Raw genomic sequence first — 72,089 nt, 5'->3', positions numbered from 1 at the left:
ACAAAGTTGGAGGCATCACACCTCTCAATTTCAAGCTATATTATGAAGCTATGGTAATCAAAACAGTATGGTACTAGTATAAAAACAGTCACAGACCAGTAGAACAGAATCTAGAGCCCAGAAACAAATGCATGCATATATGGTCAACTAATAACTGAAAATAAAGCCAAGAATGTACAATCAGGAAAGGATAATCTCTTCAATAAGTGCTGGGAAAATTGGATACCCACATACAAAGAAACGAAATTGGACTCTTACTTACACCATATGCCATATGCAAAAATTAACTCCAAAGGGATTAAAGACTTAAATGTATTGCCTGAAACTGTAAAGCTCTGAGAAGAAAACCTATGGGAAAGTCTCCTTAACATTAATCTTGGCAATGATTTTGGGCAAATCTCAGGCAACAGAGCAAAAACAAAACAATGAGACTATATTAAACTAAAAGGCTTGTACACACAGCAAAGGCAACCTACAGGATAGACTAAAATATTTCCAGATCATAAATGTGATAAGGATTAACATCCAAAATATATAAAGAACTCATACAACCCAATGAAAACCAAAAACAAAACAACAAACAGCAACAACATAAAACTGAAGCAAAAACCCCATTAAAATGGGCAAAGGCCCTAAGTTAGTATTTCTCCAATGATGTAGAAATGACCAAAAGATACATGAAAAGATGCTCAACAGCACTACTTATTAGGGAAATGCTAACAAAACCACGAGATATATCATACCTGTTAAGATGACTATTACCAGAAAGGCAAAAGACAACAGGTGATGATGTGGAGAAAAGGGAACCCTGGTGCACTGTTGGTGGGAATGTAAGTTGGTACAGCCAATATGGAAAACAGTATGGAGGCTCCTCAAAAAATTAAAAAATAGAACTACTTTATGATCCAGCAATCCCCCTTCTGGGTATGCATCTAAAGGAAATGAAATCAGTATCTTGAAGATATATCTGCATCCTCATGTTCACTGCAACATTATTCGCAGTAATTCCAAGATATGGAAACAGTCTACATGCCCATCAATGGACAAGTGGATTAAGAAAAGGCGGTTTATATACTATGGGTTATTATTCAGCCATTAAAAAGTAGGAACATACAACACTATGAATGAACCGGATACAGAAAGGTAAATACTACGTGATCTCACTCATCTGTGGAATCTGAAGCGATGAACTCATAAAACCAGAGAGTAGAATAAGGGTTGCCTGGGGAAATGGGGAGATTTTGGCCAAAGGGTACAAACTTTCAGTTATGAATTAGTTTGGGGGAATTTAATGTACAGATGGTGACTTAGTCTATCACATAGATTCTTTCTCCATTTTACAAAGGAGAAAAATGAGCTTTACGTAGTTAGCTAAATTGGCCAAAACTGACAGAAACCAGCAGTTGGAGCCAAGTCTCCTTCCTAAACGGAAGGAGAATGAATGGTTGAATGATAATGGTCTTTATTGAAAAGGAATACCTGGGGGGAGATGGGGAGGTGGTGTCAAAGCGGTCTCCTCTTCGTGACTACAGCTTTCTTGTGGTTTTTTTTTTTTTTTTGGTTATCATTATTATTATTTTTTAATCTTATCAGCTAATGGCTACCATAGACCACGGAGTCCCTGGAGACCTTCTGATATTTCCTTCTGGTCTCAGGATTCTGCTAGCTCTGACAGTCTCTTGGCCCTCAGCTACTAATAACTGGGAAAATAAAGACTGAGAACTTAGGACTTCACTTCAGGGACAGGAAGACTGGGTTCAGAGAGTGGTAAGGATTTTATCAATGAAACAGAGCTGGTTGTTTTCAAAGGCGACTCTCCAGCTTTGCTTTGTGTTTTCAATATGGGCCAACTGGACTTGGTGAACCTGAGTGTCTGTCATTGTAACTAAGAAAGTGAGATGCTGCCGATGATGGAGACAGGAGGGAAAAAACACAACACTCACCCCGAAGGGAATTAGGCTCCCTGGCTTCTTCCTGTCAAGCCCATCTCCCAAAGCAGAATGAAAAGCACTGGGTCTGCCCTGCCCCCAGCCCTAATAGGCTCTGTGGTTCGAGCCGGTGAACATCATCCCTCCCATTGGGTAGGGCTGGCATGTCCCATCATCCCCTTCACCGCACAGCTTGGAAAGTATTTAGCATCCCAGGTCCCAGGTAATGGGCTGTAAGACTTGTTCCCCACAGGTGCTTTCAATCTGAGAAGGAAATGCTCCCCAACCTCTTAGATTCAGAAGAATAAGCCGCTTCAGAAAATTATGGTTTTGGAGAGGGCTGATACTGGAGACAGTCCTAGCATGTTGCTTCCCCTTTGAAAACATCTAGGGGCGAATGGGTGGCTCAGTGGGTTAAAACCTCTGCCTTTGGCCCAGGTCATGATCTTGGGGTCTTGGGATCAAGCCCCACATTGGGCTCTCTGCTCAATGGGGAGCCTGCTTCCCCCTGCCTCTCTGCTTACTTGTGATCTCTTTCTCTCTGTCAAATAAATGGATAAAATCTTAAAAAAAAAGAAAGAAAACATCTAGAGCGATTTATTGGATGATCTTGTACCTGTCCATGTCCTCTACTTGAAAGGAATTGGCACAAACGGGAGGTCTCAGTTTCACCCCGACCCAGTGTGGGGTTCTATGAAAGAGAGACCCAGAAACAGAGCATGTAGGAAAATGACATAAATATACGTGCTTCAAGTAGTTTTCCCATTGAGTCTTTCAGGTGTTCTGATATGCTGTCAAGTCATTTGCACAGATGGTTTTATCTGTTTCTTTCCAATTCTTACACCTTTCTCTAAGTGCTTCCTAATCTCCAATTTAAAATTTAAATTTAAAATAGTTAGCTAAATTCTTGAATTCAATCTAATGCCACCAAGACGGTGTTAATTGCAGTGGCATAAAACCTGTCCCAATGTGCTCCCGACTCCGTGGAAGAGCCTTCACGTGTGTGATGGAACGTTGTCGCAGGTGGTTTTCCTGGTGTTGGGAGAAGAATTGGTCACTAGATGTGGTTGCGTCTGTGCTTTTATCTTAAGGCCTTATGGGCTCTTTCTTCCCCTTATATCTCATTGTTTTACATGACCTCTCAGATGGCAGGAGAGGTACATCAATGGCTTTTGGCTGGAGGAGAAGACTCCATTCATGTCAGGATAGGATGAGGTTTTTAAAAATATTTTATTTATTTGACAGACAGAGATCATCTGTAGGCAGAGAGAGAGAGGAGGAAGCAGGCTTCCCGCTGAGCAAAGAGCCTGATGCTAGATCCCAGGACCCTGAGATCATGACCTGAGCCAAAGGCAGAGGCTTAAACCACTGAATCACCCAGGTGCCAGGATAGCACAGGTTTTAATTAGAAACACACCTGTGCCTCCCCTTTCCCAGCTAGTGATGATTTGCACCTGAAGAAGGCGTTGGGAGATTATGTGTGGCAGCTGGGTCCTAAGTGGCTTCTCGATCTTGCTAGGGGGAATCAGAAGGAAGCCATAAACTAGGAGCTTGGAGAGAGACCTGATAGGCTGAGGAGCGGACTGAGGGCCAATCACAGGCTGGGGAGTGGGTGCAGCTGGCTATATCTTGGAGGTTCTCTGAACTGGGCCATCTGGGAAGTTGCCTGAGATTACAAGTCTGATCGGTAAGTGATGTCTCCTCTCTCCATGGCTCCAAAACTCCTTGTCTAGTGTTCCTCCTTCTGTGGGATCCCATGGGTGTTTTTAAAAGATCTGCTTTATTGAGGTATGATTGATAAATGAACAAAAAAAACCCTGCACATACTTAACAAGTACAATTTTAGGAGTTTGGACAGAGGCATACACTCTCAAAACAATCACCACAATCCAGGTAGTAGAGTGTGCATCACGTCCAAAAGTTTGTGCCCTTTAGTGTGTGTGCCCATGATGTGAGAACACTGAAGATGTACCCTCTTAGTAAAATTCTAAGTGCACAATGCGTAATTGTTGATTGTGTACTTTGCGGACTACAGCACACCTCTAGAACTGAGTCTTGCATAAATGATACTTGACTGTGGGATATATTTTTTACAATATAGAATTTTACTCAATCTTAAAATCCTGCCATTTGGGACAACGTGGATGAACCTGGAGGACGTTACGCTAGGAGAAGGTAGCCAGCACCAGAGGGACAAGCTCTGCGTGATTACACGACTAAGAAGTATCTAGAAGAGTCAGACTTAGAGAGGCAGAGACTAGGATGGTGGTTTACTGGGAGCTGGGCAGGGTGTCCTGCGGGCACTTTCTTAATCAGCAGCAGTCTGCAGCACCTCTGACCTTGGACTTGATGCGTCTCTCTAGACCCAGGAGATGCCTTAGTTCTTGGACAACTTCCTGCTGGGTTCCTCTGTTCTAGTACCTTCTTTCTCCAGGGTTTTTTGCTCCTGTGGTTTTCACTGACCATGGCTCCGTATCTCCTCCCCTCCTTGGTTCAGTCTGACGCAGTCTTCAAGTCTCCTACAATTCCCTTTCCTCCTCTCTTGCTTGTTCCATTGGCTGTGTGATTTCGTGGCACCTTGTAGGGTCCTGTCTCAGACTCAGCACACTGTAATATTAATTACAGTCGTTCCCCATTATTCACGGATTCTGCATCTGTGAATTCACCTGCTTGCTAAAATGTGTTTATAACCTCCCCCTGCGGCTAAATCAGTACTTGCTATGTTTTCTTCTGGTCCTTCTTGGACATGCACAGAGCATGAAAGATTTGAGAAATGCTCCCAGATGGGGGCTTGGACAAGCCAATGCTCTGCATTCTTGCTTCAGCTCTCCTCTACACAGATGTCCTTCTAGCTGGTCCATTTGGTGCCATGTCTTTTGAATTTTTGTGCTTTTCCGTTTGAGATAACAGGACTCTTTAATAGGCCCCGTGTGTACTGGTGAAATGCTATTTGGTGTTCTTCAGCTCGAGAAGCCTGGTACTGTGCCCTACAGAGAAACACCTGTGTCAGGTTCTTTTCCTTCAGGCATAATAGGACTGTGGGCCATGAGGTCAGTCTAGATGAATCAACGGTATGTGTTGAATAAGATGTCCAAAACAGACGTACATAAAACAGTATTGATATTGATATGTATTGATGGGTTGACAAAAAACTGTGACCAGAGGCTTACAGGACGCTAACCCTGTATTTGCTGCCTCAGCCCTGGTTTAGTAATTGCTGATTCAGTGTTCCTGGTGACGTTACAGAACATAACAACTGCAAACGAGAACGGACTGTGCCTACAACAGCAGATGGTACGCATTTACTAGGAGAGTGGGTGGAGAAGTCAACAAGACGCGCACAGACTTTGCCAACATGCATTTTCATGGCCGGTTTGTAAGCTCGTACAATCTGCCCGGCCAAGGCTGGGTCGCCGGTTCTAGCACAGCGCGTGCCCTGGCTCCTTCTAGTTGTTAGATGGTCTGATGCTCTTCCAAGCTCAGACTTTCCACTGATATTTCTCCTCCCTCTTAATACCTCAGAGGGCTTTCCCCCAGGAGCTCCCAATAATTTTCAGTGCTGTCCTGTGAATTTGGGCTGCTGGAGTTTGTTTTTTTTTTAATTTAAATATGGTTAGCCAACTTATAGTACATTATTTGTTTCATGTGTATTGTTATAGTACATTATTTGTTTCATGTGTATTGTTCACATGATTGTGTATAACACCCAGTGTTCATCCCATCTCATGGGATGAACTTCTTTTTTTTTTTTTAAGATTTTATTTATTTGACAGAAATCACAAATAGAGAGGCAGGCAGGGGGGCAGGAAGCAGGCTCCCCGCTGAGCAGAGAGCCTGATTCGGGGCTTGATCCCATAAGTTTAAGCAACTGAGCCACCCAGGCGCCCCTCTCATGCCCTTTTTAATGCCCATCACCCTGATATCCCATCCCCCCACTCACCTCCCCTCCAGCAACCCTCAGTTTGTCTCTCGGAGTCCAGAGTCTCTCCTCCTCTGTCTCCCTCTCTGATTTCTTCCCATTCCGTTTTCCCTCCCTTCCCCTATCCCTCCCTTTCCCTATGACCCTCTGAGCTCTTTCTTCTACTACGCAAATGAACGAAACTCTATAATTGCCTTTCTCTGCTTAACTAATTTCACTCCGTATAATCCCATCCAGTCCCATCCAAGTTGATGTAAATGGTGGGTATCCATCCTTTCTGATGGCTGAGTAATATTCCATTGTGTATATGGACCACATCTTCTTTATCCATTCTTCTGCTGAAGGACATCTCCTCTCCTTCCACAGTTTGACTATTGTGGACATTGCTGCTATGAACATTCGAGTGCAGGTGCCCCTTCAGATCACTACATTTGTATCTTTAGGATAAATACTCCGTAGTGCAATTGCTGGGTCGTAGGGTAGCTCTATTTTCAACTTTTTGAGGAACCTCCATGCTGTTTTCCAGAGTGGCTGCACCAGTCTGCATTCCCACCAACAGTGTAGGAGGGGTCCCCTTTCTCCACATCCTCGTCAACATCTGTCGTTTCCTGACTTGTTAATTTTAGCCATTCTGACTGGTGTGAGGTGGGATCTCGCTGTGGTTGTGATCTGTATTCCCCTGATGCCGAGTGATGTGGAGCACTTTTTCATGTGTCTGTTGGCCATTTGTAGGTCTTTAGAGAAGTGTCTGTTCATGTCTTCCACACATTTTTTGGCTTGATTATTGGTTTTTTTGGGTATTGAGTTTGATAAGGTTTTTTTTTTAGTTTGATAGTTCTTTATAGATCTTGGATATCAGCCCTTTGTCTGTAGTGTCACTTGCAAATATCTTTTCCCATTCTGTGGGCTGCCTTTTAGTTTTGTTGACTGTTTACTTTGCTGTGCAAAAGCTTTTTACTTGATGAAGTCCCCAAAGTTCATTTTTGCTTTTGTTTGGGATGGGTTTTCATAGCTACCTGATCCGGAGGATGTCATTGTCCGAGAGGCAAGTCTGCAGACCAGTTGCCTCAGGCCTGTTCTTTATTGCCTTCAGTGCTCCCTAGGACTTGAGATGACCAGTGTCTGGGCTGGACCAAGCTCCGAGGGGAATAGCAGTAGGTCTTTTGGGGGGAGGGGCATAAATATTGTGTATAGGCTTTGAGATATTTTTTTTTAATTTTATTTATTTGACAGAGATCTCAAGTAGGCAGAGAGGCAGAGAGAAGGGGGAAGCAGGCTCCCTGCTGAGCAGAGAGCCCAATGTGGGGCTTGATCCCAGGACCCTGAGATCATGACCTGAGCTGAAGGCAGAGGCTTAACCCGCTGAGCCACCCAGGTGCCCCATTTGTAAGACTGAACGAAATAGAACTAGAGATATTTTTCAGTAGATAATCCTTTTGCTTTGACGCCTCATGATTTTTCATTGCTTGGATTTGTGACCACCCTCGTATATTGGCATTTTTGACTTGTAAATAATACATGTTTAATGTGCACAATTCAATGCATTTGGGGATAGGTATATACCTTGAAATGAGCACCACTGTCAAGGCCATAAATGTCCTTCCCTGCCCAAAGCTTCCTCCCACCTTATTTTTGTGGTAAGAACACTTAAGACCCACTCTCTTAGCATATTGTAAGCACAAATGCAGTATTGTCAGCCATAGGTCCTATGGTGTACATTAGCTCTCCAGAATTTTATTTTAATTTTTTTTGCATTTTTTATTTTATTTTTTTAAATTTCTTTTCAGTATTCATTGTTTTTTACACCACACCTAGTGCTCCATGCAATCCATGCCCTCTACAATACCCACCACCTGGTTCCCCCAACCTCCCACCCCCCGCCCCTTCAGAACCCTCAGATTGTTTTTCAGAGTCCATAGTCTCTTGTGGTTCACCTCCCCTTCCAATTTCCCTCAACTCCCTTCTCTCCATCTCCCCTTGTCCTCCATGCTATTTGTTATGCTCCACAAATAAATTTTTTTAAATTTTATTTTATTTTTTCAGTGCTCCAAGATTCATTGTTTATGCACCACACCCAGTGCTCCACACAATCCGTGCCCTCCTCAATACCCATCACCAGGCTCACCCATTCCCCCACCTCCCTCCCCTCCAAAGCCCTCAGTTTGTTTCTCAGGGTCCACAGTCTTTCATGGTTCATCTCCCCCTCCGATTTCCCCCAATTCACTTCTCCTCTTCTCCTAATGTCCTCCCTGTTATTACTTATGCTCCACAGGTAAGTGAAACCATATGATAATTTACTCTATTTCACTCAGTATAATCTCTTCCAGTCCCATCCATGTTGATACAAAAGTTGGGTATTCATCCTTTCTGATGGCTGTGTAATATTCCATTGTGTATATGAACCACATCTGTATCCATCTGTCTGTTGAAGGATGTCTTGGCTTTTTCCACAGTTTGGAGATTGTGGACACTCCTGCTATGATTTTTGACTTTTTTTTTAAACTTAAGATTACAAAAAAAATAAACTAAGATTACACATGTAAGTGATACCATGTGGTGTCTGTCTCTGTCTGGCTTATTTCACTTAGCAAAATGTCTTCCAGGCAAATTCTTGTGGCAGGAGATTGGCAGATGGGGAAGATAGAGCTAAAAGTTGTACCTTCTACCAACCTTTCCCTAAGATGAATAGGATCTGAGGATCTAATGTACACGGTGCTTGTACTTGATGACCCTGTACTGTATGATTGAAATTTGCTGAGTAGAACTTGAATGTTTCCACACATGTGTATAGTAAGTGAGGGGATGGATGTGTTAATTCACTCTGGGGGGGGGGTCCCTTCATAATGTATACATTGATCAAACCACCACAATATACACTTGAGATATCTTAAAGTTTTGTCAATTATACCTCAATGAGACAGAAATTTTAAAATGAGGAAAATCCTTTCTCCCTTTACCTGAGTGAGAATTAGTTTTTTTTGACAATTATTATTTTATTTATGTATTTGAGAGAGAGACCGTGAGAGAGAGCATGGGAGGGGAGAAGGTCAGAGGGAGAAGCAGACTCCCCGTGGAGCTGGGAGCCTGATGCGGGACTTGATCCCAGGTCTCTGGGATCATGACCTGAGTCGGAGGCAGTTGCTTAATCCACTGAGCCATCCAGGGACCCTAAAAAAACTTTTTAAAAATGTAAATTCAATTAACCAACATAGTGCATCATTATTTTTTGATGTTGGGTTCAATGTTTAATTAGTTGTGTATCACACCCAGTGCCTGTCACATTAGTTTGTCTTTATCCATTCCTCTGTTGAAGGACATCTCCGCTCCTTACAACTTTTGGTTCAGTCTTGTCTTGATAGCTGCTTAATGCCTTTTGCGTACATAGCAATGCATGCTCTCCCTGTTTGACCCTGAATATCTCCAGTGCTCAGAATGCCTCCCAGTGCCTCTCCCAGGCTCCCCCAGCACTAACCTCTATTCTAGGTTCTGTCATGTTCGGTTAATTTCTGAACTTCATATAAGGATACTATGCAGTGGTGCCTGTTGTGACCTGGTCTCTTCTGCTCAACCTAACAATTATGAAGTTGACCCATACTGTTGCATAGGTTGGTTGTTTCTATATTTCTGTCTAGAAGGCCAGTGTTTCCCCATTTCCCCATTGCTGGACATTTGGTTGCCTCCACGTGTTTGACTATCATCAGCTAGAGCTGCCATAAACATTCTTGTTCATGTCTTTTTGGATGTGTGCCTGGGAGGGGAATTGCTGGATCTGTGCATGTGTAGCTCTAGGATTTGTGGCCAGGCAGCTGTACACAGTGGTTGTATGTCTTCACACTCCTCCAGGGAAGGTGTGGTTTTTCTAGTTCCATATTGGTGACAACACTAGATGACCGCCCTTACCATTGTAGCTCTTCCCACTGGGGTATAGAACTCTTCCCCTGTGGATCTAATGGAAATTTTCTGGCGAGTCCTGTTCATGGGCCATCTGGAGAACCTCATGTGTGATATGCCTCTCGAAGTGTTCCAAGCATTGGTACAACTAGGATGTTTTTGTAACAGTCTTTGGGGGCAGTGTTCTGTATACCTCAGTTAGGTCAAGCTGCTAATGATGTGGTTCAAATGTTCTATGTTTTATACTTTTTTTCCTACCTGTTCCCTTAAATCTTAAATCTCCAGTTAATCCCCATTTTATTTCTATTTTTGCTTTATGTAGTTTGAAGCTGTATTACCAGGTTCATAAAATTTTAGAACTCCTCTATCTTCCTGCTGGACTAGTCCTACTATAAAATGTCCTTTGTGTTTAGTGATAATTTTGTCTCTAAATGTACTTAGATAATGTTATAGCTATGCTTGTTCTGGTTAGGGTGTGAACACTGCATTTTTTCACATTAACTTACTCTAAATGTCCTATGCCCTGATACTTATCATGTGCCTTTCAGTTTTAATCCCGTTTGACCATGTTCTTGAGTTAGTATTTATCCCATTTATGTTTCTATGATTGCCAACACCTTGGGGTTTTGGTATGTCCTCTTGCTCTTTGTTTTCCGTGTTTTTACTCTTCCTTTGTCGTTTTTCAAAGAAATTGAGTATTTTCTCTTTTACATTCTCTTGTTACAGTGGCTACTGTAGAGAGTTCAGTATTTATCTCTGACTAGTGGTTTGCCTGAGATGATGTCATGACTGATCAATTCAAGAATCAAGGAGCAGCTGAGCTTTCTTGACTTCTCATCCTTTGTCACCTGTGTCACCATTTCTGTGTTTTACCACATATGTTATAATGTGTTAATATATATTATATACAAATCATTTTAATACAATATGTTGTCAAGTGTTAATATTTTTGCACATTCATCCCCACATTGACCATTTCAGTGTCCCTCTTTGTGTTCTGCCGTACTTTCTTTTTTTTTTAATTTCTTTTCCGCATAACAGAATTCATTGTTTTTGCACCAGTGCTCCATGCAATACGTGCCCTCCTTAATACCCACCACGAGGCTCCCCCAACCTCCCACCCCGCCCCCGCCACTTCAAACCCCTCAGATTGTTTTTCAGAGTCCATAGTCTCTCATGGTTCACCTCCCCTTCCAATTTCCCCCAACTCCCTTCTCCTCCCTAACTCCCCTTGTCCTCCATGCTATTTGTTATGCTCCACAAATAAGTGAAACCATATGATAACTGACTCTCTCTGCTTGACTTATTTCACTCAGCATAATCTCTTCCAGTCCCGTCCACGTTGCTACAAAAGTTGGGTAAAAGTTTGGCGACTGTGGCCATTGCTGCTATAAACATTGGGGTACAGATGGCCCTTCTTTTCACTGCATCTGTATCTTTGGGGTAAATACCTGGTAGTGCAATTGCAGGGTCATAGGGAAGCTCTATTTTTAATTTCTTGAGGAATCTCCACGCTGTTCTCCAAAGTGGCTGCACCAACTTGCATTCCCACCAACAGTGTAAGAGGGTTCCCCTTTCTCCACATCCTCTCCAACACACGTTGTTTCCTGTCTTGCAAATTTTGGCCATTCTAACTGGTGTAAGGTGGTATCTCAATGTGGTTTTGATTTGAATCTCCCTGATGGCTAGTGATGATGAACATTTTTTCATGTGTCTGATAGCCATTTGTATGTCTTCATTGGAGAAGTGTCTGTTAATATCTTCTGCCCATTTTTTGATATGATTATCTGTTTTTTGGGTGTTGAGTTTGAGGAGTTCTTTATAGATCCTGGATATCAACCTTTTGCAAATATCTTCTCCCATTCCATGAGTTGCCTCTTTGTTTTGTTGACTGTTTCCTTTGCTGTGCAGAAGCTTTTGATCTTGATGAAGTCCCAAAAGTTCATTTTCGCTTTTGTTTCCTTTGCCTTTGGAGACATATCTTGAAGTTGCTGTGGCTGATGTCAAAGAGGTTACTGCCTATGTTCTCCTCTAGGATTCTGATGGATTCCTGTCTCATGTTGAGGTCTTTTATCCATTTCAAGTTTATCTTTGTGTATGGCATAAGAGAATGGTCAAGTTTCATTCTTCTACATACAGCTGTCCAGTTTTCCCAGCACCATTTATTGAAGAGACTGTCTTTTTTCCACTGTATATTTTTTTCCTGTTTTGTCGAAGATTATTTGACCATAGAGTTGAGGGTCCATATCTGGGCTCTCTCCTCTGTTCCACTGGTCTATGTGTCTGTTTTTATGCCAGTACCATTCTGTATTGGTGATCACAGCTTTGTAGTAAAGCTTGAAATCCGGTAACGTGATGCCCCCACTTTTATTTTTGTTTTTCAACATTTCCTTAGCAATTCGGGGTCTCTTCTGATTCCATACAAATTTTCATCTGAAAAAGTTTTTAGGTGGTGTGTATATATATGGCTGCTGGTAATGAATTCTCTGCTTTAAAACTTTTTTGAAATTTCCAGCTCTACTGAGGTAAGACAGACACTTAAGTTGTAAGTGATGTTTTTTAAAAAGGTATACAACATGGTGACTTTTAATTTTTTTCTTTCCTTTTTTTACAAAATTTTTTGTTATTCACCATACAATGCATCATTAATTTTTGATGTAGTGTTCAAGATTCATTGTTTATGTACAATACTCAGTGCTCCATGCAACCCGTGCCCTCCTCTCCTCTAAAACCCTCAGTTTCACTTATATGTGAAACATAAGGAATAGCACTGAGAACATCAGGAGAAGGAAGGGAAAAATGAAGTGGGGGGGGTGATCAAAGGAGGAGATGAACCATGAGAGACTATGGACACTGGGAAACAATCTGAGGGTTTCAGAGGGAAAGGGGTGGGGGGGATAAGTTGGCCTCATGATGGGTATTAAGGAAGGCATGTAATGCAATGAGCACTCACTGTTACATGCAAACAATGAGTCATGGAACACTCCCAAAACTAATGTACTGTATTGTGACTAACATAACATAATAAAATTTTAAAAAGTGCCCCCAAAATAAATAAAAACCCTTAGTTTGTTTCTCAGAATCCACAGTCTCTCCTCTTTCCTCTCCCCCCTCTAATTTCCCCTAATTCGCTTTTCCTTTCCTTCTCCTAATATCCTCCATGTTATTCCTTATGCTCCACAAGTATGTAAAACCATATGATTGACTTTCTCTGCTTGGCTTATTTCACTCAGCATAATCTCCTCCAGGCTCCTCCATATTGATGCAAAAGTTGGGTATTCATCCTTTCTGATGGCTGAGTAATATTCCATTGTATATATGGACTACATCTTCTTTATCCATTCATCTGTTGAAGGGCATCTCCGCTCCTTCCACAGTTTGGCTATTGTGGACATTACTGCTATGAACATTGGGGTACATATGGTCCTTCTTTTCACTACATCTGTATCTTTGGGGTAAATACCCAGGAGTGCAATTGCAGGGTCATAGGGCAGCTCTATTTTTAATTTATTAAGGAATCTCCACACTGTTTTCTGAAGTGGTTGCATTCCCACCAACAGTGTAAAAGTGTAAAAGGGTTCCCCTTTCTCCACATCCTCTCCAACATTGGTTGTTTCCTGTCTTGACTTTGGCCATTCTAACTGGAATAATGTGGTATCTCAATGTGGTTTTGATTTGAACTTCCCTGATGGCTAATGATGATGAATATTTTTTCATGTGTCTGTTAGCCATTTGTATGTCTTCATTGGAGAAGTGTCTGTTCATGTCTTCTTCCCATTTTTTGACTTGATTATCTGTTTTTGGGTGTTGAGTTTGAGAAGTTCTTTACAGATCGTGGATATCAGTCCTTTGTAGTGTCCTCTGTGAATATCTTCTCCCATTCCATGGGTTGTCTCTGTTTTAATGTACATATTGACTGTGAAATGATAACCACAATCAAGTTAACTAACACCTCCACCTCACAGAATTACCTTTCTCCAAGTGGTGAGAACACTTAAAATCTACTTTCTTGGGACACCTGGGTGGCTGAGTTGGTTAAGCAGCTGCCTTCAGCTCAGGTCATGATCCCAGCGTCCTGGGATCAAGTCTCACATCAGGCTCCTTTGCTTGGCAGGGAGCCTGCTTCTCCCTCTGCCTGCCACTCTGTCTGCCTGTGCTCGCTCTCGCTCCTCTCTCTCTCTCTCTCTCTCTCTGACAAATAAATAAATAAATAAATAAAATCTTTTTAAAAAATCTACTTTCTTAGTGAATTTCCAGTATATACTATTAACTAAAGTTACCATGCTGCACATTAGATCTCCAGAATTGTTCATCATGTGACAGAAAGCTAGTAGCTTTAGACCAACATCTCACCAGCCCCTGGCAACTCGGTGTGGGATTGGAAACATCTTTTTTTTAAAGATTTTATTTATTTATTTGAGAGATAGAGCGCGCATGCACACATAAGCAGGGGAAGCTGTAGGCAGAGGGAGAGACTGTCTCCCCACTGAGCAAGGAGCCCAAAGTGGGACTCAGTTCCAGGACACTGGGATCATGACCTGAGCCAAAGGCAGCTGCCTAACTGATTGCACAGGAGTCCCTGGGAACATCTTTATTTTACCTTCATTTATAAGTTTCTCAAATTGCAGTTAACAAACAGTATAATATTAATTTCAGGTGTACAATATAGTGATTCAACATGTCCATACAACACCCAGTGCTCATCACAAGAAGCACAGTCCTTAATACCCATCACTCATTTCTCCCATCCCTCCCACCTCCCCTCTGGTTACCATCAGTCTGTTCTTAATAGTTAAGCATCTGTATTTCTTCATTTTTAGAGGATATTTTTACTGGACATGTAATCTAGGTGGGCAGTGTATTTTTTTTCTTTGCAGCAATTTAAAGATGTCATTTCATTGTCATTTTTGTACAACAGATAATGTACCTGTGTGTCTCTTGTGTTTTAGAGAGTGCAGTGAGGTGACCGATCAGTGTAGAGTAAGCTGCTCTTTCCTTCACCTGCACCAGCGCTGCTCTAAGCACTGGTGGTGCAACCCAGAACAGACACCATCTCTGTCCCAAGGAGTTTACATTCTTCCACAGCTGAGAGATAGAGAAGTGTACAAACACTGGTAGCAGCAGAAACAGGTGCTACTGGGAGAGAGCAGAACAAGTGTGTAGATGTGTTTTGGAGGTGGTGACATCCTGGCTTATGGTTTCAACTCTATTCTCTACAGGTTCTGTTCTGTGGATGTAACAGTCCCTGGGTGGAGCTAGAAGTCTTGTGTGTTGGGCAAGATGAGCTCCTCTGTGAATGTCTACATCAACAATGGTTCCTGTGATAAGCTGCTGTCTTACCTGATGGGCCTGGATCAGTCGCAGCTGGAGGAATTCAAGCTGTGCCTCCAGTCCCCAGAGCTGCTGCTTGGGAACTTCCAGAAGATCCCCTGGGCAAAATTGAAAGCCAGTGATCCTGTTAATCTGTTAAGTCTGTTGGGTGAATACTTTTCAGAAAGGCAGATATGGGAAGTGACCCTCAGCATCTTTGAGAACATGAATCTGACTTCATTGTGTGTGGAAGTTAGAGCAATACTGAATGGTGAGTGGGTCCACAGGAGGGATGGGGGGGGTACAGAGGGACATCTGCTTTGTGCTCATACGAGCAAGGAGATTGTTGGATTTTTATGGGGCCATGCCAAATTGCTGCCCCTGAAAAATCCCCCTGCTGGGCTATGAAAGTTTCAGGTAAAGGTATGAAGGCTACAATGATTGGGAGCTCTAGTCTGGAAGGGAATGGTGATTCTAAGCAGAAAGCGGAAACTGAGAGGTATACTCAGTTGTTGCAAACCTTCTTTTGAAAATACAGATTACCTCCTGGAGGGGAGGTGGGTGAGGGGATAGGGTAACTCCGTGATGGGCATTAAGGAGGGCACATGTTGTGATGAGTGCTGGGTGTGTCACACAACTGGTAACTTATTGAACACATGTCTGAAATTAATGATGTACTATATGTTGGCTAACTGAATTTAAATTTAAAAAGAGAAAATACTTCTTCCAATGCAGCTATAGTATTAGGGAATAATTGAAGTGTAACAGGAATTTCATGTTTGCTTATGCAGGATTATTTTTCCTACAAGGGAAACACTAGGTAAATGCCAACACAACAAAATAAGGGGTGCCTGAGTGGCTCAGTGGGTTAAGCCTCTGCCTTTGACTCAGGTCATGATCCCAGGGTCCTGGGATCAAGCCCCACATCAGGCTCTCTGCTAGGCAGGGAGCCTGCTTCCACCTCTTTCTCTCTCTCTGCCTACTGGTGATCTCTGTCAAAAAAATAAAAATTTTTAAAAGTGCATCCAGCTGAGCCAAGCCATGAAGGAATATACAAAATGTACATGCACATATACACCTCAAACATCTACCAGCTACCCTAGCACAAGCCACACTCACCCAAAACTTACTGTCTGATTTTAGGTTGCTCGTTCACCTTCACAGATCCTCACAAGCTGTAACACTTCCCACACCTGCAAGCAAATGTCAGGCACTTTTAAATTATTGTTTGATTGATTGATTGATTGTGTTAAGTTAGTCACCATAAAATACATCATTAGTTTTTTTAAAATTTCAGTGTTCCAGAATTCATTGTTTATGTACCACACCCAGTGCTCCATGCAATCCATGCCCTCCTTAAAATCCATTCTCCATAAAATACCACTCTCATGGGTATAGCTCAGTGGGAGAGCATTTGGCTGCATAAAATATTACTCTCCATGGGGGAAAAATGATAGCCTTCCCACTGAGATCAGGAACATGACAAGGATGCCCACTCTCACCACTCTTGTTCAGCATAGAACTAGAAGTCCTAGCAACACCAGTCAGACAACAAAGAAATAAATAGGTATTCACCTCCCCTTCCAATTTCCCTCAACTTCCTTCTCTCCATCATGAGAGACTATGGACTCTGAAAAACAATCTGAGGGTTTTGAAGGGGCGGGGGGCGGTGGGAGGTTGGGAGAAACCAGGTGGTGGGTATTGGAGAGGGCACAGATTGCATGGAGCACTGGGTGTGGTGCAAAAACAATGAATACTGTTAGGCTGAAAAGAAATAAAAAATTTAAAAAATAGGTATTCAAATTGGCAAATAAAATAAATAAATAAATTGGCAAATAAAAGGTATTCAAATTGGCAAAGAAGAAGTCAAACTCTCTCTCTTTGTGGATGATATGATACTTGATGTGGAAAACCCAAAAGACTCTACTCCCCCAAACCACTAGAACTCATACAGCAGCAATTCAGTAATGGGGCAGGATACAAAATCAATGTACAGAAATCAGTTGCTTTCTTATACACTAACAATGAAACTGTAGAAAGGGCAACTAGAGAATCCGTTCCATTTACAATAGCACCAAAACCCACAGGATACCTTGGAATAAACCTAATTTATTTTATTTTTATTTTTTAAGGTAAAGTGCGTGCTGTGTTTGTGGAGGCACTGCAGTGGCTAGCTAGTGCCTGGTGTGCTGTTGTATTGGGTAGTTATTTACTGGGACAGTGATGTGTTTCATAACTGGTTAGCAAGTATGAAACTGTGCTACTATTTTTGTTGGAATCCTTTTTCTGAATGTATCACTGATCTCATTTTCCTGTAAAATAAAAACCCATGTGGTTTTTATCCCGTTTTCTTTCTGCAGTGAGCCTTAGGAGCGCATATGCCACTTGATGGCAGAACCAGTTGTCTCTGAGACCGGTACAAAATCGTCCTAACTTTTGGTGGTATCTGTTATGAGCCAGGCATCGATCCTGATGCCTCCTGTGCATTTGTACGTAGTCTTTACTATGCTCATAAGATGTAGTGTTGTCCCACTTTTGCAGACAAGGAAACGGTCCAGAGCTCAAGTGAGTTGCCCAAGGTTACAGAGCTGGTGACTTGAACCCAGGTAGTGGATCTCCAGAGGCTCTGTGCTTGACTGTACACAGCTTCCCTTGCCCCAGAATGAGGGTATGAGTTCTAAGCAGTAGGGATGGGAGCTGGAAATATGATATTTCCCAAATTGGAGATTCCGAGTCTTAGAAATTCAGGCTCTATGGATCTTTAGGTAGGCAGGAGGATGGGGTGGGGATGAGATTTCACTGTCTACCCACCGCCCTTTCTCCATTCCCTCCCCACTCCCCGTCTTCCCCCTTCATTTGAAATCCCTCATTTACTCTTGTGTAGAATGGGCAGGTGTTGAGCAGAGAGCTAGAGAGTGGCACCTAGAATCCTTAAATCCTGTTGTTGACTGTCGATCCCAGAGGGAGGCGTGTGCACAGAGGAAAATGTCATTTAAGGAAGGACCTCCTTCCTGGCCACTGGTCCTGTATGAGTGCTGTAGAGCCAGACCTGGCACATTGGAAGAGCCCATTCTTCCTCGTCCTTATTTGGCTCCCAGGTGACCTGTGGGGGGGGTGTGGCATATGGAGGACCCCTCGCCAGCAGGAAAAAGCCCTAGACCACATCATGTCCTGGCAATGTGAGCGATGATACAAAGATCCAGCAGGTCAGGATAGCTTCCATTTCCCCTTGGCTCCATCTTCTAGGAAATACGGCATAATGAGAGTGTCTGTGCTTGAACGATGCTGTGTTAGGAGTACGTGAATGCATGTGTGTCTACAAGTGCATGTGTGTTATCTTTCGGGGGCCCTGGGTTTAGGTTTGGTGTCAGAATGTCAGGATTCAAAGCCTCGCCCATCTAACCAACTATAACTCTGGGCAAATGACTTACCACTGAGCTCTCTGTTCTCTCTTCTTGAAAACCTGACCAACTGTACCTACCTCTGCATTTCTAGGATGAAATGCTTAGAAGATGAGAAAGTTTTCACACATTTGTTTATCTTTGGGGTACTTTTCTCTGGATTCCAGGTGCTAGTTTGAGACCATGCCAGATGGCCTGTATCAGAACTGGGAATGTCTTTGTCCTCGCATGGCACCTATCTTCCACCCTACCCAAGATTGTTCCGACAGATTTTGGATAGGTGAATCTGTTATTTCCCTGCAAAAGGGAAGTCAGGACTGGGATTTTTTTAATCATTTTTTAAAATTTATTTTCAGCATAACAGTATTCATTGTTTTTTGTACCACACCCAGTGCTCCATGCAATCCGTGCCCTCTCTAATACCCACCACCTGGTTCCCCCAACCTCCCACCCCCCAACCTCTTCAAACCCTTCAGATTGTTTTTCAGAGTCCATAGTCTCTCATTGTTCACCTCTTCTTCCAATTTCCCCCAACTCCCTTCTCCTAACTCCCCATGCCCTCCATGCTATTTGTTATGCTCCACAAATAAGTGAAACCATTTGATAATTGACTCTCTGCTTATTTCACTCAGCATCATCTCTTCCAGTCCCGTCCATGTTGCTACAAAAGTTGGGTATTCATCCTTTCTGATGGAGGCATAATACTCCATAGTGTATATGGACCACATCTTCCTTATCCATTCGTCTGTTGAAGGGCATCTTGGTTCTTTCCACAGTTTGGCGACCGTGGCCATTGCTGCTATAAACATTGGGGTACAGATGGCCCTTCTTTTCACTCCATCTGTATCTTTGGGGTCAATACCCAGTAGTGCAATTGCAGGGTCATAGGGAAGCTCTATTTTTAATTTCTTGAGGAATCTCCACACTGTTCTCCAAAGAGGCTGCACCAACTTGCATTCCCCCCAACAGTGTAAGAGGGTTCCCCTTTCTCCACATCCTCTCCAACACGTGTTGTTTCCTGTCTTGCTAATTTTGGCCATTCTAACTGGTGTAAGGTGGTTTCTCAATGTGGTTTTAATTTGAATCTCCCTGATGGCTAGGACTGGGATTTTTTAAAAAAGGAATTGTACTTAAATTCTAGGCTATGGTGTTGGCTCTTTTCGTAAGTGGCCCCAAATAGATCTAGAGCCTTCAATTTAATGTATCTAGATATAGAGTGTGGCAGCAAGGCTATAATCTGGAGGGATCCCCTCACTGGGTTTATGTGCAACAGAGGAATGCAATGTGTCATGTAGTTGATGTACAGGTAAATGGAGCTAGTGATGAGGGGATGATCTTAGCTTATTGTGCTTTGCTCCTAAGATTCCCCATTCAGTTTCCCTATTGTTAGGAGAGCTGACCCAACCCTGGACAGACGCCACAGGTAGGCTCTGTGAGGCTCCTCAAAATTGGATTTTTTTTTTTTTTTGGCCAGGTTCACCATGGTAGAGAGTGATGGGTGGTAGTGGTTCAAAGGAACATGCAGCATGAAGAAGCAGCCCAGGTCCCAGCTAGCTACCCAGATCACGTCCTGCAAACCTTGACAACCAGTGGAATTATAAATGTTAGAGCCATGTCTCCGTTAGAGCTGTTATCCCTATGGGACATTGGCTCATAGCAGCTAAGCAATGAACAGTAGAATAAGTTATTGCTGTGTGAGTTAGACATGGAAGGGGCCCTTCAGCTCATGAGGAATGGGGCATTCAGAGTGGTTTTGTGGGATATATATAGAGAGGGTCTTGGTTTAGAACCCAATTCTTCGTGCTTTTATTTTTATGGTGCTCTAGTGTGCAGAAATAGAATGTTTTCTATGTGCTGGGCATTCTACATACTTGGGATAAGTAAGCAAACAGAGGCTAGCCATTGTGTCCCTCCTTCAGTGGGGTGAAGAGAGGTACTGAAGGTAAGAAATAAGTACACTATATGGTGTGTTAGGAGGTAACAAAGGGAATGGAAAGAGAAAGGTGAATAGGGAGAGTCTTGGGTGTGTGTTGTAGGGATCAGGTGCAGTGCTAATCAGGACTACCCAGCACCATTGAACTAAAATTTGAGCAAAGACTTGGGAGAAGAGACAGTGGGTCATATGAATGTGGGGAGACAGTGTTCCTGATGGGGGGATGGCTGAACCTAAAGAACTTGAGTTGATGGAGCTGGGGGATGTGATTCCTTTGTCTTCAGTCTCAGGCTTGTCAGGGCAGTCCTTGGCTCCGCAGAGAGCATCCATCACTGGCCATTTTCAGCCTGGGTATCTCAATATCCCACTATCACTATTTGTTGCAGAGATGACACAGTCATGGGAACCCCAAGATCCAAACCAAGAAGCAGCAGAGATGCTGGAAGAAGAAAAAGGTTTGTATGCTACTTCATGGTGATTGTGGACAAAATTGCTTGATGGGTCATCCATTTTGTTGGGTCTCTAATTGTCATCACCTCTGAAATTTTCTTCAATTTATACCATTCCCCACCTGTTATGCATTGCTGCTTATTGAATAATAAGTTGCTGTAAACTGGGTAATTTCTGACTCCACTGTCTGTTCTTAGATACCAGTGTCTGCTTCTGGACATTGTGATTTTGTTGCATTAACAGGTAACTGTATTTTTTGGGTACCAGTTGATTGTTGGAGGTTTTCATGTTGACAAAGTAATACGTGCAGCTATGGAACAGGCTTGGTTTTCTTAAATATATGTACTGGTGTATAATCCAGAAAGAATTCTAGAAACCTAAAACTTGTAATGAAAAACATCAATCCATTGCTCAACCCTTGAGTTCTGTAGAAGCAACTATATGCTACTCTTGGCTGCCACTTCACTATTTCTATGTTCATAAAGGGGATAACATACACTGCAACCTCTCGGTTTTTCTTTTTTCTTCTTCATTAACATATAATGTATTATTTGCCCCAGGGGTACAGGTCTGTGAATCATCAGGCTTACACATTTCATAGCACTCACCATAGCACATATTCTCCCCAGTGTCCATAACCCAACCACCTTCTCCCTAACCCCCTCCGCCCTAGCAACCGTCAGTTTATTTCATGAGATTGAGAGTCTCTTATGGTTGGTCTCCCTCCCAATCCCATCTTGTTTAATTTTTTCCCTCCCTGCCCCCATGACCCCCCACCCTCCCCCTCAAATTCCTCATATCAGAGAGATCATATGGTAATTGTCTTTCTCTGAGTGACTTATTTCACTTAGCGTAATACCCTCTAGTTCCAACCACGTCATTGCAAATGGCAAGATGTCATTTTTTTAGATGGCTGTATAGTATTGCATTGTGTGTGTGTGTGTGCGCGCACACGCTACATCTTTTTTTTTTTTTTAGATTTTATTTATTTGAAAGCGAGAGTGAGAGAGAGCATGAGAGCTGAGAAGGTCAGAGGGAGAAGTGGACTCCCCATGGAGCTGGGAGCCTGATGTGGGACTCGAACCCAGGACTCCGAGATCATGACCTGAGCTGAAGGCAGTTGTTTAACCAACTGAGCCACCCAGGTGCCCATAAGCCACATCTTCTTTATCCATTCATCTGTTGATGGACATCTAGGTTCTTTCCATAGTTTGGCTATTGTAGACATTGCTGCTATAAACATCCGGGTGCACATGACCCTTTGGATCACTACATTTGTGTCTTTAGGGTAAACACCCAGTAGTGCAATTGCTGGGTTGTAGGGTAGCTCTATTTTTTAAACATTTTATTTTTTTAAAAATTTCTTCTCATACACTATGGAGTATTATGCCTCCATCAGAAAGGATGAATACCCAACTTTTGTAGCAACATGGACAGGACTGGAAGAGATGATGCTGAGTGAAATAAATCAAGCAGAGAGAGTCAATTATCATATGGTTTCGCTTATTTGTGGAGCATAACAAATAGCACGGAGGACATGGGGAGATGGAGAGGAGAAGGGAGTTGAGGGAAATTGGAAGGGGAGACAAACCATGAGAGACTATGGACTCTAAAAAACAATCTGAGTGTTTCAAAGGGGCGGGGGGGTGGGAGGTTGGGGGGAGCCAGGTGGTGCGTATTATGGAGGGCACGTATGGCATGGAGCACTGGGTGTGGTACAAAAACAATGAATTCTGTTACACTGAAAAGAAATTAATATAAATAAATAAATAAATAAATGTGTATGTATATACAAGGAAAAAAAAATTATTCTCAGTGTTCCAGAATGAAGACCACATCTTCATTATCCATTTGTCTGTTGAAGGGCATCTTGGTTCTTCCCACAATTTGGCAACTGTGGCCATTGCTGCTATGAACATTGAGATACAGATGGCCCTTCTTTTCACTCCATCTGTATCTTTGGGGTAAATCCCCAGTAGTGCAATTGCAGGGTCATGGGGTAGCTCTATATTTAATTTCTTAAGGAATCTCCATACTGTTTCCCAAAGGCTGCACCAACTTGCATTCCCACCAACAGTGTAAGAGGGTTCCCCTTTCTCCACATCCTCAATTTTTAACTTTTCGAGGAACCTCCATACTGTTTTCCAGAGTGGCTGCACCAGCTTGCATTCCCACCAACAGTGTAGGAGGGTTCTCCTTTCTCTGCATCCTCACTTACATCTGTTGTTTCCTGACTTTTTAATATTAGTCATTCTGACTGGTGCGAGGTGGTATCTCACTGTAGTTTTGATTTATATTTCCCTGATGCTGAGTGATGTTGAGCACTTTTTCATGTGTCTATTGCCCATTTGGATATCTTCTTTGCCAAAACGTCTGTTCAAGTCTTCTGCCCATTTTTTGATTGGGTTATTTGTTCTGGGTAAGTTCTTTATAGATAAGTTCTTTATAGATTTTGAATACTAGCCCTTTATCTGATAGGTCATTTGCAAGTTTCTTCTCCCATTCTGTCTGTTGTCTTTTGGTTTTGTTGACTGTTTCCTTTGCTGTGCAAAAGCTTTTGATCTTGATGAAGTCCCAATAGTTCATTTTTGCCCTTGCTTCCCTTGCCTTGGCAATGTTTCTAGGAAGAAGTTGCTGTGGCTGAGGTCAAAGAGGTTGCTGTCTGTATTTCCAAGGATTTTGATGGCTTCCTGTCTCACATTGAGATCTTTCATCCATTTTTAGTCTATTTTTGTGTGTGGTGTAAGGAAATGGTCCTGTTCCATTATGCTGTCCAATTTTAGGCTATCCAGTTTTCCCAACACCATTTGTTGAAGAGACTGTCTTTTTTCCACCAGACATTCTTTCCTGATTTGTTGAAGATTAGCTGACCATAGAGATAGGGTCCATTTCTGGACTCTGTACTCTGTTCCATTAATCTATGTGTCTGTACCATACTGTTTTGAGGATTACAGCTTTGTAATAGAGCTTGAAGTCCGGAATTGTGATGTCAACAACTTTTTCTTTTTTCTTTGTTAAAGATTTTATTTATTTGACAGAGATCACAAGTAGGCAGAGAGGCAGGCAGAGAGTGGGGTGGGGGAGCAGGCTCCCTGCTGAGCAGAGAGCCCTACATGGGGCTCAATACCAGGATCTGAGATCATGACCTGAGTCGAAGGCAGAGGCTTAGCCCACTGAGCCACCCAGGAGCCCCTGGTTTTCTTTTTCAACATTCCACTGGCTATTTCTGGTTCCATAAAAATTTTAGGATTTATTCCATTTCTTTGAAAAAAATTGATGGTATTTTGCTAGGGATTGCATTTAATGTGTAGATTGCTTTAGGTAGCATAGACATTTTCATAATATTTGTTCTTCCACTCCATGAGCATGGAACATTTTTCCATTTCTTTGTGTCTTCCTCAATTTCTTTCATGAGTACTTTATAGTTTTCTGAGTACAGATTCTTTGCCTGTTTGGTTAGGATTATTCTAAGGTATCTTACAGTTTTGGGTGCAATTGTAAATGGGATCGACTTCTTAATTTTTCTTCTGCCTTGCTGTTGGTGTATAGAAATGCAACTGATTTCTGTGTGTTGATTTTATATCCTGACACTTTATTTCTGTATGAGTCCCACCAGTTTTAGAGTGGATTCTTTTGGGTTTTCCACATAAAGTATATCATCTGCAAAGAGTGAGAGTTTGACTTCTTTGCTGATTTGGATGCCTTTTATTTTTGTTGTCTGACTGCTGAGGCTAGGACATCTAGTACCGCGTTGAATAGCAGTGGTGATAGTGGACATCCCTGCTGTGTTCCTGACCTTAGAGAAAAGCTCTGTTTTTCTTCATTGAGAATGATATTCGCTGTGGGTTTTTCATAAATGGCTTTGATGATATTGAGGTATGTACCCTCTACCCTACACTGAAGAGTTTTTTTTTTAAGATTTTATTTATTTATTTGTCAGAGAGAGAGAGAGGGAGAGAGAGCAAGCACAGGCAGACAGAATGGCAGGCAGAGGCAGAAGGAGAAGCAGGCTCCCCGATGAGCAAGTAGCCCGATGTGGGACTCGATCCCAGGACGTCGGGATCATGACCTGAGCCAAAGGCAGCTGCTTAACCAACTGAGCCACCCAGGCGTCCCAGCACTGAAGAGTTTTGATCAAGAAAGGGTGCTGTACTTTGTCAAATGCTTTCTCAGTATCTATGAGAGTATCATATGGTTCTTATTCTTTCTTTTATTAATGTCTTATATCACATTGATTGATTTATGGATGTTGAACCAACCTTGCAGCTCAGAAATAAAGCCCACTTGTTCATGCTGAATAATCCTTTTAATGTACTCTTGGATCCTATTAGCTAGTATATTGGTGAGAATTTTTGTACCCATGTTCACCAAGAGTATTGGTCTGTGGAGCATAACAAATAGCATGGAGGACAAGGGGAGTTAGAGAGGAGAAGGGAGTTGAGGGAAATTGGAAGGGGAGGTGAACCATGAGAGACTATGGACTCTGAGAAACAATCTGAGGGTTTTGAAGGGGCAGGGGGTGGGAGGTTGGGGGAATCAGGTGGTGGGTATTGGAGAGGGCACGGATTGCATGGAACACTGGCTGTGATACAAAAACAATGAATACTATCACGCTGAAAATTTAAAAAAAATTTTTTTAAAGTATTGGTCTGTAATTCTCCTTTGGGTTCTTTGGGTTTGGGATCAAGGTCCTGCTGGCCTCATGAAATGAGTTTGGAAGTTTTCCTTCCATTTCTATTTTTTTGGAACAGTTTCAGGAGGATAGGTATTAATTCTTCTTTAAATGTTTGGTAGAATTCCTCTGGGAAGCCGTCTGGCCCTGGGCTCTTGTTTGTTGGGAGATTTTGGATGAGTGCTTCAATCTCCTTACTGGTTATGGGTCTGTTCAGGTTTTCTCTTTCTTCCTGGTTCAGTTTTGGTGGTTTATACATCTCTAGGAATGCATCCATTTCTTCCAGATTGTCAAATTTGCTGGTGTATATAGTCACTCATAATATGTTCTTAAAATTGTTTGTATTTCTTTCATGTTGATTGTGATCTCTCCTCTTTCATTCATAATTTTATTAATTTGAGTCCTTTCTCTTTTCTTTTTGATAAGTCTGGCCAGGGGTTTATCAATCTTATTAATTCTTTCAAAGAACCAGTTCCTAGTTTCATTGATTTGTTCTACTATTCTTTTGGTTTCTGTTTCATTGATTTCTGTTCTGATCTTTATTATTTCTCTTCTCCTGCTGGATGTAGGCTTCCTTTGCTGTTCTTTTCCCAACTCCTCTAGGTGTAGGGTTAGATTTTATATTTAAGGCCTTTCTTGTTTCTTGAGAAAGGCTTGTATTGCTATATACTTTCCTCTCAGGACTACCTTTGCTATAACCCAAAGATTTTGAACAACTGTGTTTTCATTTTAATTTGTTTCCATGAATTTTTTTTATCTTCCTTAACTTTTTTTAACTTTTTATTTTTTTAAATTTCTTTTCAGTGTTCCAGAATCCATTGTTTATTAAAATTCTTTAATTTCTCAATTGACTCATTCATTCTTTAGTAGGATGCTTTTTAGCCTCCATGTATTTGGGTTCTTTTCAACTTTCCTCTTGTGATTGAGTTCTAGTTTCAGAGCATTGTGGTCTGAAAATATGCAGGGAATGATCCCAATCTTTTGGTGCCAGTTGAGACCTGATTTATCACCCAGGATGTGATCTATTCTGGAGAATGTTCCATGTGCACTATAGATGAATGTGTATTCTGTTGCTTTGGGATGGAATGTTCTGAATATAACTATGATGTCCATGTGGTCCAGTGTGTCACTTAAGGCCTTTATTTCCTTATTGATCTTTTGCTTGAATGATCTGTCCATTTCAGTGAGGGGAGTGTTAAAGTCCCCTACTATTATTGTATTATTATCGATGTGTTTCTTTGATTTTGTTATTAATTGGTTTATATAGTTGGCTGCTCCCACGTTAGGGGCATAGATATTTAAAATTGTTAGATCTTCTTGTTGGACAGACCCTTTGAGTATGATATAGTGTCCTTCCTCATCTCTCATAGGCTTTGGTTTAAAATCTCATTTATCTGTTATAAGGATTGCCACCCCAGCTTTCTTTTGAATTTACTTTTGAATTTACCATTAGCATGGTAAATTGTTTTCCACCCCCTCACTTTAAATCTGGAGGTGTCTTTGGGTCTAAAATGAGTTTCTTGGAGACAACATATTAATGAGTCTTGTTTTTTATCCATTCTGATACCCTGTGTCTTTTGATTGGGGCATTTAGCCCATTTACATTCAGGGTTATTATTGAAAGATATTAATGTAATTCCATTGTATTACCTGTAAGGTGACTGTTACTGTATATTGTCTCTGTTCCTTTCTGATCTATTACTTTTAGGCTCTCTCTTTGCTTAGAGGACCCCTTTCAATATTTCCTATAGGGCTGGTTTGGTGTTTGCAAATTCTTTTAATTTTTGTTTGTCCTGGAAGCTTTTTCTCTCTTATTTTCAATGACAGCCTAGCTGGATATAGTATTCTTGGCTGCAAATTTTTCTCATTTAGTGCTCTAAATATGTCATGCCAGTCCTTTATGGCCTGCCAGGTCTCTGTGGATAAGTCTGCTCTCAATCTAATATTTCTACTATTGTATGTTACAGACTTCTTGTCCTGAGCTGCTTCCAGGATTTTCTCTTTGTCACTAAGACTTGTAAGTTTTACTATTAGATGATGGGGTGTGGACCTATTTTATTGATTTCTGAGGGGGGGCTTCTCTGTGCATCCTAGATTTTGATCCTTGTTCCCTTCTCCAAATTAGGGAAATTCTCTGCTATAATTTGTTTCAGTATACCTTCTGCCCTTCTCTTTCTTTTTCCTCTGGGATCCCAATTATTCTAATATTGTTTCATCTTCTGGTATCACTTATCTCTCAAATTCTCCCCTTGTGGTCCAGTAGTTGTTTGTCTCTCTTTTGCTCAGTTCTTTATTCTCCATCACTTGGTCTTCTATATTACTTATTCTCTCTTCTGCCTCATTCATTCTAGCAGTAAGACCCTCCATTTTTTATTGCACCTTGTTAATGGCTTTTTAAATTTTAACTTGGTTAAATTTTAGTTCTTTTTTTTTTTTTTCCAGAAAGAGATTCTCTAGTATCTTCCATGGTTTTCTTAAGCCCAGCTAGCACCTTGATAATCATCAGTCTGAACTCGAGTTCTAACATATTACTAATGTCCATATTGATTAGGTCCCTAGCCATCAGTACTGCCTCTTGTTCATTTAAAAAAAATTTTTTTTTTATTTTCAGCATAACAGTATTCCTTGTTTTTGCACCACACCCAGTGCTCCATGCAATATGTGCCCTCTCTAATACCCACTACCTGGTTCCCCCAACCTCCTACCCCCCTGCCGCTTCAAACCCCTCAGATTGTTTTTCAGAGTCCATAGTCTCTCCTGGTTCACCTCCCCTTCCAATTTCCCCCAAATTCCTTCTCTCTAACTCCCCTTGTCCTCCATGCTATTTGTTATGCTCCACAAATAAGTGAAACCATATGATCATTGACTCTCTCTGCTTGACTTATTTCACTCAGCATCATCTCTTCCAGTCCCGTCCATGTTGCTATAAATGTTGGGTATTCATCCTTTCTGATGGAGGCCTCATACTCCATCGTGTATATGGACCACATCTTCCTTATCCATTCGTCCGTTGAAGGGCATCTTGGTTCTTTCCACAGTTTGGCGACCATGGCCATTGCTGCTATAAACATTGGGGTACAGATGGCCCTTCTTTTCACTACATCTGTATCTTTGGGGTCAATAGTGCAATTGCAGGGTCATAGGGAAGCTCTATTTTTAATTTCTTGAGGAATCTCCACACTGTTCTCCAAAGAGGCTGCACCAACTTGCATTCCCCCCAACAGTGTAAGAGGGTTCCCCTTTCTCCACATCCTCTCCAACACATGCTGTTTCCTGTCTTGCTAATTTTGGCCATTCTAACTGGTGTAAGGTGGTATCTCAATGTGGTTTTAATTTGAATCTCCCTGATGGCTAGTGATGATAAACAATTTTTCATGTGTCTGATAGCCATTTGTATGTTTTCATTGGAGAAGTGTCATTTCATATCTTCTGCCCATTTTTAAATATGATTGTCTGTTTTGTGTGTGTTGAGTTTGAGGAGTTCTTTATAGATCCTGGATATCAACCTCTTGTCTGTACTGTCATTTGCAAATATCTTCTCCCATTCCGTGGGTTGCCTCTTTGTTTTCTTGACTGTTTCCTTTGCTGTGCAGAAGCTTTTGATTTTGATGAAGAAGAATGAAACTCGACCATTCCTTACACTGTACACAAAAATAAACTCAGAATGGATAAAAGACCTCAACGTGAGACAGGAATCCATCAGAATCCTAGAGAACATAGGCAGTAACCTCTTAGATATCAGCCACAGCAACTTCTTTAAAGATATGTCTCCAAAGGCAAAGGAAACCAAAGCCAAAATAAACTTTTGGGACTTCATCAAAATCATTTTTTGTGGTGTTTTTACACCTTGTCATTTTATCCAGATAAGAACAGATGAATGAGAGAACAAAATACTAAAAGGGTAGTAATGACCCCCCCAAAATATACACTAATCAAGCCAGAAGAGACCCAAAACCAGGGGGAGAAGAAAGCAGGGTGGGGGACAATAAATAAATAAATATTTATTTATTAGACTGGTGAATAGAACAGAGCCACACTTAATTTTGGTTGTATTTTGGTCTGTTAGAAGAAACCTCCCAAAATTTTAAAGAAAAAAAATATATATACACAAAATAAGGGTAAACATGATTAAGGGATAGAATAAGACTGTAAAGATGAAAATTTAAAAAGCTCCTATAAAAGGAATTGATAAGAAAAGTTGGTTGGAAAAAAAAAATGGAAAGGACGTGATCAGGCTGGAGACTAGAACAAAGCCATTCACAATATTTAGGGTATATTTGATCTATTAGAGGAAATTGTATCCCAAATTTTTAAAGAAAAAAACCTATATGTATATAAAAAAATAAGGTTAAATACAATGAAGGGATAGACTATAACAATGAAAATTTTAAAAGATTATTTTAAAGGTTTTGATAAGATAAAATAGTTTGAAAACGTTAAAATAGGAAAGAGAAAAAATTTTAAAAAATAGAATAGGAAAAAAATAAAATTTAAAAAAGTTAACTTTGCAAGACTAAAGGATCATGGGGGAAAAGCCATGAATTCTTTATGTTGCTTTCCCCAATGTCAAAGAGGTTACTGCCTATGTTCTCCTCTAGGATTCTGATGCATTCCTGTCTCATGTTGAGGTCTCTCATGCATTTCGAGTTTATCTTTGTGTATGGTGTAAGGGAATGGTCGAGTTTCCTTCTTCTACATATAGCTATCCAATTTTCCCAGCACCATTTATTGAAGAGACTGTCTTTTTTCCACTGTATATTTTTTCTTGCTTTGTCGAAGATTAATTGACCATAGACTTGCGGGTTCATATCTGGGCACTCTACTCTATTCCACTGGTCTATGTGTCTGTTTTTGTGCCAGTACCATGCTGTCTGGGTGATTACAGCTTTGTAATAAAGCTTGAAATCAGGCAATGTGATGCCCCCAGCTTTATTTTTCTTCTTCAACATTTCCTTAGCAATTTAGGGTCTTTTCTGATTCCATACAAATTTTAGGATTGTTTGTTCCAGCTCTTTGAAAAATGCTGGTGGAATTTTGATCAGAATGGCACTGAAAGTATAGATTGCTCTGCGGTATAGACATTTTAACAATGTTTATTCTTCCTGTCTATGAGCATGGAATGGTCTTCCATCTTTTTGTGTCTTCTTAATTTCTTTCATGAGTGTTCTGTAGTTCCTTGGGTACAGATCCTTACCTCTTTGGTTAGGTTTATTCCCAGGTGTCTTACGGTTCTTGGTGCTATAGTAAATGGAATCGATTCTCTAATTTCCCTTTCTGTATTTTCATTGTTAGTGTATAAGAAAGCAATTGATTTCTGGGGATTCCTGGGTGGCTCAGTTGGTTGGTCTTCTGCCTTCATGTCAGGTCATGATCCCAGGGTCCTGGGATCAAGTCCCATATCGGACTGCTTGCTCAGCAGGGAGCCTGCTTCTCTCGCTGCCTCTGCCTGCCACTCTGCCTGCTTGTGTGTATGTGTGCACGCTTGCGCTCTCTCTCTCTCTCTCTCTGACAAATAAAATTTTCTTTAAAAAAGCAATTGATTTCTGTACATTGATTTTTGTATCCTGCTGCATTACTGAATTGCTGTATGAGTTCTAGTAGTTTGGGGATGAAGTCTTTTGGGTTTTCCATATAAAGTATCATGTCATCTGCAAAGAGAGGGAGTTTGACTTCTTCATTGCTAATTTGAATACTTTTTATTTCTCTTTGTTGCCTGATTGCTGTTTTTAGGACTTCTAACACTATGTTGAACAAGAGTGGTGAGTGTGGAGATCCTTGTGTTCCTGATCTCAACGGGAAGGCTGTCAGCTTTCCCCATTGAGGATGATATTTGCTGTGGGATTTTCATAGATAGATTTTGTGAAGTTGAGGAATGTTCCCTCTATCCCTATACTTTGAAGCGTTTTAATCAGAAATGGATGCTGTATTTGTCAAATGCTTTTTCTCATCAATTGAAAGGATCATGTGGTTCTTCTCTTCTCTTATTAATTTGTTTTATGACCTTGATTTGCAAATGTTGAACCACCCTTGCAACCCAGGGATAAATCCCACCTGATCATGGTGGATAATCTTTTTAATGTACTGTTGGATCCTATTAGCTAGGATCTTGTTGAGAATCTTGGCATCCATATTCATCATCGATATTGGTCTGAAATTCTCCTTTTTGGTTGGGTCTTTGCCTGGTTTGGGGATCAGGGTAATGCTGGCTTCATAAAGAGTCTGGAAGTTTTCTTTCTGCTTTAATTTTTTGAAACCGCTCAGGAGAATAGGTATTATTTCTTGTTTGAAAGTTTGGTAGAATTCTTCAGGGAACCCGTCAGGTCCTGGGCTCTTGTTTTTTGAGAGGTTTTTGATCCCCTAGCTCTGAAATTCTGTGGTTCTCATTGATCAGTGAACTTGGTCTTGGCTGGATGTTTTTGCTGATCTTCTGGGGGAGGGGCCTGTTGCTGTGATTCTCAAATACCTTTGCCCAAGTTGGAGTTGTGCTGCCCTTGCCAGGAGCTGGGCTAAGTAATCTGGTCCAGTTCGTACTCCGGAGCTTTTTTTTTTTTTCCCTGAACGCTTACCGTAGAGCTCTGGAGGACAGGAATGAAGATGGCAGCCTCCCAATCTATGCTGGAAGGAGCTGAAAGCTCGAGGCCCCACTCCTCAGTGCACCTCAGTGAGAAGCCATCAATCCCTCCTGTCTCCCTGGTCTCTGGCTGTGCTCTGACCTCACCTGGCCTGTGACCAAGCATTTCTTTCTCTGGCGCGTGGCCCCATTTGGAGTCTCCAAACCCAACAGATTCCTGCCATGCACTCCTGAGCCATTCCTCCCAGAGGAAGGAGGGTCTCCCTGGATCTGCTGCTTGTGGGGTCCCTGCTTGAAGAGCAATGGGCCCACTGTGCCACCAATCATGGTTTAAGGTAACCCTGAGCTGAGGGCCCTTCCTCGGCTCTGTCTCTGCTGTCAGCTTCCCCACTCCAATACCTGGGGGCTGTGCTGCATTCAGGCACCCTGGATCTTTCTGTGACCCCATGGGTCCTGAGCCACACTGTCCCCATGAGGGCTCCACGCTCCCCCACATCCTGTTTAGCCTCTGGAGCAACGTCCCTCAGTGGAGCAGACTTCTACATGTTGGGTTTTGTGCTCTGCTGCTCCACCGCTTGTCGGGAGCTGGCCCTGCCCCCGCAATCTATCTTCCCATTGCCTTGGATTCACTTCTCCGTCCGTCCTACCTTCCAGAAGGTGGTCGCTTTTCTGTTCCTAGAATTGTTGCTCTTCTCTTTTATCTTCAGTTGAGTTTGTAGGTGTTCAGAATGGTTTGATAACTACCTAGCTGCACTCCTGGGACCTGATGATATCTCGGTCTCCTACTCCTCATCCATCTTGCTCCTTCCTCCAACCTCTTGGTTTTTCAATTATCATGGTAGCTAAATATGTCTCCAGTTATTTTTGTGGAGCAATCCATTTTCAGTGTCATGGATATAAATCCGTGCTGAACCATATGATACATCAGGAATACATGTTGTATTTCTTTTCTAGAACCGTCGTAATAAATTTCCACAAACTGAGTGGCTTAAATAATAGACATTCACTCCCTCACAGCTCTGGATTAGTCCAAAATTAAGGAGTTAGCAGGGTCATACTTCCTCTTGGGGCTCACAGGGAGCATTTTCCTTGTTCACCTGGCTTCTGGTGGCATTCCTGGGGTTGTGGTCGCATCCCTCCAATTTCTGCCTCTCTGGTCACATGGCCACCTCCTGTTTTGTGTCAGAATTCTGTCTCTTGTGAGAATACATTTGACTACATTTAGGGCAATCCAGGATAAGTTCCTCTGCTCATGGTCCTTATGTTTGCTACACAAGATTCTAGGGATTAGGACGTGGACATATGTGTGTGTGGGTCACTGTTCAACCCACTACACATGCCTTTTTGGGGGAATCATTGCCTGTTTTTGTTTGAGTTAACAATTCCTTTTTAAACTTTCCATGCAATTAGTATCTCCAAAATCTTTGGGAAGTCTAATGTAATTGTATGTAACAAGGAACCCATCAGCTCTACAGCCACAATTTCTAGATTGTTTCCTGAAAGCTGTACATCTTTTCCTAGACAGTACCAGTTGCATGTATTTCCCATCTTGGGACTTGATTTAATCTCAAATTCCATTTTCTAATCTCAAATGTTGTCATCCCCTCTTTTCCCTAGCTTTTACATCCATCTGTCTTTCTCACCACTGTTTCAGGGGACCGATGTTATAATAACTCAGAAAAGTCAGTACGAGGAAATTTCTTTGAAAGCTTGCCTGATGATTTCTCTAGTGCACCACTGATGAACAGCTTGGGGTTGTTGGGTGTAACCAATTTGAGAGTCCTTCTCCTCAATGTTTCTGGTATTCCAATATCCTCTAGTGCCTTGTGTTGACGAATCTTAATAAGTTGTGATTTTTTTACATTGTATTTGACCCGTGACCTATCTTTTACACTATGAAAGCTTGTGGGGTCCTCCACTCCTGTGTTCCTAAGTGTCACTGGGTAACTATGTTTGTGGTCTTTACCCTCTTGATTAGATTGGATGCTAAGCAGGACATTTAAATGTAAAAATGTGCTCTTCTGCTCTCAAATAGCCTTGAGTTATCTTTTTTGGCATTAATCATTTCTTCTCTGTTCTTTTTCTACAACTCTAATTAGGTGTTGTGTTTCCTATTCAATCATAACATTTTTTAATGAAATTGCTTTTTTTATTGAGTATAGTTGACACAATGTTACATTAATTTCAGGTTTACAACTTAGAGATTCAATAAGTTTATACACTATGTTGTGTTCCCCATAAGTGTCATTGCCATCTGTCCATTATATCGCTATTACAGTATCATTGTGCTGTGCTGTGCCTTTTATTCCTGTGACTCATTCATTCTGTAACTGGAAGCCTGTATCCCTCCTTCACCCATTTTGCCCATTCCCCCCAATCATAACATTTTAATCCCATGCTACCATCTGTTTTTGTTAAAGCCATTTGAAAGATTATCTACCATACCTTCCATGAAGCCTATTTCATCAATAATATTTTATTTTATTTTTAAAAACAATGGCTGTGTTTTAAGATTTTATTTACTTATCAGAGTGAGAGTGACAGCAGAAGTAGGGGGAGTAGCAGACAGAGGGAGAAGGAGGCTCCCTGCCAAGCAAGAGAGGATCCCAGCATCCCAGGACTCTGGGATTACTACCTGAGCTGAAGGCAGAAGCTTAACGAACTGAGCCACCCAGGTGTCCCCATCAATAATATTTTTAATATCAGAACTCTTTTTTTGAAAGATTTTATTTATTTATTTGACAGACAGAGATCACAAGTAGGCAGAGGGGCAGGCAGAGAGAGAGGGAGGGGGAAGCAGGCTCCCTGTTGAGCAGAGAGCCCAATGTGGGGCTCGATCCCTGGACCCTGGGACCATGACCTAAGCCGAAGGCAGAGGCTTTAACCCACTGAGCCACCCAGGTGTCCCAATACTCTTCTTTTGTTTTTGTTTAAGATTTTATTTATTTGTCAGAGAGAAAGAGAGAGCACACAAGCAGGCAGAGGCAGAGAGAGAAGCAGGCTCCCTGCTGAGCAAGGAGCCCGATACGGGGCTCGATCCCAGGACCCTAGGATCATGACATGAGCTGAAGGCAGCGGCTTAACCCACTGAGCCACCCAGGCTCAGTGTATCAAAACTCTTAACTCTATTTCTGCTTGTTAATATTGTTTTTAATGTAATATAATTTGAATTTTTTTTTCAATTTTTGGAGCACTTTTTGGTTCCTGGAGGTACATGTTTCTTGGTTAAAGTGACTGTACAAGCAAATATAAATGGTACAATGTGCTTAATATTTCAAAGTTCCTCCTATATAATCAATTAATTCTACAAAGGTAGCTAGCTTCAAAATTTGGTATTTGTTCTTCCAGCTTTTCTTCATGAATTAGATTATATATATCCATTTATACTGCCTGTCATTCGTTACCTTGATCATATCTTTATACAAACCTATCAGCTTCCAGAGTGCCTGGGTTACTCAGTGGGTTAAAGCCTCTGCCTTCTGCTCAGGTCATGATCTCAGGGTCCTGGGATCGAGCCCCGCATCGGGCTCTCTGCTCAGCGGGGAGCCTGCTTCCTCCTCTCTCCCTGCCTGCCTCTCTGCCTACTTGTGATCTCTGTCAAATAATCTTAAAGAGGGAAGCTGATAGGGTTTTTTTTTTTAATAGTTATTTAATATACCGTTGTGTGCATATATCATGGCCTGTAGCTTGCCCTGTCCTATTGGTAGAAATTTAGGCTTGTGGGTGTGTGTGCGTTAAATAACACTGATAAACATCCATGAGTGTGCATCTGCAAGTATTTCTGTAGAAGATAGGCCTAATCTAGAACTCCCAGGTCAAAGCACGTACAGAATTGAAACTTTGATGCAGCTAAACTGGTCTTCTGAAAGGCCACAAAGGTATACCACAGAGTTATACTACAAAGGTATAACATTGTGTCCCTAATGACACTTTAGGTGTTTGTTTTACTGTCCTGCTCTCAACAGATTCTTTTAAAAATTTGCCAACTTGATAAAAATATTGCCCTGATTTAATACTTGGTTTGCATTTGTTGTGTGAGTGAGTTGAAAACTGTAATTGCTTTTAGCCTGTTTATTTCTTGCAAAATGACCGTTTATTCTCCCCTTCTATTCTTCTTCTGGGTGCTTGCTCTCTTCATTGACTCATAAGAACACGTTGCATATAGAAAATGAATGACCTCTTGGTGGGTCCCATAGATGGCAAGTGTTCTCCCTCATGTTTTTCTCTTTCAAGTTGACACGTGTTGTTTGTGTTCTGCTTTGTATCTTCTGGATGGCGAGATTCCTTCTCCCCTTGGCTAGGTGGGGGGGGACAGGAAGGGTACCCCTGTGATGGCTGCCACCTGAGCGTAGATCACATGTTCTCTAGCTCTTGCGTGGGAGAGAACAGAGTGCTGGGTGAGGTAGATCGTCTTGTTCTGAGGAAGGTCTTACACATGTCCCACCTTTGGTCCATAAGACCCATTTCTTAAAGGTTGTGTGATCAAGTCTTGGAGTTTAATCAGTCTAGAACAATAGTCCTTGTTTGGAGATGGGGTAAAGCTCTGCAAGGCTGGGTATTTGAGGAGTGCCAGCTTTCAGAGACCTTCGATGATCTGAACAGGAAGGACCCCACCTCCGGAAGATGAACTTTCCCTTCTGGTGGATAAAAGAAAAAAGGTTTTCCATTATTTACTGCTTATTTGGGACTTACACAAGGGAACTGAGGTTCAAAGAAGTTGAAGTATCCACAAAGCATTGTAACCCTAAGTGTCACTATTGTGTGATTCCTACTATACTATTCTTTCCACCAGAAACGTGTGTGTGTGTGTGTGTGTGTGTGTGTGTGTGTGTGTGTGTAGTAAAAGGAATCATTATCCACCAAGATATTTAAGGCACAAACCTAGAATGTGTGAACAACTCTATTTTCTTTAGCATTTCACCACACACTCACTAATTAGAAAGTATTAGTGATCTTATTGGCTCTATTCTCAATATATACCCAAAGTCCAGCTATCTTATTTTTAGTACTATGCTCTAGTTCTTCACAGGCTCTGCTCAAGTGTTTCCACAAAGAACCAGGGACCTATTATTGTTGCTGTCATGTTATCAGTGGATATGTTTGACCAACCTACCCAGTTTCACTTAGAAAACAGAAGCAGTCGTTGGGCTCCCTGCTCAGTGGAGAGCCTGTTTCTCCCTCTCCCTCTGTCTGCCTCTCTGCCTACTTGTATTCTATCTGTCAAATAAATAAATAAAATCTTTTAAAAGAAATTAAAAAAAAAAAAACAGAAGCAGCTTCATAAGTGGACTCCCTGATCCTCTCTTGCACCATAATGCCTTCTCCAAGCAATGGTGACCTTTGAAAAATGGAGATTAAGGCTTATTCTCCCTTCAGAAAAGAGATATTCACAGCTCCCCACAGTTGAGTCCCCCCTGTCAGGCACTTTGCTCACTCTGTTCTAGAATGGTCCTATTCCTGTCTCAGGGCATTGGCACTAGCTCCTTACCCTGCCTGAAAGTCTCTCTTTCTATATCTTGGACTGGCAGCTTCTCAAGATTATGGTGTTAACTCCCCCACGGAAGCCTCTAAAGAGGCTTCAAAGGGGATGAAGCCTCAACCTTCAAAGGGGATTCTCGGTCTCTCTTGCATTCTCCGTATTTATTTTTGTGTATCCTCAAACTATCCTACTACCTTTGTTGTTTTATCCCACCATGCCACTCCTCCCAAAAGTTGGACCCTTGAAGATAGAACTTGTTTGTCTTGTTCAGGGCTTTATATAAGAACTTACTATTCCTAAGGCCAAAATTCATTCTGACCATTGTTGTGTTCTGTTTTGCCTCACTTCTCTGTTTTAGTTCACAGAAGAAGATACAGAGAAAGGATGAAGGCTAAAATATTGATGATGTGGGACAACATGCCTTGGCCTGAAGGCCACATATATCTGCGCAACGTGACTGAGAAGGAACACAAAGAACTGAAGAGCCTCCTGTATCCCAACAGGACGGGAGCCCAGCCACAGACGATTGTCTTGGAGGGAGTAGCAGGGGTCGGGAAGACCACCCTGGCAATGAAGGCCATGCTGCATTGGGCAGAGGGCTTTCTCTTTCAGCAGAGGTTCTCCTATGTTTTCTTCATCAGCTGCCATAAAGTTAAAGAGGTGGAGGATGCCACATTCGCTGGCTTGCTTTCCTGGGACTGGCCAGAGTCTCCGCCCCCCTTTGAAGAGCTCATGAGTCACCCTGAGAGGCTCCTGTTTGTCATCGATGGCTTTGAGGAAATGGACATGCCCTCCAACTTGGACGCCAGCCCACCATGTACAGACTGGTTTCAGCGACTCCCAGTGCACAGAATCCTGTTCTACTTGTTGAGAAAAGAACTGGTTCCCAGGGCCACTTTGCTGATCACAACCAAGGAGTATAGAACCAAGGATCTTAAAAAGCTGTTACTGGATCCATGGTTTGTACAAATCTCAGGGTTCACAGAGGGAGACCGGGAGGAGTATTTCATCAGGTACTTTGGTGACCAAAACAAAGCGAAGAAAATCTTGCGCTGGGTAAGAAAAAATGAAAACCTGTTTTATTTCTGCTCTGCACCCATGGTGTGCTGGGCTGTGTGCTCCTGCCTGAAGCGGCAGATGGCAAGAAGTCCTTGCTTCCAGCTGAGCACCCAGACGACCACCAGTCTGTATGTCTACTTCTTCTCCAGCCTGTTTGCCAAAGCAGAGGTGAGTTTGTCGGCCCAGAGCTGGCCAGAGCAGTGGATAGCGCTCTGCTCTCTGGCTGCAGAGGGGATGTGGTTCTGGAATTTCACATTTGCAAAGGAGGACCTCCAGCACAGGCGCCTGGAAGCACCTCTCATTGACACTCTGCTCAGCTTGAATATCCTTCGAAAGGTCAGTGACTGTGACGGGTGTGTGACTTTCACTCATCAGAGTTTCCAGGTGTTCTTGGGGGCCATGTTCTATGCACTGGGGGGAACAAAAGGCTCCATGGGCAGTTCTGCAAAGCACGCAGAGATGAAGGTGCTACTGATGGATGCTTTGGCTGACACAAACTTCTACTGGAATCAGATGGCTCTTTTTTTCTTTGGTCTTTTACAAAGAAACTTAGCAGGAGAACTGGAAGCCACTTTGCGCTGTAAAGTGAGTCGCAGGATAACAGATGAATTACTAGAATGGGCAGAGGAATTAGGAAGTTATGACATTGTCTCCAGCCGTTTTGAATTCCTACACTTTTTTGAGTGCTTGTATGAAACTCAGGAGGAAAACTTAGTAAGGCAGATTTTGAGTCCCCTCCTTGATGCTGACCTAGATATTTCTGGGAATCTACAACTCCAAGTTGCTTCATTTTGCCTAAAGCACTGTCGAAGGTTAAGTAAGCTAAGGCTTTCTGTCACCGTTCCCATCCCTCAAACGGAATTGACTTTCACCACAGAAACTCTGGAGTAAGTAATGCAAACCATTTCCCCCCTGAGGTTTCTTCCCAGGCTCTGCCCAAGTTCTCCCATGAAGAACCGGGGATGTGTTGTGTTATCATTAGTTATGACTGACCAAACCTTCTGGGTCACTCCAATCCAGGAGACCATTTCCCTTTAGGTGTCCTACAGTATTCCTTGGCTGCTTCTGCTGATGTCCTTCTAGGTAGGGTTTCTTTCTCAGGCCCTGCATAGTGAAGATGTACATGCCAAGCCTGGTGCTGAGACCTCCACTCGTATCTGACTGACATCCATTGTTGAATGGAGGGTGGAGAGTTACTGCCATTCATAGATGAGAAAACTGAATAAAAACAGAATTTGCTTATGCCCATATGGCCACTAAGCAGCTCAGCCTGGGTCAATGCCCTGCCCTCTTCCACAGCTCCAGAGCTCAAAACGCTGGTGCCCATCCTTTGAGCACAATTTGAGGTGGGCTTGGGTCCAGTGGTGTCAACTATATCCTGAACTTAGTTTGTCCCTTTGTCTCCTGGAAGAAGAATCCCAGAAATACTTAAACCGCTTTTGGTTCTTATCCTATAACTTTTTCCCATTGCTGACACTGTTGACTTCCAGCCTAGGAGGTCTGAGTGCCCTAATTATTTCAGGCCCTAAGGGTGTTTTCTAAACTCCTCTCTTGAGACAGGGGCTGCTATGTGTTAACAAATCCTTTGTTTAACCCTCAAACCTACAAAAAATACCAGTTCAATTTTGGTTGTACAAAAAGAAATTCTGAGAAGACTAATCTCTTTGTGTTTATCCAGACTGGAATATTAGTAACATGTTTGGTCCTGGGGTCTCAGAGTCCTGAAAATTCAATGCATATTGGCTGTCATTTATTTCCGGCCTTAGATTCCCCAGAACCTAAACAGAGACTTTGTGTAGGTAGTGTTCAGTGTTGGGTCATGTGAGTAACTGTCCTGGCTACCACATGTTTTCCCCAGGATAATACCATTTATTGTAAGGATTAATACTCCATCAACCCTGTTCCCCAACTTACACATGATCACCCTGAGGCTGAAGGAGATTTCTTGTCTTCCCTCATGGTGTTAACAGACCTTCTGAAGTGAAGGCCAGTCCTTGTTTCTCTACACTACAGCTCCCTTTCCCCAGTGGCTTTTACCTCTGTCTGTATCTCCGAATTAACTGGGGTGTTAAACATGAATACATGGGCACGTTTGTGTGTCACACACACACACACATGCTACGGTCAGAAACAGCCGCTCCAACGCTGGAATTCTGGGTTCTCCATGTAGAACTTTATATCCTTCAGGTGCTTTAATGGGTTCTTTGTTTTACTTTCTTCACTGGAGATGAAAAGGTTAATTCACGACTTGGATGCTCGTTTACTCTCATAAATGTTGAGAGCCTGCCACATTAAGGAAATGCTAAATAATAAGAATCTTTTTTATTATGTTCAGTTCGCCAACATCTAGTCAACACTCATTTTTGATGTCCTGTTCAATGATTCATCAGTTGCGTGTAACACCCAGTGGTCATCCCAATGCGTGCCCCCCTCAGTCCCCATCACCCGTTACCCCCTCCCCCACCTCTCCCTTCGGTAACCCTCAGCTTGGTTCCTGGAGCCCCGAGTCTCTCATGGTTTGTCTCCCTCTCTGATTTCTTCCCATTCAGTTTTCCCTCCCTTCCCCTGTCGTCTCCCACATCACTGCTTATCTTCACATGGGAGGAACATATGATCATTGTGTTTCTGATTGACTGACCTCACTCAGCATAATCCCCTCCAGTTCCAACCTTGTTGGTGCAAATGGTGAGTGTCCATCCCTTCTGATGGCTGAGTGATATTCCATCGTATGTGTAGAATTTTAATAACCCTCCTAAGTTCTAGATATCTGCATAAACCTTTTTTAAAATCACAATATCTTATGAGAGTAAGTATATACATTTAGAGATAGAAAATTGGAGCACATAGGTTAAATCATAGGTAGGGCAGCTCTGAGTTCACCTTCAGCCTCTTCGACTTGAAGCCTGAACGTGTGAGGATCCTACCAATGGCCACCTCCCCTCCCTTACCGCAGCTTTCCTCTGAGAAGGATGGTGAGGATTGTTGGAATAAAACATCTGGGACTTAAAGAACTAATACTTTTGTGGTCCCGGTTTTCCTGCCCAGTACGCCAGTGAATTCCTTCACTTCCCATGGGTCTGGTTTTGTCTCCTGTAGGCCACACTCTGGGCGTCAGGTGCGGTTCACCTCAGTAACCTTCTTTTTCTCTCCTAAATGACAAGCCTGCACTCCAAGATACATCAGTGGCAGGATGTTTGCTCCGTGTTTTGCCATGGGAATGTGAGGGAGCTGGACCTGAGTAACAGCAAGCTTAACGCTTCTTGCATGAAGAAACTCTGTTACGAGCTGAGAAGCCCAAGATGCCAGCTCCAGAGACTGACGTAAGTGTGCACATGGTGTGCGAAATTCCAACGGGGAATAATCCGGCAGTTTTCTCCTGGTTACTGCAGAGACGATCTCTTTTTCAGAAGGAAAGCTCGGGTGCTTGGGATAACAAACACGTTGGTATGCGTTCAGGCGACGACCTGGTACTCCGTCACGTGGTCTTGCGCGAGAGGTGCGGGCACACGGACGGCCTTGCCCCCAGGACCTCTGCGCAAGGCTGCTGTTCTGAGCGGACTATGGAGGACTGGGAAGCTTGGAGGACGTGGCTGGGACAAAGCACTTGAGAGGCGACTTTATGTGGACCCCACATGAATTGTTGGGCCTTAAGGGAAGGTGGGGAGTTCGTGCTCGGGCATTTCTTCACTCAGTGGGTATTTAATGAGCATCTCCTCATTCTGCGGTTACCGCCAGGAACGGGAAGGCCAACTCCTGCCTGCACGGGGCTGCCCGTGTGGGAGGAACACACTTAGATGGCCAGCGCAGCGGAGGCGACATGGAGACCTCCCAGAGCAGGAGGAGATCTATTCGGGACTCGGCATGGAGGGGGAGGCTTCATGTTGGGAGACAAAGAAAGCAGAAGGGCCTCGCCTTTCTAAAAGGTGTTGGAGTAAAGACCTGCCCATGGGAGCTGACACATCGTTTTGGACCGAAACCCCTTGCGTGATGTAAGCAGAGCTCACGGGCTCCACAGGTAGGGGCAACGGAGGTGGCCGTTGAAGAAGCCAGGGAAGAGCCACCTGACGGAGGACAGACTGCGTGTTAGGGCTGGGGAAGGTGTTGGGTCGGATGCTCTTGGGTCCACGCCAACTAATTCTGTCCTACTGTCCCTCTGCGATTCGGGGCTGCCCTGAGGTCTGGAACCCGGATGCGCGCGCTGCTGCGGGGAGCTTAGAGCAGAAGACCTGGCAGCAGCGACGGTCCTCGAACCTCCTCCATGTGTCGTGTGAGCTGCGTCAGACGCACAGGACACAGCCTCAAATGTCCCTTTACCAGGACCCGGCGTTTGCATCCTCCCTCCCTCCCCGCTGCGTTGGTCTTATCACTTAGTCCTAAAGACGTGGAGAAAAAGAAGAGAAAACAGAGAAGAGTGGTGTTCTCGTCAGATCTTTCTGGGTTGGGGGGCTCACCCCTGCCCAGAAGAGCGGGGGCTCCAGGGTTTCCTCTGGCAGACGCGATGGGGGAGGGGATCGACTCCTGGTGCAATACATCCGGCCGGGCTTCAAGTTTCCGATTCCTCTTGGAGAGGATATCCTTGAGGGAGGTGGTCCGCGTGGGGGGACGGGGTGGGGGAGAAAGGCAAGAGGAGGGTGTACCCCCTCCCGTGAGGCCAGCCTCCTCACTTCCTGTTTTCCTCAGGTGCAAGTCGGTAAGTCCTGTGCGGGTTCTGAAGGAGCTTGTCCTCGTCCTACACGGCAACCAAAGGCTGACCCATCTGAACTTGAGCTCGAACAACCTGGGAATTCCTGTGTCCACCATGATCTTTAAAACCCTGAGGCATTCCGCCTGCAACCTCCAGTATCTGTGGTAAATCTCTGGTCTTCCAGATCTGTCCCGGGGTTGCCCCCAGATTCAGTGACGCGCCGGGAGGGCAGGACTCAGCACAGCACCCGAAGGACGTAGGGAAAGAGGAGCGAAGGGGACAAGCGCGTGGGGCCCAGGCAGTGCTTCCCGATACTTCAGGTCTACCACAGCCGCCCAAGGGGCAGGTTAAAATGCAGGGTCCTGGGACCCACACCCCGAGAGCCGGCAGGGCTGCTGGGGGCCTGAGAGCTGGCGTTGCTAACCGGCTGCTCGGTGGTGCTGGGCCGGGCGCCATGCGGCCCTGACAGGGGCGCGGACCTGGAGGCCGTCCTGCCTGGGGAGACGACGAGGAACAAGGAGAAATAAGCATTCATTCGTGGCACGAGGGGGCCTCCAGACGAAGACCTTCCCTCCCCGGAGTAACTGCCTGTCTTGGGGCCCCTTTGGTAGGTTGGAGTCGTGTGGCCTCACCCCTCTGACGTGTTGTCGTCTCTTTCTGGAGCTTCGCAAGAACTCGAGTGTGCGCTTCCTTAGCCTGGGGGACAATGATCTCTCGGGCATTGAGGAAAAAGGTCTGCAGGGGCCCTCCACGGTGTCAACGTCCTCCCTGCAGGAGCTGTCGTAAGTCTTCCTGTCTTGTCAAAATTGTGTCTTTGCAAGGTTAAGTGGCAGGGTGGGGTGACAGTGGCAGCATGTCTGGGGGAGCCTTGGGGATCCCTTATTGTACTTACTACCCCACTGACACTGTCCCTATCTTCACTCTTTTCTCTTTTTAAATTTTATTTATTTTTTATCTTTTTTTTTCATTTTTTATTTTTTCAGCATAACAGTAGTCATTATTTTTGCACCACACCCAGTGCTCCATGCAATCCGTGCCCTCTACAACACCCACCACCTGGTGCCCCCAACCTCCCACCCCCCACCCCTTCAAAATTCTCAGATCGTTTTTCAGAGTCCATAGTCTCTCATGGTTCACCTCCCCTTCCAATTTCCCTCAACTCCCTTCTCCTCTCCATCTCCCCTTGTCCTCCATGCTATTTGTTATACTCCACAAATAAGTGAAACCATATGATAATTGACTCTCTCTGCTTGACTTATTTCACTCAGCATCATCTCTTCCAGTCCCGTCCATGTTGCTACAAAACTTGGGGATTCATCCTTTCTTTCTTTTTTTTTTTTTACAGCTTTATAAACATATATTTTTATCCCCAGGGGTACAGGTCTGCGAATCGCCAGGTTTACACACTTCACAACACTCACCATAGCACATACCCTCCCCGATATCCATAACCCCACCCCCTCTCCCAACCCCCTCCCCCCATCAACCCTCAGTTTGTTTTGTGAGATTAAGAGTCACTTATGGTTTGTCTCCCTCCCAATCCCATCTTGTTTCATTTACTCTTCTCCTACCCCCTCGACCCCCCATGTTGCATCTCCTCTCCCTCATATCAGGGAGATCATATGATAGTTGTCTTTCTCCGATTGACTTATTTCGCTAAGCATGATACCCTCTAGTTCCATCCACGTCGTCGCAAATGGCAAGATTTCATTTCTTTTGATGGCTGCATAGTATTCCATTGTGTATATATACCACATCTTCTTTATCCATTTGTCTGTAGATGGACATCTAGGTTCTTTCCATACTTTGGCTATTGTAGACATTGCTGCTATAAACATTCGGGTGCACGTGCCCCTTTGGATCACTATGTTTGTATCTTTAGGGCAAATACCCAGCAGTGCAATTGCAGGGTCATAGGGTAGTTCTATTTTCAACATTTTGAGGAACCTCCATGCTGTTTTCCAGAGTGGTTACACCAGCTTGTATTCCCATCAACAGTGTAGGAGGGTTCCCCTTTCTCCACATCCTCGCCAGCATCTGTCATTTCCTGACTTGTTAATTTTAGCCATTCTGACTGGTGTGAGGTGATATCTCATGGTGGTTTTGATTTGTATTTCCCTGATGCCGAGTGATATGGAGCACTTTTTCATGTGTCTGTTGGCCATCTGGATGTCTTCTTTGCAGAAATGTCTGTTCATGTCCTCTGCCCATTTCTTGATTGGATTATTTGTTCTTTGGGTGTTGAGTTTGCTAAGACAACTGACAGAATGGGAGAAGATATTTGCAAATGACATATCAGATAAAGGGCTAGTGTCCAAAATCTATATTTTTTATCTTTTTAAACTTTATTTTTTCAGTGTTCCAAGATTCATTGTTTATGCACCACACCCAGTGCTCCGTGCAATCCCTGCCATCCTTAGTACCCACCAGACTCACCCAACCCCCGACCCCTTCCCTTCCAAAACCCTCAGATTGTTTCTCAGAGTCCACAGTCTCTTGTGGTTCTTCTCCCCCTCCGATTCCCCCAACTCCCTTCTCCTCTCCATCTCCCCATGTTCTCTGTGTTATTCCTTATGCCCCACAAGTAAGTATTCTCACTCTTTTCCACCGTGTCCCTGGGGCTCCAACTCAGCCAGCTTTGCCCTCACCTTAATTGTGGCTGACTTACCTGCCAGCCTCCTCTAAACCCCGTGGTTTTATTTTTTATTTATTTTTTAATATTTTAACTTCTTATTTTAACATTTTTAAAACTTAAATTCATTTAGCGAACATATGGTACATTCCGATGTAGTGTCCAATAATTGATCCGTTGCATAACACCTAGTGCTTGAAGATTTTGAGAGAAAGAGGGAACACAAGCGGGTGGGAGGGGAAGAGGGAACAGTCTCCCCGCGGTGCAGGGAGCCCGACCTGGGGTTCAATCCCAGGACTCTGAGATCATGAACTAAGTTAAGGCAGATGCTTAACTGACTGAGCCACCCAGGCACCCAATTTTTTTAAAAGATTTTATTGTGCACTACCTCAAAACGCATGATGCGCTGTATGGCGGTTAACTTAATAGACAAAATGATTTTATTTGAGAGAGAGCACGGACAGGAGAGGGGGTGGAGAGGGAGAGGCAGACTCCACAGTGAACACGGAAAGCCCAGTGGTTTTAAGCTGGGGGTGATCTTGTCCTCCAGGGGACATTTGGCAATGTCTGGACACTTCTTGGTTCTCACAGTTGGGCGGGGTGGACGCTACTGGCATCTAGTAGGTGGAGACCGGGTATGATCATTATCCGTCAGTGCCCTGGGGGGCCCCAGCCCCACACCACTACAAAGGATGGTCTAGCCCAAAGGTCAGTAGGGCTGAGATTGAGAAGCCCTTACACTGACCCACCTTTTTCTCCTTAAAACCTTTGTCCTTTATCCAGTTTAATCGTTTCATGATGTTTGGGTCCCAGATGTGTGGCCCAAGGGACTGGGAGTTTGAGAAAGAAAGAGCGCAGCTGGGGCTCACACTGCACTTGGACTTTCTACAGCCTGGAGAAATGCCAGCTGTCAGCGGCCATCTATCGGGGCCTGGCATCGTGCCTCACCAGCATCCAGAGGACCACTCGACTGTGCCTGGGGTTTAACCCACTCCAGGATGACGGCGTGAGGCTCCTCTGTTCTTCCCTGACTCACCCCGAATGCGCCTTAGAGAGACTGGTGTAAGCTCCTCATGGTTCCGTTTCCGGAAGTGACTCCTTAGGGGTGGGCATGGGGGGAATAGTGGGTTCTTCATTTGGGACCCATTTATACCGTTGACTACTAACATGTGTTGTGCGGGGCGCCATTCTAAACTCAGGCTCTGAGTAGCCCCAGATTTGCTGAATCAGTCTCTGGGGGTTGTGCCAAGGAATTCCATTTTAACAAGGATACCAGGAAATTATGGTCTGGTCAAGTGATGACTGAGCTCCTATCTCTAGACACCAAGCTGTGCACCAAGGTTGGGGTGGGGGACAAGACAGACACCCGCCTGTGTGGAGGATGAGTGAGATACCAAACAACAAGACCAGGAGCTCTGCTAGGAAGAAAAACGAAGAGGAATGAATAGACAAGGAGTGGTGGGCTGGTGTCTTAGTAAGGTCTTCTCTCACCAACCTATCAGAGGAGGTGACACTGAAGCCACCAGATATTGGCTGAAGGAGCCACACACACAGAAGGAAGAGGAGGACAGAAGCCCCAAGACTGGCATGTTCTTGGGGTGTTGTAGGAATAGCAAGACCACTAATAAGCCTGGAGTAACACAAGTGAGGGACATGATGGGCAGAGATGAAGCTGGAGAGGCAGGACGAGGCCCGGAATATGTCCCGGCCGTGAAGGAGTCTGTTGTGTTTGGAGGCGGAACCTTGTCTGAGGACCGGAGTTTGTACAGAGACATGCTCTGAAAGATTACCCCAGTGGCAGGTGAAGGGTGGACTATAATAGAAGCAAAAATGGGGGCAGAAGCAAGTGCCTGTAGACCAGGCAAGAGGATGACCACGAATTGACCAGAGTGAGGTGGTCGGGTCTGGGGTATACTCGAAGCCGGGACCAGGAGGACTTGCTGATGCAGTGATGTGGTTGAGGAAGGAAAGAACCCAAATGCCTCCAGATGATGGGCTTGGCCGCTGGGTGAAAGGTGGGGTCTTTTTCAGACATGGGGAAGACCTTGGGGGATGAGGTTTAGGCGTGAGGGGTTTGGTCTGGGATGCTGGAGCGTGAGATGCCTACTGACTGGCCACATAGCGATGTTACCTGAGCGGGTATCTGCAGGACCCTAGGTATCAAGGAGGTTGCTGGGTGGGGATGAGTCCACAGGCAATGGCGGGTGACAAGTGTGATCTCCTAGATGTTTCTTACGTCAGCTGCACTCTGCTGCTCTCTGGAAGGTTTGGAATAGATGCAGAGATGGGTTTTCTGGGAACTGGATATTGTTCGGGTGAATGAGTATAAAAGGGTAAGAAGGCCAAGGGGTGCATCTGAGGGGGTAAATGGTGAAAGACGGTGGAATCTGGCTATGGACCAGAAGGTTAGCACTCACTTGGCCCCCAGCCCCAAAGAACCATGAACAGCTAATGAATACATATGTAATACGAACTAATGTGTTATATAGGACTGTGACAGGTTACAGTAAGTTAATATGTATGATAATTATGCTTATAGCAATATATTTTAATATGTAATTATATTTAATATAGATACATGAATATATACCAAAATGTAATATATAAATCATAAATGTAACTTATATGATTCATGATGTTACACAGTAACATACATGTCTTGTATGTTTAACATGTCTATTCTGTAATCCTAAGTATTTTATATGCCTACCCATAGCACACATACTTACATACACCTAACATTTGCATACGCTTGCTGTACTCTGTATCTCCTACAGTCTGTACTGCACATGTGCTGAGCACCGCTCTGAGCACCGCGTGTCCCGGCCCATGGGATCAGCAGTGCCGTGATGGGCGCTCAGGCTCCACCTTAGCGAGAGGTGAAGGCTGCGGAGGGTAACGCTGCAGGCCTGACGACAGTCGGTAACGGCCAGGCACCAGTCAAACTGCGTCTGATGAGCTTCGAAGCCCTGGGTTCATGCCTAGCTGCCTCAAGCCATTTAAAGTGTTTCCCCTTGTATTTTTAATTTTTACTTAAAAAACAAAAAACTTCTCACATTAAATGTTTCTGCCATGTGAGAAGTCGTATGTGTTTACCACACGAGTCGGTGCGTTAGGGGACAGCTACGCACCCTCGAGACCATCACCGCCATTAAGACCTAACACCTCCCCATCACCTTCCAAAGTTCCCTCTTCTACCATTCTTATTAATGTTTTTTGAGCTATCACTTAACACAGACTATTTACATAGAAAATGGTAAACCTTAGAGAACTCTAAGTCCACAATGTGGGATCATTCGTTGTAAGCGCGATGCTCATGGGGGATCTTTGGAACTTCTCTTGTGTTACTGAAACTTGATAGGCTTTGATCATCAGCCTTTACTTTTAAAGATTTATGTATTTGAGAGAGAGAGAGAGAATCCTCAAGCAGGCTCCCTGCAGAGTGCGGATCCCACCACAGGGCTCAGTCCCGGGAGCCTGAGATCAGGACCTGAGCCGTAATCCAGAGCTGGGTGCTCACCCGACTGAGCCCACCTGGCACCTGGTAGCCCAACCACCTGGTGCCCCAATCATCATCCTTCTATTGGCTTTCTTTCTTTTTCTGAGACCACCACTAAGGCCCAGAACGTTCTTGCTGTGCTCATTGCATAAATCTGGGAAAGGATAAGTAAGCATGGCTACGTGACCTATCCTGGATTGGGGCTCAAGGGGACCCCGTGGCTGAACTCAGAGGTGGGGCCTGAGGCTCGCATCCCCAGGGGCCTTGGTTCAGGCTGCCTTCCTGAGCATCTGTCTCTGTGGCTCTCACCCCGCAGGCTCTGGTTCTGCCAGCTCGGGGCCCCCAGCTGCAGGTACTTGTCAGACGCTCTTCTTGAGAACAAGAGCTTGACACATCTGAACCTGAGGAGGAACAGCCTGGGAGATGAGGGGGTGAAGCTTCTGTGTGAGGCCTTGAGCCGCCCGGACTGCCGCCTACAGAACCTGGAGTGAGTGCCTTTGCCTCTCCGTCCTTCAGAGGATGGGAAGAAAGTGTGTGACTTGACTTGAAAATGCCTGAGCTCCAGATGGGGCTGGAGTCCCGGGTATAGACGTGTGTGCTCACCAGAGGAGCTGCAGGTTCTCCTGAAGGAGGATAGGTGTGTGTGTGTGTGTTTGGGGGGGGGGTGTGCCTGCAGTGGGCAGTGAGGCTACTGGGATCACGGCTAAGGACCAACCATAGTGTGTGTTGGGGGTTCCCAAGGCCACTCTGTGGGTTTGACTCCCAGAGGACTTCAAGAACGTGGCATGCAGTCAGATTTGTGGCTGTCATCTATTTCTGTGAAAGGAAGAAGAGTAAAATCAGCAAAGGGGAGGATGCACGAGGTCAAGTCCAGAGGAAACCAGGTGCAAACTCTGCAGATGGCACGGGGAAGAGAGCCGCATTGTCCTGTCGGCTGCATCCTTTCTACCTGTAGATAGAGTCTCAGACCTCCTGACCAGCACCCTCCTCCTCCCAGGGCTCAGCACGAGAAGTCTGGCTTCGGCATCTCTTTCCCTCGGAGGACTGTGATGTGGGCTGGGGTAGACAGAGCAAAGCCTGAGGATGCTTATTCTTATTCTTTCCCCCCTTCTGTTTGTTTTGCAGTTTGTCGGGCTGTTCTTTAACAGCAGGGGGCTGTCGGGAGCTTGCTAACGCCCTCCAGCATAATCATAACGTGAAAATTTTGGATCTCGGGAGCAATGATGTTCGGGATGACGGCGTGATGCACCTGTGTGAGGCTCTGAAAGACCTGAGCTGTGCACTGAACACACTTGGGTGAGCTGACGCAGTCCTCTTTATGGGAAGCCCCCATCCTACTCTCGTATCCAGAGGGGATGACACGCGGTCACCTGGGGGTTCAAGGAGGCGAGGAACAAATGACAAAGTTCTCTTGTTCAGAATCTCTTCTGCTTAATGGTGAGGTTCAAGTGCAGAAACGGAAGTTTGTTCCGGTCACTCCCCACCCGTGGTGTAGTGTAGATATTCTTCACTTCGGTCAGTACCTTTGGGATAGCAGGTGGGAGCTGGTGTACCCTGTTTCCTGCCCCAGAGTTTTTCCATGGAAGGGGGAGTCCGATTCTAACCGTAAGGTGATGTGTTTGTTCAGCAAACTGAGATGGTTTCTACTCCAATAATAGGAGTTTTGGTTAAGTGTGGCTTACATGATAGCAATTTTTCACATAGCTGCCATGTCTGCTCACTCTCACTAAATGCTTAGAGATCACACAGTCTTTCTCTGTGGAAATCCTGCCATTTCCATTAAATGGATGGACCTTGAGGACCTTATGTCCTTAATAAGTGAAATAAGTCGGAAGTTGTTTGTTTTTCACCACATCCCTGTCCTTCAAGAAGGATCTTGAGGTTCAATATTCTGTATCCTATAGGTAAAGGAGAAGCGGTCATACTTAGGCAAGTAATTCGAGGTCCTATTTGTGCCTTAAGAATGCTGGTCTGGTTTTAAGCCCTCACTCTCTAGGACCTTCTCCGGATGTATAAATGAATAAAATGTTTGCAACAGTTATTGCCCTGTCTCTAATGACGAATGCCTGCCCAACATTTGGTTCACTTTCAGTCAGTTTCACTCTCCAGTGTTGTAGCTTTAATGATTTTAAAAAAGATTTTATTTATTTTTTGGAGAGAGGAGGAGAGAGAAAGCACAAGCGGTGGGGAGGGGCAGAGGGAGAAGCAGACCCCGCTGAGCAGGGAGCCCGATGCGGGGCTCCGTTCCAGGACCCTGAGATCATGCCTGAGCCGAAGGCAGACGCTTAACCCACTGAGCCACCTGGGCACTCCGCCAATGTATAAGCTTTAAAGTAGGCACCCGAGTGTCTTACTTGTGTTCACAGGCTTCCACCTTTACCATCAGACCAGCGTTTCTCAACCTCTGCACTACTGACAACTTGGGCTGGGTAGTCCTTGGCTGTGGGCTGTTCTGTGTGCTATATGCTTCAGAACAGCATCCCTGGCCTCCACCTTCCAGAAGCCACCCTCATGTGCAGACATTGCTCAGTCTCCTCTGGGTGGGGGGAGGGAAGACCACCCCTCATTGGGAAATACTACTAGTAAATGTACATGATGGAGGACAATAATATGTAACATGGTGGTAAAGGCCCTGCAGGGGGTGCTAGACCAGAGACAGGACACACTTGGGTGATGTTGGAACCGTTTTTCTCTCGTATCCTCCTCTTCCTGTCCACCAAATAGTGCCTTTACCTTGAAGCATTCTCTGGATCCTACCCAACATCTTCCATATCTCCCAACATCTCCTAACATCTTCCTAAGGAAACCTTCTTTCCCTTTATTCTTGATGTATCAAAATTTCCACGTCTGGACACCTATCACATTTCTTTATAGGCTTAGACAGAAATTTCCACTACCTTAAAGTGATATCACTTTTGTCACTTTTGTCTTTGAACATATGGTTGGCTAGCTACTAGGAATACAGATTTTGTTGTGTTGAAATTAGGAACAAGATGAAAGTGTAAGGAAAGGGTTGTAGTCTTATTTTAATCCTTTCAAGGATCTTATAAATAAGTTCACACCACTTTTTAGGGCTGAGTATTGTTTCTTTGATGGTTGGACAGGCTAATGTTCTGTTTCCTCAGCTGGCAAATGGAGTTGAAGATATTGGCTACGTATGATAGGACTGGTATACGGATTAGCGGGTTATGTGTAAACATTTGGAGAAGTGTCCGATGTGTGGTAAGCTCTCCACTAGAAGCCAGTTTGTTTTAACCATGTACTTTTTCTTAGACCCGGTATCACTTCTAACTTCTCAGTCTTGGAGGACCATCTTTCACACTTCCTTCCCACCCACTCCTAGGTTGGAGAAATGCAATCTGACGTCTGCTTGCTGCCAGCATGTCTCCTCTGTTCTTGAAAGCAGTAAAAGCCTGGTTCACCTGAACCTTCTGCAGAATGACTTGCAGCCCAGTGGAGTCAGCATACTGTGGAAGGCCTTAAGAAAATCAACGTGCAAACTACAGAAACTTGGGTAACCCCAGTGACTTTTACACTGGGAAGCACTAGCTGAGAGAGGGGGGTAGGTTGGCTGATATTTTAAAGCAAGCATTGGGCTCAGCCTCCATTCGATTTCCTAGAGCAGGGCCAGCCAGCGGAACCTTTAGTGATGACAGAAGAAGTTTATACCTCCTGTCCAGCAGGGTAGCCAGTAGCAGCGTGTGATAACTGGGCACTCGAAAGGGTGTTCGTGCAACCCAGGAACTGAGTTTTTTACTTTTCTCCATTTAAATTGCAGTTTAAATGGCCCCACGTGGGTAGTGATGACCATGCTGGGCAGCATGGTCCTACAAACATTTGGGAAGTGGAGGAGGCCCCTTGCTTTTCTCATGCTTGTACCTATTCAATATTTCACTCAACGACATCCCCTTCAATGCTGACAAGCATGCCATGGTTGATAGCAGAATGGTCGTGAGGCTTGCCCTCATGGCTCTTCATTCTGCTCAGGGAGATGACAAATCTGAGATGGATAAAAGCAGTGTTGTCATGAATGCTGTGAGGAAAACTCTGAACTGTGGTAGAAGAACAAGGGTAGTCAGAGCAGTGACAGAAAGTGTGTCTGATGTGGTGACGTTGGTTCTTAAGTCCCAGGGAGGCTGGAAGGAGGAATCTATGTATCAGGAGGGGCACCTGGACAGTGACAAGAGACAAAGAGTAGAGTGTTCTAAGGAGGTTGGAGTAGCATGTATGAAGGCCCTGAGGTTGGACTACCAAGCTCTGTATTGCTCCTTCCAGGCATTGAAATAGAGCATTGAATTAGAATACTCTCCCCCTTATTCAGTAATCTGGAGATGGTCAGAAAGGTAAGCCATGGCTACCGCCCTACCCCCTGGAAAAGACTTTAAACTGGGCACATTTTAGCAGAAATCCTCTTGGATTCCAAGGAATCTTGCCTAATTTGGGAAGTTGATCAAAAGCTATATTATTCAGGACTTTATATTATCAACTTCACCTCTAAGTTATGCATTTTTAAAAGCATTCTCTCTATTTCTTGCAGGCTCAAGAAAGAGTTGTACGACGTAGTGAAGGGGGAGCTGGAGGAATTGCAGGAGAGAGGGTCCTTTCTAAGAGTCAAGTGTAAATGGGATTTCAATGACCTTGAGGACAAATGGTGGTGGTGACCCAATGAGGAGATGCCATAGCTTCACCATGGGAGGATCTTGGATTAAAACCACCAGGAGATTGCTGAGGTGTCCCTGTTCATAGGGACATATGAGCTGTGACCTCCAGAGTGCTCTACCGCCATTTGTTGTAGGCAGCATATTAAATACCCAATCTCTAGAATCCTAGTCTAATTCCACATTTGGCCCCAAGACCCTACATTGGCTTTGCCTCAAATTTCCTTTTGTTTTTCTTGGTGTAATGTCTTTCTCAGATGTTAAGAGGATTCAATAAAGTAAAGGATATTAAAAAAAAAAAACTTGAGAAAGCCTAAAGCCTCATTTACTGTAGATGGAGAGATGGGATGGATGTGACTCTAATTCCAGTTATCCTACTGTGGATAAACCAGCCCGATGGAGCTCCAGAACCACTCCTAACATGCAAATAGACCCAATTTTGGCTTTTGCATCTACCTTTCAGTGATCTATGGCTGTGATAGAACTAAAGTGCATTTAACCTACCTGCACACAGGACCCATGGATCCTACACAGGATATAATATGAAACTAATGTCATGCATGAGAATGGATGTGAGAATAGGAGCTTATTACAATTTTCTCTCCTTTGCCTTATTCAATAAGCAAAAGCCATCAGAAGTCTTAAGGAACAGCTGGATATTCATTTTATTTTGCATTTTGTAGCTTCTGAAACCTTTGTGGTATGTCTCAATCCTCATCAGAACCCTGTAGGTGGGGACATTCCTCCCTGATGAATTAAAAATCAAAGATCTGGAGGGTGATCAGGGTATCTTCTCTGCCAGGTAAGTATGGGAAGGGAGGGAAAACTGAAGGGGGAGAAATCAGGGAGGGAGAGGAGCCATGAGCAACTCTGGACCCCAGGGAAACAAACTGAGGGTTTCAGAGGGGCTGGGGGATGGGGTAGCCTGGTGATAAGGATTGAGGAGAGCATGTGTTGTGATGAACGCTGGGTATTACATATAACTAATGAATCATTGAACATCACATCAAAAACGAATGATGTTCTAGACAGTGACTAACTGAACATAAAGAAGATACTGAGGATGAATGTTTTACAACAGATCACAGAAATAGTAAGTCAAATAATGGAACTTGGAACCATGTCTTCCATTTAGGAGCCAGCATGCTGATGAAGCCAGTGGGGTCTTCCAGTAAGTTGAATGCCTTGATCCTTCTATGTTCTTGCCATTAAATCCAAGTGAAACCTAGATCCTTGAAATTCTTCGTTCTCTTCCTGCTGCACTTTGGTCATTCATTGTAGATAAAAACTGGGATAGAGCGTGAGTGGGGAGAGGCATATGGACTGAGAAAAACTTGAGGGAGAGACTTTTAGAAATGAAAGGTTTAGACTGCTTTAGTTACTATGTCATGACTTCAGTTACTGCTAAGTAAAATGGTATGTCATTTCTGATAATCTGACAAACCACTTCTTTTTTTTTTTTATTTGACAGAGATCACAAGTAGGAAGAGAGGCAGGCAGAGAGAGAGGAGGAAGCAGGCTCCCCGCTGAGCAGAGAGCCCGATGTGGGGCTCAATCCCAGGACCCTGAGATCATGACCTAAGCTGAAGGTAGAGGCTTTAACCCACTGAGCCACCCAGGCGCCCCATCTGACAAACCACTTCTTAACCTCAATCCAAGATGACCCCGACGTTCCTTGTTTCTTTGTAACAGAGGGATATTCTCCTGTGTTGGAGCTACAAATTCTCTATTACTGTTTTCATAATATTTTAGGAATTTATTCTAGAGTTCCTGAATTTGCCATGGAATTAATTCAATTACAGCAGAGGATCTTAACCCTTGGGTCGCCTAAGAGTGTTGTTTTATTTCAAAGCCATGTAATGCCAAAGTGGCTTTCTAGGGGAATCAGTGATAAGTCCACCCATCCCCGCCCCAGGAAGGGGATTGAGGGTTCAGGAAAGGAAGAGATGGGACGGAAGGGATCTGTATGAGCTCTGATGGCGGAGCTGCTTGCCCGGGCTCACTACGGGTTATGAAGCCTGCGACCCAGCAAGGAGAAATTCACACTAAGTGCAAGCCTGTGGTCATCTGGAAGACCTCCCCACCCACTCTTTTTCCATACCTGCTACTTTGCCATCTTAAAAGTGTGAGTAGACGTGGCCAAGTCTAGGGAATGGCTGGGGGCAAGGCAAGGGTGGTGTGTAGTTGAGGTTAGGAGTGGAGAGAATCCCTTTTGTGAGATGATGGAGGAACTGTGTTGAGAAAAGGATCCCCTAAGTGGAATCTGGCGAGACAAATAGATTCTATGGAATGGAAACCTCCACAGTGGCTTCTCATGATGGCACCATTGCTTCTTAGCAATTTACACCCTTGGAGCTGATTTTTCTCACTACAGCATGGGTCTAATAGCACCAATCTGGGGCTTTGCAAAAATTACACAAAATAACTTGCAAAATGCACAGTGTGAGGTAAACACCTGCAGATGTTGCTCTTTGGTTAGTAATCTCCTTCAACCCTGTCCTCTCTGGATCCTTCCTGCTCACAAGATGCTTCCTGGCTCAGTTCTTGGTCTGTACATCCTCCCCTCTCTTTTCTGCTGGCCTCTGCTTCAGAGGGACAGAGGTTTGAGAGTACAGGGAAGCTGTTGGAGTGTCTTCTAGCAGGTGGGAATGGATGTCCCCATAGCATAAATGTAGCTCAGGAACTGAGTTCTTTGGTTCTTCTGGCTGGTCTGTCTCTCAGAAACCCTGGCAGGATGTTATCCCTCTTCTCCACAGATGACATGAAGTGATTTTCTCATTCTTTTTCTCCTGTGATGTTTGTGGTAAGGTGGACATAACAAATTCACTGTTAAGCCATTTTTTTAAAGAAAGATTTTGACAGAGCAACAGGCAGAGCAGCAGGCAGAGAGGGAGAAGCAGACTCCCCCACTACGCACAGAGCCTGACCTGGGGCTCAATCCCAGGACGCTGGCATCATGACCTGAACCCAAGGCAGACACTTAACCACCTGAGCCGCACCCCCCACGAGTCTCTCTTTAGCCATTTTAAAGTGGACAGTTCTGTGGCATTCAGGAGCTTCACACTGCTGCACAGCCCTCGCCACCATCCATCCATCCACGGACCTTTACTTTCCCAAACTGAAACTCCATCCCCATTAAACACTAACTCCCCATTTTCCATTCCCTGAGCCCCTGGCAACCACTGTTCTACTTTCTATCTCTATGAATTTGACCATCCTAAGTGCCTCATAAAAAATTAGATCCTACAGGGGCTCCTGGGTGGCTCGGTGTATTAAAGCCTCTGCCTTCCGCTTGGGTCATGATCCCAGAGTCCTGGAATCGGGCCCCACATCAGGCTCTCTGCTCAGCAGGGAGTCTCCTTCCCTTCCTCTCTACCTGCCTACCTCTCTGCTTACTTGAGATCTGTCAAAATAAATGAATTTAAAAAAAATTTTAGGGGCGCCTGGGTGGCTCAGTGGGTTAAGCCGCTGCCTTCAGCTCAGGTCGTGGTCTCAGGGTCCTGGGATCGAGTCCTGCGTCGGGCTCTCTGTTCAGCAGGGAGCCTGCTTCCCTCTCTCTCTCTCTCTGCCTGCCTCTCTACTTGTGATCTCTCTCTGTCAAATAAAAACAAATAAAATCTTAAAAAAAAAAACTTTAAAAAAATGAGATCACACAGGGGCGCCTGGATGGCTCGGTGGGCTAAGCATCTGCCTTTGGCTGGGGTCATGATCTCAGGGTCCTGGGATCGAGCCCCACATCGGGCTCTCTGCTCAGCAGGGAGCCTGCTTCTCCCTTTGCCTCTACCCCCTGCTCATGCTTTCTCTGTCTTTCAAATGAATAACTCTTTTTACTTTTTTTTTTTAAAGATTTTATTTATTTGACAGAGAGAGAGATCACAAATAGGCAGAGAGGCAGGCAGAGAGAGAGAGGCAGAAGCAGGCTCCCTGCTGATCAGAGAGCCCGATGCGGGGCTTGATCTCAGGACCCTGAGATCACGACCTGGGCTGAAGGCAGAGGCTTAACCCACTGAGCCACCCAGGTGCCCCTGAATAACTCTTTTTTTAAAAAAAGTGGGATCATCTAGTATTTATCCTCTTGTTGGCTGACTTATTTCACTTAGCACAATATCTTCAAGGTTCATCTGTGACATGGCAGGTGTCAGAATTTCCTTGTTTTAAAGGCTGAATCTTACTTCATCATGTGGACAGACCACACTGTGTTCATCCATTCTTCTGTTAGCGGCCACCTGAGTTGGTGATTTTATTCATCTTGACTCCTAAATTGATGGCATGGGAACCCAGAAATGAAATACTCCTTAAGCGTTCCTTCCAGTTCTCCTCCCTGTCTTCATTTACGGGGCTGGAGGCCTTCATTTGGAGGAAGGGAAAGAAAAATGGAGGGTCTTAGCTGGAGGCTGCAATGGGAAGAGGAGGACCAGAGGGGAATCTGGGGAACCATGGGGGAGACGTGACGGGTCATGCAGGGACATAAGATTAGCAATGCTGGAGAAATGACCCCAAGCTTGGAAGATGGCAAAAGCGAATTACTAAGGTGTTCCTTTGGGGACGGTGCCGTCCTTGCAGCTCTTGATGACGGGGTGATTTTGTAGCTCCGCAGAGGCCGACTTGTGGAGTCTTCTCTGGGGTTCTCATACTATTTAATCTTGTGCTTCTACGTTTTCAGTGTATTCTACTGAACAAGCATGACTCGGGAGACAGAATCATAAGGCGTTGTTTTAGCCCGAATGTTCAGATTTACTCTCCGGTGTGAAATCTTTTTCTGCACCTGGTTAAGTACTTGTTCTGGGCCATTTCTTTATCATGTAATAGTCTCAGTGTCAATAATTTAACAATCTAGCCCTGTGCCATAAAACTCAATTTGAACTTCACGCCCTCCTGAACTAGGAGATGGAAGCCATGAATCCTGAGAAGGGATGTGTTCAGAAAGAGGAAAGGCCAGGGAGGGGGAAAATCGTTACTTGACTGACAGGGTGACAGACTCAGGAGCTGCACCACCCAATCCAGGTGTATGAAGCCAGCTTTCCTAGGGTCAGCAGAGCCTTCCCATCAAAGGAGAATCAAATGTTGGAGGTTTTACTGATGAAGATAAGTACAGGCTTCGCTCAGCTGGTAGAGTAATCCTTCCTGAAGCCCCACGTAGACACTGAGACCAGCAGCGTATCTTGCTGGTGTTCGTCATAGAGACTTTGGACATTGTCTACTAAAGTCTTTCTGTGCTGGATGTTGAGCTCAGTTCTCCATGCCCATGCCAGATGCCTCCCTCTTGTTACAGTGTTACCCTTCTGCTGGTTGCCCCGTAGCTCCACATGGTGCACGGACATCTCTAGTTGGTTAAAAACCAAGGCTCATGTATGAGAAGAGATTGACAAGGTTGTAGGTTTTAGTGATACATATAACGTTGAATATTAGAAACCACCTAAAAGCCTACCAATAGATCATTTCAATGAAATACGTATATACAAAGTTATTGTATCAGATTACAGAAAGACGGTTTAGATATTGGTAAGTATGTATGCATAGGGTTTACATACCTATGATGTAGCTCAACCTTTTTGTATGTGTGGACGCACGTACACCTGCACACAGCTTTCACCACAGAACGTGGTGCATGTGCACAGAATGTTGTATGCGTGTGCTTCCTGCGTGTTTACACTTATCTATCCATGTTGAGATACGCACACATTCTGTTATACGTGTATATTACATGACATGCATTATTTTCAGTCTATCCATATTATGTTTATTGTATGTTTATCAATATGGATAGACTAACAATGAAACACAGAATGCATTTAATGTGGGATCTTTATGTAATTTTAAAAAGTCAATGCTGTATTTTTGATGAATGCACTCGAATATAGGGGATTAAAGGAATGGGGAGGTCAGTCTCCTGAGGATTTCTTGTGGGGAATAGGAAGAGGGGAATGAGACGGGATGGGTGGTCAGAAAGATCTTTACCTTTATGTGTACTTGTAGGTGGAGGACAATGAATGGTTTGTACTTCTCTGATTAATAAAAAAAAAGTACTTTCCAAATACCATCATGAGGCAAGAGAAGAGAAAAAGCCTGAGTTGGGATGCCAACAGCATGAACAGAAAAGTTAGACTTTGGGTCCAGATGCTGCCCAAAGCATGCAGAAAAAGGATCATGGTCTCTAAAATTCACTTGGGAATAAATTCCCATTTTTATGGAATAATTCTCCCTGTTTGGAGACTTGTTTTACAATGTTTAAGATCTAAGACTTTATCAAGTGTTTAAAAGTGTTGTCATGAGACAGGATGGGAACTTTACCTTGGCAGGCTTTCAGTGGCTTGCCCAAGGCCACAAAGCAAATTAAAACCATATAAACATAGTCAATGAAGTATCCAAATGAGGGGCCAGAAAAATCAGGGTTTATATCCGTGTCAGGAACTGTAACTCCTGGAGACAGACCAGGCGCAAATAAGGGCTCCAGTAACTTTTCTTTGCAGGTGACCTTGGGTCAGGAGGAGGCCAGCTTGCCTGCTGCCTTACCGTCCTGTCTCTGTTCCGTCAGTCACCTATAATCGCCAAGAATGAGATCTTGCTCTTCTGCAGCTGTCTGAAATCTCTGGATTTCCTCATCAAATTCAGCTTTTTTGCAGCTTTGTAAAATAGAAAAGGGCTCTCTTGAATTTCTACCTCTTTAGTTTCTTCTCTGTAGCTCTTTTTTTCTCCATTTCTTCCTGGAACAAGCCTAGAACAACCTGGTGTTACCTCCACTGGGAAAGACGTATCTATAGGGGTGTGTGTGCTTATAAATGTTTAGCAACTGGCTTGTGGAAGGGGAAAAAGCCCTGATTTGTAGCTCTGCACATTTCTGAGGTGTAAATAACCATGGCCAGTTTTAAGCTGCCAAGTTCATGTCATTAAACACAGCAGGAGGAAGAGCTAACACGGGGTTATCGTGATCTGGTAGGAGTGGTCTCCAGCACATCACTGGACAGAACAAATGTCCTGTCTGATAGAAAGCCCTGATTCCACCTGAACACTAGGGTTTGGGACAGGAAGCTCAGGAGAGGGACAAACTTTTTATCTTTAAAAAGATCTATTAGGGCGCCTGGGTGGCTCAGTGGGTTAAGCCGCTGCCTTCGGCTCAGGTCATGATCTCAGGGTCCTGGGATCGAGTCCCGCATCGGGTTCTCTGCTCGGTGGAGATCCTGCTCCCCCCCCCCGCCTGCCTCTCCATCTACTTGTGATCTCTCTCTGTCAAATAAATAAAATCTTTAAAAAAAAAAAAGATAAATTAGTAATAGTTTCCAAGTGCCTAGTCCTAGCCTTCTGTTGTGGGTTTTAGGTGTCTATCTCCTCAGAATGTCAGAACCTAATGAGATGCCACTATTGACCTGATTTGTGATGAAGACAAGGAGGGCTAAGCAAGTTAATGAACGGCCCAAGGTCACACAGCCATGGAGCAGTAGGAACGGGATCCAGACCTCAGCATTGTGGTTCTGGAGCCTCCGTACTCAACACAAGGCAGTATGTTGTTGCTCTGAATTAAGCAGGAGGGCTAAGGCTCACCTGTCGTTGCTCTTCCATGGGTGTCTGTCTGTTTGCAACTGTCCTGAGCAGCTTCGCCTCCCCATTGTGCCTCTGTTTCTCTCCACAGTTGGGGAGAGTACAGGGTATGTGGAAACTCACTTACGGAGCTCCGTACTTTTATGACATCTGTATTTTCGTAGGTACTATGTCAAATCAAATCCTTGCCCCCATTTTGCAGAAAGAAGAGAGCTCATCGGAGAAGACCAATGCTTTGCCTGAGGCGGCAAGACTCAACGTGAAAAAGCTAGAATTCCACGGCTGGGGAAAATGATGGACAATCCAAGTTGTCCCACTGCCGAGCATGCCCTCTCACACTCTGTGCTCTGGATCTCTCACACAAGGCAGGAGGCAGACAGGGTGCGAGGCACCAGAAGTTTCTAGATGCACGCTTACAAGAAGGGGCTTTAAAGAAGTGGACCTATATCTTCGGAGTTGGAAAAGATGGTAATGGTCTTAGTGTTGGATTTCTACAACATCTACTTCCCCTTTCAAGAAATGAATGGCCATGTAAGTACCTATGACTGTGCGTGATTTCAGAGAGGCCTGAAGAATGGAAAAATAGAGGTGTTTAAGGTTCATTATATCATTACCTAATAGAATATTTATCAGATAAAAGAAAAATACATATAATTTATAATTATACTTCTAGAAATATAATTACATATAATTATGCTTCTATAAATATATAATTATATGTTACACATGTATATACATTTAAATCTAGAATTATAAATATGTAATAAAGTATACAAGTCTATAATTACAAATATAACAAATTATAAATATGTGTTTGATATTAGATTTTATAGTTTCAATTTATAACTACCTATTTATAATTTTAAGTTTATATATTACATGTTATAAAAGTCTATTTGATATTGATTTTATAGCAATAAATATGCTTATAATACATATGTAATTTTATATAGACTTATATGTATTTTTGTTGATAGATTTGTTTTCATTTATAAATGTATATTAGTCATATAAGTCTACATAAGTCTTATGTAAGTCTATAATTATAAATACAAGCTCTATGAAGAACTTCTCAAACTAAACACCCAAAAAAACAAATAATCAAGTCAAAAAATGGGCAGAAGACATGAGATATGGATAAAGAAAGACATGGATAAAGATAAAAAGATAAAGATAAAAAGACATGGATAAAGAAGATGTGGTCCATATACACAATGGAATATCACTCAGCCATCAGAAAGGATGAATACCCAATTTTTGCATCAACATGGACGGGACTAGAGGGGATTATGCTGAGTGAAGTAAGTCAAGCGGAGAAAGTCAATGATCATATGGTTTCACTCTGATGTGGGTCATAAGGAATAGCACGGACGACATCAGGAGAAGGAAGGGAAAAATGAAGGCGGGGGGTAAATCGGAGGAGGAGACGAACCATGAGAGACTCTGGACTCCGGGAAACACACTGAGGGTTTTAGAGGGGAGGGGGTGGGGGGATGGGTGAGCCCAGTGATGGGTATTCAGGAGGGCATGGACTGCATGGAGCACTGGGTGTTATACGCAAACAATGAATCTTGGAACACGGCATCAAAAACTAATGATGTACTGTATGGTGACTGACATAACAAAAAAAAAATAATTTTCAGCAGTTCCTACAATGTAATCAGCAAAGCAACTCCTTTAGAATGTCAGAAGTTTACAACTGAAAATTTTAGGATTAAATTTAGCCAGGCAATGAGGAAACCAAGTTGTCGAAGTACATGTGACGTATCCTGTTGATTGAGTTGGACACGTCGAGCCATCCTTGCTATCAGGATCCAGTGAGTGGAAAAGGAAGTTTGGTTGTTCTCATGCGCTCTTCCATGTTCTCTGTTCTGTATTTCATCCTCTGCACTATTTCAGGTACCAATTATTCCCTCTTCCAATAAGAAAGTCATGGCAGGAGACTGTGGACTGGAACAATCAGCCTAGACATGTGTCGAATTGGGATGGGGTTCATGTATGATCCTCTTTCAGGCAGTTAAAATATGGTGTTGACTCTGCTTTTTTCCTCTGTGATTCCATGCAGATTCCTCTTCTGTTGTCTTCCTAAAACTTGGAGCTTCACTGGGGGAGTGCTTATACTCAGCAAAACCCTAAAACATCTGGACCAGGATATGAATTACCTACAAAATCATGGAGCACTGGTTTGAACTCTGCCCTGGATGTTTCCAGTCTGTAAATTACAGGAACTAGAGTAAGTCTTGCCAAGGCTTTCTTGGATGATCATGTAGTGTAAGGGTTTGGATGGTGGGATTGACCACAGAAATAAGGGTTTTAACAACGATATCAGTGGTGGTAGGTGTACAAGGGTTATGAGAATATGTGCTCTCAACAACAGGCAGCACACAATCAGGGTAAGATTTCTTGGCAAAACCTTTTAACTGAGAAGAAGCAGAGTTTACCAAATCCCTCATCTCTGGCATCACAGAGAGGTGTGTCTGGGCCAGGCCCAGCTGGAATACGATGAAAAATGCTGCAGCAAAGGGACCCAGAGATTCTTCCCTGACCTGGCATACACATTTGTGGGGAAGGGAAAATCTTTTGGGTGGTAGGCAATAGTGGGATCATCTGTGTTGAGAAATAGCCTTACTGGAAAAGGTGTGTGGGAGCAGAGCTGGGGGAGGTGGTCTTATCTGAGCCAGTGGTATGGGCCAAAGATACTGAGCTTCTCCACTGAGCTGACTCAGTTGTAGGGGAATGGCCTTTGACCAAACATAGGTAATGACATGGGAATAGGCAATAACCTTCTATAACTTTCTGAGTGTCTTTCCTTAATGACGCTAAGTAACATGCTCTTTTAGATTCCTCAGGGATGCCGAGCTGTCACTGGTCTGAATAAAAAAATTAACTTTTTTATTCTTAGAAAGTGTTCCGCCTCAAATGTCTGTTTTGAGGGGGTCATAAATAGGGTAAATCTAGAACATAAGAGTGTCTCCTGTTCATAAAATAGCTACTCTATTGACTGTGAGCTCCTGTGAAGTGTTTAGTAGACTTGTATCAAAAAATAACCAGCAAATTTACAGGACTAGTCAGGGGCTGAGCTGCTATTCAGTCTTGCCCAGTGTGATGCTACTATCTGTGTTCTAAATCATGGGTTGTCAAACTGCAGCCCTCCAGCCAAGTCCAGCCTGATGTCTGGTTTTGTAAATAAAGTTTTAATTGGAACACACACACACACACACAAAATAACCAACATTATAGTATATAACTGTTTAACTCAAACTTCTTCCTACCTTGTGGTTATAATTTACATCCATGGTTCTTTTGACTTTTGTGGGGGTAGACAAGTCAAGGAAAACAGAAAATTCTGGGGAGAAACTTTCCTTCTACAATCTTGTTTCCTAGAAACAAGAAACTGCCCTTGAGAAAATAACATTTTTTTCCTTGACCCTTATTTTGTGCTCTGTGGTTTGAGATAAATGAACTCAATACTATAGATCAGGGGTCCAGCAAATTTATTCTGTATAGGGTTAGAGAGTAAATATTTGGAGCTTTGTTGGCTACTTGGTCTCTGTTTTAACTACTCACCCCAGCTGTTGTCCTTCGAGGGCAGCCATGAGTGATACATAAATAAATGTGTGTGACTCTGTTTCAATAAAACTTTATTGACAAGACAAGGAAGTTGGCTGGATTTAGCTGACATGCTATAGTTTGCTGTCCTCTGCTGTAGATTCTAAACACTCTTTCATCCTTCAAAAATCACTTTGAGTTTAAATTTCCATTTCCTCTCTTGCTACACCAACCTGTGTTGAGGTCTCCTCTCTGAGCTCTTGTAGGGCAAATGCTGCACTGTTTATCACGCTTTGATGCTAAGTTTGAAAGCTCAGATGTAGATTATCATTGTTCTAAAATTATCATGGTCACTGGCACATGATTAATGCTCCACAACTACTGAATAGATAAGCTTGAGATTTTCTAGTATCTGCTTCAGTATCTAAGTATTCCACAAATAATTACTGAATGTGCACTGTCAGGAACGGTTCTAGGTGGTTGGGATACATCAGTGAATAAAACAAGTATCTGTGTCCTAATGGATTTTGCACTGGCTTTGGGGAAAATGTGAAAAAAAAGAAGCAAGGGCATAAGTAAACTACAGGTTGTGTTAGACCAGGGGCTAGCAAACTATCTGACCCTCTGCCTGTTTTTGTAAATAAAGTTTTACTGGCACACAACCATTCATTTACATGTTGTCTATGAATGTTTTTACATTACCATGGTAAATTTCCGTTATTGTGGCAGTGAGTGTGTGGTCCATAAAGCCTAAAGTATTTATCATCTGGCTCTTTACAGGAAAAAATTGCTGACTCTTGCATCAGACAGTAAAAATTGCTATAGAATCTTTTTCTGTTTTTAAAGTAGATTGGGATATGTGGTCAGGACTGCTGATGGTTGGTTGTGACCATCTTAGGCAAAATCAGTCAATGTAACCCTCAGTGACAAGCCAAAATTTTTTCAAAGACTTGGAGGAAGTAAGAGACTGAATCATACAGATTAATACTGGGGTGTTTTCAAGCAGAATGAATAACCAGTGTATATATGGACCATATCTTCTTATCCATTCATCCGTTGAAGGGCTTCTTCCCACAGTTTGGTGACTGTGGCCATTGCTGTTCATAATGTTCATAACATTGGGCCCTTCTTTTCACCACATCTGTATCTTTGGGGTAAATACCCAGTAGTGCAATTGCAGGGTCATAGGATAGCTCTCTTTTTAATTTCTTTTTTTTTAAAGATTTTTTAAAATTATTTATTTATTTGACAACAGAGATCACAAGTAGGCAGAGAGGCAGGCAGAGAGAGAGAGAGAGAGGAGAAGCAGGCTCCCTGCTGAGCAGAGAGCCAGATGCAGGGCTCAATCCCAGGACCCTAGGACCATGACCCAAGCCAAGGCAGAGGCTTTAACCCACTGAGCCACCCAGGTGCCCCTATTTTTAATTTCTTAAGGAACCTCCATACTGGGGTGCCTGGGTGGCTCAGTGGGTTAAGCCTCTGCCTTCGGCTCAGGTCATGATCTCAGGGTCCTGGGATTGAGCCCCACATCGGGCTCTCGGCTCAGCGGGAAGCCTGCTTCCCTCTCTCTCTGCCTGCTGCTCTGCCTACTTGTGATCTCTCTCTCTGTCAAATAAATTTAAAAAAAGGAACCTCCATACTGTTTTCCAAAGTAGCTGCACCAACTTCCATTCCCACCAACAGTGTAAGAGGGTTCCCCTTTCTCCACATCCTCCCCAACACTTGTTTCCTCTCTTGTTAATTTTGGCCATTCTAACTGGTGTGAGGTTGTATCTCAGTGTGGTTTTGATTTGAATCTCCCTGATGGCTAATGATGAACATTTTTTCATGTGTCTGTTAGCCACTTGTATGTCTTCTTTGGAGAAGTGTCTGTTCATGCCTTCTGCCCATTTTTTGACGTGATTATCTGTTTTTTGGGTGTTGAGTTTGAGGAATTCTTTATAGATTTTGGTTATCAGCCCTTTGTCTGTAGTGTCATTTGCAAATATCTCCTCCCATTCTGTGGGTTGCCTCTTTGTTTTGTTGACTGTTTCCTTTGCTGTGCAGAAGCTTTTGATCTTGATGAAGTCCCAAGAGGTCATTTTTGCTTTTGTTTCCTTGCCTTTGGAGACGTGTCTTGAAAGAAATTGCTGTGGCCAATGTCAAAGAATTTACTGCCTATATTCTTCTCTAGGATTTTGATGGATTCCTGCCTCACATTGAGGTCTTTCATCCATTTCAAGTTTATCTTTGTGTATGGTGTCAGAGAATGGTCGAGTTTCATTCTTCCATGCATAGCTGTCCAATATACACAATGGAATATTATGCCTCCATCAGATAGGATGAATACCCAACTTTTGCATCAACATGGATGGGACTGGAGGAAATTATGCTGAATGAAATAAGCCAAGCAGAGAGAGTCAATTATCATATGGTTTCACTTACTTGTGGAGCATAAGGAATAACATGGAGGACATTAGGAGAAGTGAGTTGGGGGAAATCGGAGGGGGAGATGAAGCATGAGAGACTGTGGACTCTGGGGTTTTGGAGGGAAAGGGGGTGGGGGGTTGGGTGAGCCTGGTGGTGGGTATTAAGGAGGGCACAGATTACATGGAGCACTGGGTGTGGTGAATAAACAATGATTCTTGGAACACTGAAAAGATTAAAAAAAAACAGTGTAGATGTGGTAACATGGGAATGGGCTCTTTTGCTAAAGGTAAAGTAAGAAGGCCAATGTGGTGGGACAGTGAGTAGAACTGCAGTAGCAGATGATGTGGGAGAGGTGAAACAAGGTGGCAGATCACATGAGAGCATCTGGGAAGTTGGTAAGGACTTTGAGTGAGAGGAAGAACCATAAGGTAGAATTCTTTCTTATGAAAACAGTATAATGGCTCTTCTCAGTGATGCTGGGACCTAAGTACTGGAAGGTAGAAAAATGAACCAGAAGAATTTGCCTAAAATAATTCTTCATATCAAGTTCAGTATCACAAAAACATGGATTAGAAATCTGCATCCAGTTATGGGTGTCTTTGGACAAAAATGCTTGTAAATGTTCTTGCCTTGGTTTTCCTGTTTGTAAAACCAGGATGATAAGAGCACTGTGACACCTGTGTGAGTTAATCTGCACTAAGGGCTCTGAATGACATCTGGTATGTTATCACTGTCAACATTACTCCAAAAGCGAGTCCCTTCCTCATGGACACGAGGACACAGGTCCAAAAATGCCGCTTCATGGAATAAAACCTTTGAGACAGGTGATCATGATTGTAGCTCCTATTTCTTTTCGGGATGTCTGGTTGTTGTTACCAGTGATGTCTCTCGAGATACTGCATCAGCTCTGACTGATAATCCAAACCTGAGGAGCCTGGACCTGGGGAGGAATAATATAGGGGATGTGGGAACAGAGCTGCGTGCAATACTTTGAAATGTGCCAGCTGCGAGCTAGAGAGCACTAGGTAGGTACCTGGTGAGGAGAGCTCCCTGTCTGGAGTTCAGGAAAGCTGAAGAAGGGATAAGTGTACAAGAAAGCGGGTGGGAGAGTGAAAGCCCTCAGACATAATGGTGTGGTATCCAAAATGCTGCTCTGTTGGTTGGCAGATTCATTTGTCGAGAACTTGTGAAGGAGGAGTTTGCTATGCACCATATGCTCTGTCCCATGTCCCCAGGGATTGGGTCCTATCTCCCTCTGCTTCTCTGTTACAGGCTAGAAGGGTGTAGGTTAACCAATATCTGCTGTGGGTTTCTTGCCTTGGTTCTTGGCAGCAGAGAAACTGAAAAATCTCTGTCTGCTTGGAAATCAGTTGGGTGATGAAGGAACCGTGCAGCTTTTTGAGAGCGTGGGGCCCCAGACTGTACACTTCAGACAGCTGGGTCAGCTGGATGCCATTTTTCTTGGTGTCGAGGACAATTCTGTGTTGAGAGGGTCTAGGACCAATGAAATGATGATAAATCCTTTTGTTGCTTAAAATCTCTAAAAAGTAAGAATCAGCAGAGTGATTCTTATCAGCAGAGGACCTAGTCAGTGCTAAGTAAAAACTGACCATTGGTATTGTCATACCTGACACAGACTAAGAGATAATTTTGTTCTCATATTTAGGTATTTTCTTTCTTCCTATGTGGGCATGTCTTTCATTACTAGCAGAGGAACAAAGGTCAGTTCACAGCCTGTCATCATGTAGCTCCAAATCCTGGGCCTCTGAATTTATTCTCGTAAAGCAAAGATTCTCTTCCTTTCTGTATTAGGTAATGGTTGGCGCATGACAAACTTCCACAAACACGGGGTTCCAACAGCACACGTTTATTAACTCTGTTTATGTGGGCCAGAAGTCCAGCCACAAATTATCTGGTCGTCTTCGGGGTCTCCCACAAGGGAGCAGTCTACACGTCATCCATGGCTTGGGGTCGTATCTGAAGGCTCAACTGGGGAAGAATCTGCTTCAAAGGTCACATGGTTGTTGGCAAAGTTCAGTTCCTGTTGGGCTGTGTTGGACTGAGGATTTTAGTAGCCAGAGGGCCCTTGGCTGGAAGGGACCCTAATTCCTTGCCATGTGGGCCTCTCACAGATGGCAGCTCCCTTCATCAAATTCTGCGAGGCAATAGGATTTGTTAGCAAAGCGGAAGTCACAATCTGGTGCAAACTCAAGAGTGGCATCTCATCATTTCACCTAGGAGTAAACCACAGGTGCCACTTACATTCAAGGGAGTGACTGTCACAGGTAAAGGTCCTTGAAAGCATCTTAGGAGCTGCCAACCACAATTACATTCACATTTTTTCCAATATTGAGAAACATATAACAATGTTTAGCATTCCCTTTCTATCTGCCTTGTTTTCTTTTTGTTTGTTTTTGTTGGCTCAAGATTATTTTTCCCAGATTTATGGAGATATAATTTATATATAACATTGTACAAGTTTAAGGTATACAGTGTAATGACTACATAAGTGCACATATCTAGTGACATGATTGCTGCAGTAAGCTAACATGTCCAACATCTCACATACTTACAGATGGGGTACATCTGTGCTGAGAACTTTCAGATGTCAAGTACACAACACAGTATTGCTAACTATAGTCCTCTGTGGTACGTTGCACCCCCCAGAACTTATCTTATGGAAGTCTATACTCTTTGACCATCTTCATCCATCTCTCCACCCACCACCCCTGCAACCACCGAGCTACTCTGTTCCTGTGAGTTCCGCTTTTCTAGATTTGACATATAAGTGAGATGATACTGTATTTGCCTTCCTCTATCTGATTTATCTCATTTAGCATAATGAGCTCAAAGTCTATCTACATTATCACCAAGGGGAGATTGTCTTCTTCTTTATGGCTGAGTCATAGTTTGGTGAGAGAGAGAGTGAGATCTACCATGTCCTCTTTATCCATTCATCCCCTGACGGAGACTTAGGTTGTCTGTCTGTCTTGGCTAATGTAAATAATGCTGCAACGAGCATAAGAATGCAGGTATCTGCGCTGCTTTTTTTTTTTTTTTAAGATTATTTATTTATTTATTTATTTGAGAGTGAGAACACAAGCAGGGGGAGTGGGAAAGGGAGAAGCAGGCTTTCTGCCCAGCAGGAAGCCTGATGCGGGGCTTGATCCCAGGACCCTGGGATCATGACCTGAGCCAAAGGCAGACACTTAACCAACTGATCCACCAAGATGCCCCAATATCTGAGATTCTAATTTCATTTCCTCCAGGCATATACCCAGAAGTAGAATTACTAGATCATATGGTAACTGTATTTTCAATCTTTTGAGGAACCTCCATGCAGTTTTCCATATGGCTGTACCATATTACATTTCCACCAACAATGTGCAAAGTTTCCTTCTCTCCACATCCTCCCCAGCACTTGTCCTTTTGTGTCTGATGACAAGCCATTCTGAAGGTGTGAGGTGACCCCTCCCTATGGTTTTGATCTGCATTTCCCTGATGATGAGTGATGTTGAGCACCTTTTCATGTAGTTGTTGGACATTTGAGTATCTTCTTTGGAAAAATGTCTATTCAGGTCCTTGGCCCATTTTATTTATTTTTTTTAAGATTTTATTTATTTATTTGACAGAGAGAGATCACAAGTAGAGAGGCAGGCAGAGAGAGAGAGGGAAGCAGGCTCCCCACTGAGCAGAGAGCCCGATGTGGGACTCGATCCCAGGACCCTGAGATCATGACCTGAGCCGAAGGCAGCGGCTTAACCCACTGAGCCACCCAGGCGCCCCCCTTGGCCCATTTAAAAACTGGATTCTCTTTCTCTTGCTACTAAATTGTATGAGAACTTTATATATTTTGGGTTTTAACCCCTTTCCAAGTATTCTTTCCCATTCTGTATGGTTTTATCTTTTTTAATATGGAATGCTTCATGAATTTGCGTGTCATCCTTGCGCAGGGGCCATGCTAATCTTCTCTGTATTGTTCCAATTTTAGTATATGTGCTGCTGAAGTGAGCACCCCATTCTGTATGTTGTCTTTTCATTTTGTTAATGGTTTCCTTTGTTTGCAGAAGCTTTTTAGTTTGATGAATTCTCACTTGTTTTGCTTTTGTTGATTGTGCTTTTAGTGTTACATCCATAAAATTCTTGCCAAGGTACATGTCAAGAAGTTTTTCCCTATGTTTTCTTGTGTGTCTCTTAAATTCTATTTTTTCAGTGTTCCAAGATTCATTGTTTATGCACCACACTCAGTGCTCCATGCAATCCATGCCCTCGTTAATACCTACCACCAGGTTTTCTTTGAGGAGTTTTATGAGACTATTATGAACAACTGCCTTATTTTCTAAATAATATTTAGGTTACTGAACATTTAGCTAGAGACCAAATACAACCATCCTGGATTTTTATCCACTGATCGAGTACAGAGATGGTAACTCATTTCCTATTTGCCCTCCATTTTCTTAATTTGAAAACGGATTTATTTATTCAGAACTCTTACAGTTTAAATTAAGT

At 43.6% G+C, this 72,089-nt stretch overlaps 1 protein-coding gene and 1 non-coding gene across 2 annotated transcripts; one reads left to right on the top strand and one right to left on the bottom strand.

The window, feature by feature from the left end:
- The first annotated feature begins 15,018 nt into the window (after nucleotides 1–15,018).
- NLRP13 (NLR family pyrin domain containing 13) lies at nucleotides 15,019–52,946 on the top strand. Its single transcript, XM_047709788.1, has 8 exons — nucleotides 15,019–15,319; nucleotides 37,913–39,500; nucleotides 41,775–41,933; nucleotides 43,294–43,461; nucleotides 46,821–46,991; nucleotides 49,745–49,915; nucleotides 50,554–50,724; nucleotides 52,772–52,946. Exons 1-8 carry the CDS (start codon nucleotides 15,019–15,021, stop codon nucleotides 52,944–52,946), a joined length of 2,904 nt encoding a protein of 967 aa, XP_047565744.1.
- An 18,542-nt stretch (nucleotides 52,947–71,488) lies between these two features.
- Nucleotides 71,489–71,595, bottom strand: LOC125090116 (U6 spliceosomal RNA). The gene has a single exon (XR_007124201.1). It is a non-coding gene; the product is annotated as a U6 spliceosomal RNA (small nuclear RNA).
- Between the last annotated feature and the right edge of the window lie 494 nt (nucleotides 71,596–72,089).

Source organism: Lutra lutra, chromosome 17, assembly GCF_902655055.1.
Source record: "Lutra lutra chromosome 17, mLutLut1.2, whole genome shotgun sequence".
In the NCBI taxonomy this organism is placed as follows: Eukaryota; Metazoa; Chordata; class Mammalia; order Carnivora; family Mustelidae; genus Lutra; species Lutra lutra.
Note: the sequence above shows the minus strand (reverse complement) of the source record. Positions and strands in the feature narration are given on the sequence as shown.

Excerpts from the sequence above, each read along its gene's own strand:
- NLRP13 (XM_047709788.1), top strand. The coding sequence starts at position 15,019 with ATGAGCTCCTCTGTGAATGTCTACATCAACAATGGTTCCTGTGATAAG. Across the intron at positions 41,934-43,293 it reads TGCCAGCTCCAGAGACTGAC|GTGCAAGTCGGTAAGTCCTG; the intron begins GTAAGTGTGCAC and ends TGTTTTCCTCAG. Across the intron at positions 43,462-46,820 it reads TGCAACCTCCAGTATCTGTG|CCTGGAGAAATGCCAGCTGT; the intron begins GTAAATCTCTGG and ends GACTTTCTACAG.